Below are 63,869 nucleotides of genomic sequence, written 5' to 3'. Positions count from 1 at the left end.
GATCAGTTACACTATAGTGTAACTTTTCCTTATTATTTTGTATGCAAGTAGAGCACCATATTAAATTATACTTTAATTATTTAAATCTTTAAAAATACAGAAAATAAAAACTCTTTTTATCTTAGATGTGTTGTGTAATATATATATATTTGTTTTATTTTTCATTCTTCACATTGATGTATGGGTGATTCTCATGAAACATGACAATTGACTATCCCTTGCTCCAAGATCTAATACTATAATACTAATATATATAAAAATAAAAAAAACCAGTTTTGAAATTAATTGTAAGATTAATGACTGTGATAAAACCTCGCGAATCAAGTACAGTTTCTTCTCTTTCATTTCAAATTTTCTGTAGCGTTTTACAAATGTTACGAGTGATGTAACAAAACAAGCTAAGTGAAATATACTTAATGAAATGCTTAATTAATTTAAAATTAGTATAAATATATAAGTTGAGATTTAGTAAGTCTTGTTTTATTTGTATATTCCAGATGGCAGCACCAATATTTCTGAAAATAAATTGTGGTTAAAAATAAAACGTTGGCTAAAAATATTAAATCTCATTCTTTTTTCCTTTTCTTATTTCGTCTATTTCTCTCTCTTTAAAATTAAAAAAATAAAAAAATAACTTTTTTTTTGTATAGCACTGTGCTTTACAAAGAAAAGCAATTAAGTATTATTGACAACTTATAAAAAAAAGTTACAATTGAAACTTCTTAAACACGCACGTTCGAAGAAAAAAATAATTACGATTTCAATGCTTGAGGAATTATAAATATGAAATGCATCTACAATGTTAAAATATTTTAATATACTCATTTAACCTCGTTATCGTAGTTTAAAAAATTCCAAAATTAATGCAACGAAATATTTTAACAATTTTATGATTTGAAAAAGATATATTAATTGATTTCATCTGAACCTCTTAACGGAATGAAATTATCTGGAAAAAATTCTATAATGTACAAATCGTCTCTTCCTTTCTTCCTTTTTTTTTTGCCTCTACAGCCTTGCTTTGCTGAAGAATGTTGTTCCTAACTACTCGTGTTGTAGATTTCCACTTATTGGTAGTTTTCATTATTGTAAGATCTTCCGTTGCGTAATCTAATCATTTTTTTTTAGGTCCTCCTCTGAGTCCTACTTTCAATGACCAACAAATCTTCCAAAAAAATATTAAAACATGCTTGCGATATTTAAAATACTTACAAATTGAAGAAGGGGTGTACGAATTTAACGTTCCTTCATTTCTTAAAATTTTTTAACAGTGCAAAATCCAACATAAAATCAGTGAAAAGTTTTAAAAAAATATTACAGTATACAATAACTATGAATATACTAAATTAAGCCTGAAATAAATTTTAAGATGTAGAATAAAGTGAAAAAGCGAAAATGAATAAGCCAGCATGTGAATCGATGAATTAAATATCAATATGTAATAAAAATGCATGAATCAGTACTAATGAAGTAGTAAGTCAGTGAATCTAATAACCAGGGACTTAGTAAAAAAAAAAAGAAAACAGAAAACAAACAAATCAAAATATTCCCGCAAAGCGATGCACCATTGTTTCTAATGGTAAGAGGAGGCGGAGTTTTTGTGGAATTTTCCCATTCTCAAGATGGCCAGCTGAGTTTTGCGCTGCTTAATTTTTTCACTTGAAAAATGAATCATAATGTTTGAGCTGAATTCTCATAGATATAAACCAATAGATCTAAAAATACCATTCACATTTAATTTCTTTCCGTCAGACAATAAAAGGAAGTTAATTGAAATTTTACTTTCGGACCTAGAAGTCATGGGTTCAATCCTAACCAGCCTCACCGGAATATTTATTTCGCACTTTCCTTTCAAACTAATTTAAGACTCATAATTCATGTATAGATGCCTATTCTACATTTATTTATCGATATTTTTGCAAGTGAAATTTATTTAAATACTTATTTTAATTAAAATCTTAATAAAAAAATTATAAATTCTTTTGAAATTAAAAATTTTTGCATCATAAAAGCATCATTTATTACTGAATGTATACAAAATAATAGTTTACATTTATATAAACAACAGTTGGATCTTTTTTTTCTAACTTTAATAAAATAAAAAATTTCATTGAATTAAAACTCTCATTGAATTAAAACTTTGGTAAAACTCTAATCTAATTCAAAAAGAAATAAAAATCTTTTGAAAATTCAAAATTTGTTATAATGAAGAGTTTTAGTTCTTTAGTTAATAATGAAAAAGTCATTTTAAAAGTTATATCACAAATAATTTATTGTTATTTTGTTACTTTACTCTTTGGAAATTCAACAGAGAGACGTTCACTTCTGCTTTGTATCATGAAAAATTTAATTTAAAACTCCAAATTTGTGGAAAAGTTAATTGAATTGTTCAATAGGAAAAAAAACTATTATTCCTTACCTCCAACTCCTCAATAAAAAAAAGGTCAAAACTTTTTTACCGATGTGTATGGCCTATAAAAAGCAAATTTGAATATTTTATTTCCTAAAAAGAGTAACGAAAGAAATTTTAATATATATAATTACAATAAAATATAAGCCACTAGTAGGTTGAATCAGTATGAAGATTTTCGCTCGTTTTTCAATGTTACATATGTAATTAAATCTCAATTGGCTACTCTTTCTTCTACCTATTTGCTGCAGAGCAGAAGCAATAATTTTAATAATCAATTAATGAGCTGCAACATCAAATATTAATCAATTATTAAACAAAACTGTGGGTTAATAATGACTAAATAATGAATAACGCAGTAGATCAGCAATTTCATTAAAATGGATGAAATAATGAATGTTCGGAAAAAAATTTAATCATAGGATTAATCAGGAAAAATATCATTTAATATGCGATTCATCGAATCGACTAAGCGGTTTAAAATTATAAAGACGATTAATTAAAATAGTAATGAATCAATGAATCTGTTAAACAATTTTTGAGCGAACAAATTAATCGACGAATAAGCACGTCAGCAGATCAATGAAACAGTGAATTGTTGACTGATGCATTTATTCACTGATTCACCAATTCTTCCGTAAGCTTTTCTGATTCATTACTTCATCGATGTTTTGCATCGTGGACACGCTCATTCATTTATTTATGAATTACGATCAACTTAGCTATATTATTCATTGTCATGTTGACCTGTTTATTTATTCATTAATTTAATTATTTCACAGATTCGGTTATTTGTTGATTAACTACTTCACCAATTTGTTCTTTCTTTGATTTTGTAAATCACTGTTTCGCTTTTGAGGTTATTAGTTTAATTCATTTATTTATCGTTTAAATCAAATTAAGAACTGGTTCTGATTGAAATTTTCAATAAACAGTCAAAACAAAATTGGAATTGTAATCTTTTTTAACCTCCGTTGTAAAAACGGCAAATTACGAACGCCCATAGATACTTGACATTTTCAATAGTGAATATGCGTAAAAATAGATTTCAGCTATTTATGACTTTATTTACAATATTTAGAATAATGCTGTGGTAAGTAAGCGAAAGCTTTGAACCTTGGATTGATTTTGACTTATGTTTTTCGATAAAATGTAATGATTAAAATAATTCAGAGGTTTTTGAAATGACACATAATACATTTATCTATTACTAAAAATTTCTGCACTTCATGTATTTCATAAAAGAAAAAAATTAAGCAAGAGAGATCTCTCCAAGGTAAAACATGCTATACATGGAAAATAAGAGATATTTCCCCTTAGATAGCACTTATTATTAGTTATTATATAAGTAGCTCTTACGTAAGTATTATACTATGAGTAGATTAAAAGTAGATATTCAGTTAGATGAAATTTATGAAGATGAAAATTTCATATCCTGTATCTTCTAAAATATTCATAAGCGAAATACAAAATAACATTTATTAGGAAATTTCGATGAGTTATTATTTATATTTTAAAATGTTTTAATTAGGAAGTCTTTGACTTAGACTTAACCTATATCAGGATAATCAAGATTTACCTATATCAAGATTCACGGCCAGCGATCCGAAACCGGCCTGATAATATCTCTGATTTGGACTCTGGAAGAAAGCTTCACCTGTCATGTACTGCAAGCAATATATTAAACAAAACTCATTAAATAAAAATCAAATCATCGTATTTTTGCGTATTGGATGTCAATGTTAAAGGTTCGAGGAAATAAATATGCAGCTTTTTAAAATTCAATTTCTCAGAAGCAATTGACTGATTTCTCTCAAATTTCGCCTTTTTCCATTTTGAATTAAGTTCTTCAAAATTTTTACAAAAATATATATACCTTTTCATTAATTTTTTCCACTAGGATTTTGAATAGACGAATTTTATAAGAGTGAGAAGAAATTTTTAATATTATTTTATTTAATAACAGGCAAAAACGTGTAAGGTATTGAATTCTTTTTTTCATTTTAAAATACTAGTTTTGCATTGCAAATTATAAAGTTTGTGCAAAATCATTCAAATAGTTCCTAAGAAATCGAATTTTAAATATTCGAATTCTTTCAAATTCGATTTCTCAAGAATTATTCAACTGATATTGCTCAAATTCTGTATTTTGCAATGTAAAATTATATACTTTAAAAGTATGTAAAAAATTGTTTACCCTATAATTCAAACTTTTTGACTAATATTAATTAAAATAATAAATATTCACTAAAATTTATTTTTTCCATGGAATTATCTTTGGATAATTGAATTTTATAATTGTGTGCAAAAATTTTTCAATTCGCTTAAAAAGTTCTCGACCGGGAATTACACGCAAATTTAAACTAACAAAACATTAAGGGGTCCAAACTTCGGATCGTTCTCCTAACCAAACTATGGAGACCATATTTCCCAGATTTGGGTTCTCCCCTATAATTACAAATTATTAAAAATTTATTATTATAAATAATTAACTATAAGGGAACCGAACTTTGAACCACTCTTTTGTGGAACCATATTTCTAAGATTGCTGTTACCTCCTACATTCTGAGAATAAAAAAATCCACTGCCAACGAAAAAAAGGTACGCTTATTCAGAGAAAATAGATTTTTGTGTCTGATTTCGTAATTAAAAACACCGTCTTCGCTAACTAATTACCATTTTGAGGTTACCTCTTCGAACCTTTATTGACTCCTAATACTTGGAGTCATTAGATCAAGAGTTATTCAAGGTTTTCATATTTTCTGCACACTGAATGTTTCAATTAATAAATTTACTTATTAAAATAATAAATAAAAATAGAAGGAAAAAATATGCATGCATATTTTAACTTTCAAACGAAGCAATAAATTTGATTTAAAATATTTTTTAGACAATCCATTATTATCCTCTTTTTCTTTCGAAAAGATTGTTTAATAAGAAAAAAATGGTAAAACCAAGCACAGTATACAAATTTGAGTGCAAAAATACTCAATCGTAATTTCATAATGTTTATTCCGTTGAGCATTAATCTAATAATGCTTATTTGAGTAATTCAGTATTCTCTCTTATTGCGAATTATGAAAAGTGAAAGATAAGAGAGAAGATGGAGATGAATAACCGAATAGCTGAGGAGCAAATGAGCGAGCGAAGATCAAGATGCTAGCCCGGAGGGAGGAGAACAGAGACTAAATACGAGAGGAGAAAAATGAAAGAATGAAGGAGAACAGTAAAAGGCTGGGAATTGTTGGATTTCGCCTTTTTGTGATTGGCTGGTCCAAAAAGCACATTGAAAAAGAAATCAGAAAAGTTTAAAAGGCGAAGTTCGCTAGATGGAGTTAGAAGATAATCTTTAGTGCGTGAATAAGAAACTTCGATCCTGTGTATTATACGCGATCTGAAAACTTTTTGAAGGAACAACTTCACTAAGTTTCCAGTAGGAAATCGCCAACTGACGCTCATATAGAGCACTTGAAAATATTTTTGTAAAGTTATTCTTTGTTTTGAATTTTTTTACTGCGTTAAATGGCTACTCCGTTTATTAAATGAACACATAAGATAAACCAAATCGAAGTCTAATGCGTACTGAATTTAATTATTAAAACTGCAAACGAAATTTCCCTGTTTTAATTTAATTTTATTTAACAGTATGATTTGAATTTTATTTAACTGATATGAATTTTTTTTAACTGTATGATTTGAATTGTTTTTAACAGTATGACCTGAATTTTATTTAACAGTAGGATTTGAATTTCATTTTACAGTTCAATGATTTTCGAAGTTTTAAAGTACCCTACACTTAAGGCATGCTATAATTTAAGACTATACATAGATACCATGTTGTTTGCGTTAAAACGGACAAGGAACTTAAATATTTTCAGAGTTACTAAACTTTTTTTTAAAAATTGTCAATTTGTTGAGATTTTTTCGACCTAGATAAGAATTATCAAAATCCATGAAAAAATTTTATGAGCCCAGATTAAGGCAGAGTAATATTAAAAAATTAGATCACAAACGCATTTCACTATCACAAAACTGTGATTTATCTTCAAATTGATATTTTGCGCTGTTTTAAAAATTATCATAAAGAAAGCTGACTAAAAATCAGCTTAACATGAAACAGCCAAAAATGACATATTACTCACAAAGAATCGTTATTTTAAGTAATGTTAGTCGTCAGAGCGTTCGAAAAACTTTAATATGAAGAAAAATAATTTTCGAATTTAGGAAATAAACTTATTCCATAACGATAAAAACAAAATTATAAATTGCGTTAATTGTTAAAATCCTATAAGGGTCTCAAAAACAGTAAAGCTAAGAATTTTATTGAAATTAAAAGAACATTTTTTAAAAAAAACATCTATTACACTAAGAAACAAACATTTTGTTACAGTTATACAAATACTCGTTCTTGCCTAATTTGGGTGTGGGGATTTTAGAACTAAAATCTGCTTTGCCATGTAGCTAAATTTTTTAAAAGACATTTTTAGTCTACCAAATTCACAAATTTAAAAAAAATTTACACTAGCAGAGGATCATGTAAATTTTGCGACCAATTTCTAGGGGAGTGAGGCATCATCAGGATAGAAACTCACGCCCGGAAATGCTGTCGAATGCGGCCGCCATTAACGGCTTATTCTGACATTTCCGGGCAAGAGTCTCGATGCAATTTTAATCCTGATTATTCGTCTTAACTCCCCTAAAAGTTTGCTGCAACATTCACGTTACTCTGTGCTTCATATAGCATATTTAAACTAGTACATGCAGGCAAAAAAAATAGACTGGGGAGGTGGGTGGTGGTGTCGTGTCCACGAAAGATCAAATATACACATGGGCTAAAAGCACACAGGCAGCAATTCCGGTGATCTTGTTAGAGTAGAGTCGCTCTAAGTCCAGAGAATAATAAAGGGGTATATAATACTATAATAATAATATATAATACTATGTCTACGTCAAAAGGAGAATATTTCCCCAGAAAATCCAGTTAGCGTAAAATTGCAGAGCAGTCAAACACGTGGAGAGGAGTTAGTGGTGTATCTTGGCAATTGTTGCAAGATCGAAAACTTCTTATTCCATCTCTGTTGATTTTCAAGCAACTGAAGTTCCCGGATCTTAAAGGGATGATGGTTTTTATAAAATCTCTTTTGGCACTGCTTTTTAGTCTCAGATTTGTCGTTAAGTCGTTTCCTTTAAAGCATTAGCATCATGGAAAGTAGTCTGGTTTTGAAGATTGGTATGTAGATTCCATCCTTCTTTAACCAAGATATCAGCTGTTGTCGTTTCCAGGGACACCAAGAAATAGACTAAAAATATCATTAAAAAAAACTGTTTCTTGGAAAGAGAGAAACCGATTGCCGATTTGAAATCAGCAATACGGAAGTATTTAAGATCTGTTCAAAAATATCAGACAACGGGGAAAAAAATCGTTCCCTAGTATTTATTTATTAAAAATATGATTACATATTTTTAAAAAAAAATTTTTTTTTAATTTTATTTTTGAAGAAAAGCTTGTTTTATGATTAGTATTTAGACATAAAATATTTTCGCAACTGATCATTTTAAAATGTCTTTTTTTTCCTTATTAAATATATATTTTTTGTAAAAAATTTATTAAATCAGATTATAACATATATTTCATCGCTTTACTTGTTCATAAAATAAGTTTGATAACATACAAAACGCATTTGATTCATTTTCTGTTATTTAAAAAACTAATAAAAATCAATTAATATGAAAGACGCTAAAAAAAATCCATCGTCCATTACTCAACAAAGAATAAAATTTCAAATGAATAAATTTTCATGAGTAATATTTCAGTAAATACAAAACGTCTGCAAAGTGTTTTCGTTTCACCAAACAAATTTTAAAATGCAAGTATGCTTTTTTCAAATTTTGCACTTTTTCTAAAATTGTATAATTTTTTACAGCTGCTGCAATGCGGGAAAATATCACTAAAAAATTCTAAAAATATTTCACAAGTAAAGGTAGCATAAAAATTCTGAAAAATTGACAAGTGATATACAAATTAATATATATATATATATATATATATATATATATATATATATATATATATATATATATATATATATATATATATATATATATATATATATATATATATATATATATATATATATATATATATATATATATATATATATATATAAAAAAAGTGACGACTATTAGAATCTCAAAGCACGGTGCCAACGCTAAGTTCTTCAAAATGAAACTTTGTTTATTGTTATCATTATTTACATTGCTTCACTTCATTAAAATACTCAGTTTCTTTTAAACCAGAAGCTTGTGGGTAAGAGATACATTTATAGCTTGTAAAGTAATGACCGGGTAAAACAAATGCAAACGAGGCTGCTCGTGATTGTGTAGAATTGCCCTCTAATGCCAATCACATTTACTCCAAGTAGGGTTTAATCTGCTGGATTCACGCTGAAGTGTAAAGTTGCAAATAAAAGAGAACTAGAGGAAATTAATTTATCATTATAGAAATGAAGGGGAGAGAGAAAGAAGTACGATGGGGAGGCTGATGAGTTGCCATGGATACATAAATAGAAATTCTCTCTTTAACGACGATCGAAAGGAGCGCTTTTGTGGAGGGCGCTTAGAAAAGAGCTGGAAAGTGAAAGCGGTTAATTTAAAAGTAGTACAAGTCACGTTGCAAGTAAACGTTTTATTGATGCTTACATAGAATTATGTAGCACACTTTCGGTTGTCTATGAAATGTAACGTTTATTCGCATTTTCTCTTTAAATTAAGAACCAGTTTTCGATTAAAGAATAAATAAATAAATTTAAGTATTTGAGTTGCATTTTTTATGTGGTTGAAGGTTCTAGGACAAATTGGAACATATATATATATATATATATATATATATATATATATATATATATATATATATATATATATATATATATATATATATATATATATATATATATATATATATATATATATATATATATATATATATATATATATATATATATATATATATATATATATATATATACAACCCAATATACCACCAAATCATAGTGCTACCCATAGAAATTGCAACTCCTACATCTGGGAGAAAGAAAAAACAGCAAAAAGAATAAACTATGGATAAAAGGTCAAAGGATATAATCTTTTCTCATATTAATCTTAATCATACCAGAATAGCAAACATACAGCACTCAAATGATTTCATCACTATGAAGGTGTCCATAGGATCACTAAATGAGCCTTATTATAATTTGGAAAATCTTATCACGGGATTTCAGATAGAACTACAAATAATTGCAGTAAAAGAAAGACCCAGGGCTGCTGTGGTGGTGAGGAAGAGTGCTATCAGGGCTTTTCCTATTGTCACAGAAAGGGACCTGGTGATAATAGAAGTGCTGGGCACACAGAGACGGTTTTGTTTCGCATCTGTATATATCCCACCAACTGAAGACCTTTCGCCCATGCTCGATAAGTTACAATACTATATACACAAATACTCAGATTACGGATTTATCATAAATGGCGATTTTAACGCCAAAAGCACCCTTTGGGGTAATTCAAACGACCAAAGGGGCAACCAGTTATTGGAGCTTATATTTTTGTTGGACTTGGACATAGTTAATGATCCAAATTCCCCGGCTACCTTTCAATCCACTATTGGTCAGAGCTGGATTGACCTGACTCTGACCGCAAACAATATCGAACTAAAAAACTGGAGAGTTTCAGACCAAGAGACTTTGAGCGACCACAGGTTGATCTTGATGGAATTAGGGGACGAGGTATATCAAGGACCAAAGAAAATAAATTATCATGATTTAGATCTTTTCAAGTTTTCCTGCAGGAGTTCAGAGCGTGAGAAGTGGATGAGGCAGCTGGAGAAAATAGACAGTACCGCAGAACTGGACATAATGATAGAGGAACTAACAAACAAAATCGTTTCAATATGTGAAACATGTAAAAAACGAAAAGAGAAATCCTATAAAGGAAGTCCAAAATGGTGGTCCTTGGATCTTGCGATCCACAGAGAAAGATTAAGAGCAAAGAGAAGAAAATACCAGGTAGAGGCAAACTCTGTTCAAAGGAAGGCCAAGCTTGTGGATTATAAACGAGAAAAGGCATTATACAAGAGACACATAAGAAGACAAAAAAGAGAGACACTAAGAAGTTATTTACAAAATATAACGACACAAGAGTGTTTTGGACATTCATACCAAATTGCCAAGAACAAGAATTTTGACAATAGGATTTTCAAACCACAAAGGAAAATAGATGGAACCATGACAGTAAATAGTCCAGAAACCATTCAGGAAATCATTAATTACCATTTCAAGACTTACAGGCAAGAAGAGTTACCGAATACCGAGAATTGCAATATTGATCAGCTCTTTACACAGACAGAGCTGAAACACGCTGTTGATAAAATCAGGAATAACAAGGCTCCAGGCTACGACGGCATACCGCCGGAAGTCTTTAAGGCAATCTATATATTAGCACCAGACTGGATGCTAGGGATCTTTAATAAATGTCAAGAGCTCTGCTACTTCCCAAGCTTTTGGAAAATAGCAAAACTAATTCTGATTCCGAAGATGGGGAAAAATTTAGATCAACCTGACGGTTATAGACCAATTTCTCTACTCCCGGTTTGGGGGAAGATTTTGGATAGATTGATCACTTCCAGACACTCGTACTTTTTGGAATCGAACAGTTTACTCCATGAAGACCAACATGGCTTCAGAAAGCATAGGGCCACAACAACTGCGGTTAAGCAACTCCTTAACATTATTGAGCAAGCGAAAACAAAGGGTGAATATACACTGGGGGTCTCCTTGGACATCAAGGGGGCCTTCGATACTGTGAGGTGGCATAAAATACTAAACCAGCTACTGAAATTTAATTGTACTCACACTACCTTTCATCTGGTTAAAAGTTTTCTTACAGACAGGAAGGTCATATATACAAGTGATGAAGTTACCATAGAGCATATCGTCACCACTGGGGTACCACAAGACTCGAGCATGGGACCATTACTGTGGTTAACAATAGCTGATGTTGCACTCAGAGAGGAGAGGCAAGTGGACGAATACGTCATCGCATTCGCCGACGATTTTCTTGTGCTGGTAACGGGAACTATAGTAAATAGACTGGGACCAAGAGCCACAGATATTCTAAAGAAATATCAATCATGGGGAGAGACACAGAATCTCCATTTTAGTGTCAATAAAACCCAAGCAATTGTATTTCCAAAATCCAGGAAAATAACGAGGAAACCAACAGTAAAACTTCAAAATCAAAATATTCCTATTAGTGACACCATAATGTACCTTGGGTTTCGGATAAACTGTCAGCTCTCCTGGTTGCCGCACCTTGATGGTTTATACGATAAAATTTTATCATTCTATGCTAAATTTAAAAGATTGTCCGGGGTAGATTGGGGGATCACATCAGAAATACGTAAATTTATATATCAAAACAGTAAAATTAAAATCATTTCTTACGGGTCTGAAGTATGGTTCAAAAATCAGGTCAGAATCATTAATAAACTTAAAAAGATCGAAAGAATACCCTTATTGAACATCACTAGGGCTTATAGAACCACCTCAACATCGGCACTTCAGGTGTTGGCTGGGACGGTTCCGTTGGAGCTGATTATTCTGACAAATTCTGATATGGCTAATCTTTATTTACATAATGATAACGTTATAACAAAACCGGAAATCACGCTCAGACACCCTGCGGGGCTAATCTCTATTCCTTATAATTTTGATCCACCAATAGGCAATGATATAGAGATCTACACAGATGGATCGAGATTAATTTATAATAACGAATTCCGCGTGGGATGCGCCTTCGTGGTGTACGATGGGGATATTTAAATAGATTGTTATAGATATAGACTTAATAACTACTCATCCGTTTTTCAAGCAGAATTATGGGCGATTCTTCAGGCAATGTACTGGATAATTAAGAACAAATTAAATAGAGATGTTCATATTTTTTCCGATTCCCTTTCGGGATTACAATCACTGGCAAACCCGGAGGAAAACGATTGCTTAATTAAACTGATAAAAGACAAAATATAAATCAAACATGATAATCCATTGGATTAAGGCTCACGTCGGACACCACGGCAACGAGGAGGCTGACAGCCAGGTGAAATTGGCCTGCCAAAGACCCGAAATTGATCTCTTTGACCAGAAGCCAAAAAGTTCAGTAAAGTTATCGATGTTCAAACGAAATATAAATCTTTGGCAAAATATGATGGTGTGGATGATGATCAAAACCAGGGCAGGCATACCCACCATCTAATCCCGAGGGTAAATTACCGTAAAATTTATGGAAATTTCTACTTGAACCAATTTATCACAAACCACGGAACCCAGGGTACATACCAATCCAAGTTTCACAATAAATCTCCCCTATACAATAACTGCAAAGTTACAGATGACCTGGAACATATACTGATTCACTGCCCTCTACTTGATAACATAAGAAAAGCAAATTTCCCGGTAAACCTGACCTATAGCTCACTCAAACAACACTGGAGGATACCAGCTATGCAAAAGGGCATAGAACGAATCATCGAAAGCCACTTTAGCGCTGGCTTGTCACCAGACACGTCATAATAACGAACTCAGAACATTGACATCACGCACTGAAATTCAAAGACTTATCCAAACCCCATCAAACTTTTCGATTTGTTGCAAAGGTAGAAAGTTCCCTTTCCACCTACCCTGAGTTTTATAATTTAAATAAAAGACACTTTGTGTATGGAATTAACATTTCACCTGTACTTACTTTCACATTTAAACTTGTTTGATACATGGATTGGATCAGCTTTCCATCTGTTAAAATTAACAACTTTGTACACCGAGTTAACTTTTCATCTGTTCAAATATCTGCTTTTTACATATCTTGCATTTTTACATTTTTCGTTACTGTGTTGATGGAGTCATCTTTTCATCTGTTTTGCTATCTATATTTTGAATTCAAGTCACCCCTTCTATTCCTCATTGTAAATACTCATCTTCCCTTTGTTTTTCAAACTGGGAATTGTTTTTGTAATTTTAGTTGATCAATAAAATTGCTCCCCGGATGCCCCCGACAGGGGTCGGGACGGGGTTAAGCGTTTCTGATATATATATATATATATATATATATATATATATATATATATATATATATATATATATATATATATATATATATATATATATATATATATATATATATATATATATATAGCCTTTTACGCTATCATTCTACACTGTTTTCTCATTTCGAGGTAATGGAATGCGTTTTAATGAATGTCTCAGTCAGTTCTCTTTTGCTCCTAACTTCGTACAAAATTAAAAAGGAAGAATTTGCCTATTTAGCATTAATTCTTCAGTTTATTAAGATTCTTGTTTGAGGGAAAATATTGTTTTGAGATTGAATATTTAAGCGTCCTTAGCTCTTTATCCTCTCAAAACTTTCTATTCTGTAAGTTCAAATCTTATTTACCTGTTTTCTCTTACCTCTTATTATTCGAATACCGGACAATTTTTACATTTCTTTAGATATTTAATTCAGTTTTGAAATGTATTGGTTAAAGTTTAGTTAATATAGAGGCTATGTATTGATTAAGGATTAATTAAAATATTAAATAATTAAATGTTAAACTAATAAACAAATATTGATTAATTATAAATTAATTTTAAGTATTTACATAATTCATTATAAAAAAAACACGAAGAGCATGTTTGTTGCCGTGTGGGTATTGTTACGATATTGCAATTCATATTATTCAAAATAAAAAGGAAATGTTTTTGTTCTTGATTTACACAATATCACAGATATAAAAAAGCGAATCTATAACTAAGTAAGCTAATCAAAAATTAGTAACTCAATAAATCTGTGAATAAACAATTGTGAAATGAACAGCTGAAAATGAACAGCTGGTAGAATGAACAGCTGAGTGAAGTTATGAATGAGTGAAACATTATATCAAATCGGTTAAGCCGAGTCAGTCAAAAAACGAAACGATGTTAGTCAACGATGAAAATTTGCTACCCAATATATCAGAAAGTCAATGAAATAGCTAATAAAAAAATCAACCAATTAATGGAACATAATAAGGTACTCAGAGGCATTATTATTTCTCAATTTATCAGATTTAGAAGAAATTGCAATAAATTTGCAATTAATTTCGTCAATCCTCTTTTGGTTCAATCTAAATTTTAAATTTAAATTTACTTTTTGAGATTTACACTGTCCACAAATACCCATAACAGTCCAAATGTCCAAAACACCATAACCGTCTCTTATATTTTTTATGACGCACTATCTTCAATCCAATAATTTGGAAAGATGGCTGTTGACGTTGTGATATTTGTGTATGTGAACCTGGATAGAATTTCGTTTTGCTTTGCCTGTGGATTCAATGCTTGGTTACATATTTTAAACTTTTGCGTTCTCATGTTATTATTGATAGTGTATGGTCTAGCCCATAGTAACATGACCTACAGCCTTTACTCTTCGCCATGTTGCTATAACGAAACCCGATATTTCTCCGTTCAAAGGTATGTGTTGTTGTTTGCTTCTAATGTATATATATATATATATATATATATATATATATATATATATATATATATATATATATATATATATATATATATATATATATATATATATACAGAGAGAGAGAGAGAGAGAAACGCATCTACATCTATGTATATTCATATACCTGATTTATGACACGTATATCTCTTGAAACAATAATATAATCCTTTACATGTTGTTCGGTCTGCATAATTAGTGCATTCGTTTTAAGCTGCGAAACACAACACGAGGGTTGCAAAGACTTTGGTTCGGGCTTCATTTGTTCCAGAGGATATGTGAGTTTAGGACGCAGGAGGATTATAGAAATAAGAATGTTGACGTGACAAAACTATTGCCCTTTACTGGAACTTAATTCTATCTTAATTGCGTCTTACTTTAAAATTTATATTCATTTCTGAATCACAAAAATACAATACTTTCTGAAAAGCTTTAAACATCGGCTTGTGGTTCATCAAATATGTATTTGTCCCCTCCTGTGAATCGCTTTAGGCTAGAATGCTCCATTTGTGATGAAGTGGAAAACAAGTAATTGCGAAAGGATTATCCACTGTGGGTTCAAATTAACGATTGTAAAACTTTTCAGGAAACAGCTTAATATTCTTTTTACTAAGAAGTGTCTAAAACTTTTCAAATTTTAACTTTAAATTATTCTCTCAGTATAACTATTTACGAAACACTAATTCTTTGGCTTGAGGAATAGGGCTGTCTATGGGCTGAGAAGATATATTAAATCTAGGTTTCTTTCTAGAAAAACAAAGTTCTTAACCTGCAAAACTCTTGTCCAGCCAGTCTTGACATACGCTTCTGAAACTTGGACAATGACAAAACTGGAGGAAAATTGTATCGCAATATTTGAGGGAAAGTTCTTGCGGAGTATGCTTGGTGGTGTAAATGAAAACAATAATTGGGGAAGGAGATTTAACTTTGAACTATACAAGATTTATAAACAGCCTGATATAATTAAATACATAAAAATAAATAGAATGAATTGGATCACCCACGTGATTCAAATGAGTGATGACAACACAATAAAAAAGATACTGCTTTTTAGACCCACTGGAAAAAGAAAGCGGGGAAGGTCGCGGTTGAGATGGGCAGATTCAGTGGAGTTTGTTTTTCTCGCAATTAATGAAAAGAATTGGAGATCAAAGATAAATCGAAAGTTGTCATGGTGAAATCTTCAGAGAAAGACTTTGGCTCACATTGGGCTGTCTGGCCAACTATGATGATGATGAATTCTTTGACTTTTTGAGCTGTAGTTGTTGTATGTATTCAGTTATATCAGTTTGTTTCGGGCCGTATTGAATGTATTAGGTTGTTTACTAAGCTCCCATCGATTTTTTTACTATCTGTTTACGGCACAATTTTTTTAGATATTTTAAGCTAGTGTGTTCCGTTTTATCGAAATCCATGTTTAGCAGTTTCATGCGAGTTAATTTATATAAACTTTTAGCTCATTAAAGTAGAATGCCAAGTTGAGAAAACTGAGATTTTTTCTTCCATTTTTTTCTTTTTATCTAGGTAAGGCCTTAGAAGTCTCTCGTAACATTTATTCTGTGTATCTGAAATTCGGTGCTTCAGTGGAACGAAACTCTCATGGTTGGTACTCCAAGCTAAAAGGTTGACCTAAACGAGTTATCTCGTTTTGGCCGTCCATTTAAGTTTGATGAAGAGCGAGTAAACCAATTTTTTTTTTTTAAAAATGGTATCAAACATTAAGAAGACTGACGGAGAGAATTGAATGCTCTCACAGTTCAAACAATTTAAAAAATTAACTTTGAAAAATGGAAGAGAATTTAATTGTCAAGTCAGTTAGAAGAGGGATGCAGTGAGGAATCTAGGGCTTCAAAACAGTAAAACATAACTGCAAATCCCACAGAAAAAATTATTTTTAACAGGAAAAAAACTTTTTAAAGCTAAATGCAGATATTTTTCTGTGTTATCTTGTTATCCGTGCTCTGCAAAAAATGCCAGTTTTTTACATAATTTCTCTGTACATTTGGCGGGTTAAAGCTGTTTTTCAGAAAACAGTTTTTCGTGGTTTTTCACTCGGATTAACAGTATCAATTCAAATACTAATTTTGGCCAAAAAGTTTTGCTTACCTTTTACTTTATCTTATTTCAGATCATTTTACAATTATTTTTCATACTTGATACATAAAAGAACAGGCACCCGTTTTCATGTATTTTTCCTTAAACTCTGTGATCTTATTTTGACACACCAGCTGAAAGTTTTTGTTTGTTTGTTTATTTAAATTTTACATATATATTGTTTCGTAGTGAGGACTAGTAACCTTTTTCGCTGTTCAATAAGGAAAGAAAGTTTCAGTTTCAAGGTAGAGTTGGTAGAGTTTTTAAATGTATATAAGATATGAGTATCTTATCATAAACGAAACTCATTCTCTTTTCAACAGCGCAAATTTAAGCTCTTCCAATTACATTTAAGCTCTTCCATTAATTTATTCCAAAGAACAAATATCGCACAAAAATAAAAATCAAGAAGAAAATGAGAGTAGTTGTGTGATACTTAATTTCAAAATTTGCAGTAAATGAAGGATAAAATTGGTTTCATCCCAGAAGAAATTATGGATAAACTGAAATTTTGCCAGTTGTTAGTAACTTTTAAGGAAATACTAATGAGAGTAGTATTTCCTTAAATGTCACAAGTCCCATCTTTTGTACAATATCCAACCCAGTTTAGCATACAACTTTCAATTAATATTTATAATTTCATTAAGCATTCGAATATCATGTAAGTGGTTGTGGCGTAACTACCACTATAAATATTAAATACCAAATAACTAGTATACAAGACATGTTAACTTGATTCCATTTAGATGTACCTTTTGATAGATGAAGGTTGACATAGTCAATTAATTAAATCTCCTCATTGGTGACCTGTGGACGTGATAAGAACTTGCCAATATTGATGGATGATCCACATTAAACAGTTGATTTGCGTAAAAAATTGACTGCTCAAAAAAAAAATCCGGTGACGTAAATAAAGTCTTCCGGTCAATAAACAATATTGAAGAAGAAAAGTTAATAAGCGAAATGCTATAAACAAAAATAAGAAAAGATAATGAGCAAAATGCTATAAAAAATGAAGAAAAAATATGATGAGCGAAAATGATATAAATATATAAACAGCATGAATCAACTAGTGGTATCCATTCATCAAATTCTATCACAGATAAAATTCTCGAAGGGGAGTAATGAGGCCTAACTACCACTATAAGTATTAAATACCAAAGCACTAGTATATAAGACATGTTAACTTGATTCCATCTAGAGGTACCGTTTGATAGGTTGACATTGTCAATAATTTAATCCCCTCATGGTAATGATTTGACCCTCTTAATATGCGAAAATTGAAGTCAATTTTAAATGTTTTACATATTAAACACTTCATTAAGTAATTTTATCCATTAGAATAGTGTAAATATAGAATTGTTTTACATTTGATTTACAGTTATGAAAAAAGGAAAATGGCGCATTTCAATTATTAAATCAGCACAAACCTGTTGAACCGTTTAAAACCTTATTCCTTTTTCCAATTACATCTCTGTCTATGAAGAATTTTCTCCTAGGTACTCAATCGAGTGCTTTCCTAGAACTCATCGTCCCTTACACTTATCCCGCTATTTTGCAATTATCTGCTATTTTTACTTATCGTTATAACAGAATTTAAATTTTATTTCAGGAATTTTCGCTCAATTCCGAGAGGCAACAAGTTTAACAACACCTTATCAGTAATTTATTGTTAATTGAATGTCTTTAAAATATTTTAAATTAAGTTATTTTGAAAGATCAAGCTTTGTCAGACTTTGTGGAATTTCCAATTACAAGTTTAGGGAAATTATAGAATCACGTCCTCCGCAAACGAATTCTGTTGATTTTCTAGTGATTCGGCACTAAATTCTCTTAATTGAACTTCACAGGAATAAGAGTTTTTCATCCGAAGATTTAGTCGTACATTCTCAATTTACAAAGCATGTTAAGCACATTCTGGGAAATGGATTCAATTTTTTAATCTTCAAAGCATCCTATCCTAAGCATCTTTTCCCCATATTAATTATAAACTAATTAAAATTATTTGTAAAGACTTCCCCTAGTGATTCTAATTATAAACAATCTGAACTGACAAGATCCGGTACGTATATCCTAAAGTCAATATAGCAGAAATAAGCACTAAACATTAGTCATGCGGAAGTGAAGAAAAGAACGAGATAGCTCAAGGGCTGCTATTAGATATTTCATTTACGAATCTACATTTTCAATATTAAACTATGCATAGACAAGAATAAATTATGCTCATTAATAGAATCTTAGAAGCTACAAACAAAATTGCTAATTAGAATCCTATGCATGAACAAAATATTTGCACACAAGATGGTTGTTAATTTCTGTGATTCAATTTGACTATATGTCTTTAGGTCGCTTGGAATGCGGAAACATGTACCAAATTTAAGTGAAAAACAACAATTTTTAGACTGAAAGCTTCAATTTAAAGAAAATTACATAGTTGGAATTGAATAGTTTTTAGATTTAATTTTAAATATATATTATACGTAGCAATGAATGAGGAAATAATGCTAAAGATGATCATTTATGTTATTATTTTTCAAATCTTCAAACATATTTTTAAAAATATATTTAACAATTGTTGACATTTTTTTTTCAAAATTTGGGTGTGAGTGGGAAGCAATGAGGGGCAATTAATAAGTGGCAGCAACAGGGGTGAGGGAAGATTCCATCATGTACTCCTACTTCTTTTCTTACTTTTTTTAATTAAATATACAAATGCGTTGTGATTAATGGTTATAGAATCAAACACGTAGCAAGAATCAAGATGTCAAACATATTAACAATGCATTGGATAGTATTTTTTTTCTCTGTTGATCTTTGTCGTCTTCGTATTTCTGTTCTCCCATCTTTCTTTTCTTAAGAAGAGATCGCTAATTCTACTAATTATTTTACCATAGTTGTTTATATTTTTCCGCAGAAGCTCATAATGTCTCCAATTTGACAGTTCTTTGTAAATTTCCATTGCTTTTTCAGCTTTATATTAATTTTTTTCCAGTTTTCTGAAATGCTTTTCATATTTTTTTTAGTAACGTGATGTTTTTTTTTTAAATTCACTTAGAGTTGTGTAAAAAATTTCAAAAGAATTTTTCCATGGAGATATTTCCCAAAACAGAAACCAAGACATTTAGTTTCCAGTTGAAACTCATTTATGGTTTGGATGCATCAATACTTTTTTTATCATTTTGTTTTTGCTACATATAATTTTAAAAGCATTTTCCATTTTATAACATTATATGAAAATCATATTTATAAATTCATCGAATAAATTATTACTTTATTTAAAAGTCTAGTTTAAATATTTTCCCCATTTTCAATTATTTAACTGCGAATCAACATTCAAGCTCCCCCCTCACGCTTTTGCATTTAAAATATCCGAGGCACGTTGCCATAAAGGTGATTGAGTATTTTAAAGAGTGTGAAGAACATTGCACAAAATTGCAACATTGCAAGTGCACAAAACATTAATCGCAATAAATATTTAGCTTAAATTAAATAGTTTTTACTTAAAAAGAACTGTATTCATAATAACAACTTTAGAAACATTTAATGATCAAAGATATACTGAAATTACTTTTAAAAAAAATATTTATGAAAATGCTGATGAGGAAATTATTTTTAAATAAAAATTTATAAAAATGTTAATATTTTGGCTAAAGTAATTGCTAAAATTTATAATTAACCTATTTGTTTAACTTTACTACTGACAGTTCAAACGAATTAACGAATAATAAATATATTTGGAAATACGATACTGCAAAAAAAAAAGAAAGAACAAAGTTTTATTGTTAGAATGTTCAAAACATGCGTCAGAGCACTTTTCAAGTCATTATTGTTCAAACCAAATGAGACTTAGCCAAGGACCTTTTCTCATAACGTACCTGGATAAAAAGTATAAAACGAAATTCATGTTCTGTTTATCTCTTAGATCATCGCTATTGATAACGCCCTTTTTTAATTCATTTATTTTCAGAAGAATAGACATTAAAATATATAGAGTGTCTCTATATGGTGAAGAATATATGTGGACAGGCCTAAATATAGCCAGAAATATTTATCAGATCAGTTACTTTAAACCATATTTTCAAATTATCTATTCGTTTATACTAAACACTATACTCACGAGATTACAGTGAGTGTGGAAACAAGTTTAAAATCTTTATTGGAATTCTATTTCTTTTATTATTTCAAATTTGGATTCTTCAGAAAAAAGTGATTATGACTTTCTGAACCCTAAAGGTTTTTATCTTTTTTTTCACATACAGAGCTGTAATCTACTAAAATAAGAATATGACAAAAATTTTTAAAAATAGAGAGGTCTTGAAATGTATGTTAGATAAAAAGAATTATACGAAGCAGTGTTTTGAGTGTATCTATTTTTTAACAAAAAAACTTCCTCTTTAAAAAGTTTAAAAAAATGTGTTTTAAATGCTAATTCATATATTTGAATATTGATTCTAAAGGTGAATAAGTTATTATTGAGACCAAAAAAAATATTATTTTATTCAGTAAACGTATAGCAGAAGCAGTTTTCGAAATTCGTCAGTCAAATCAACCAATAGTTGTTTAAAATATCAGTTTAAGTAATGAGGTTTACAGAATTTTTTAACAATTTGTTGGACATTTGTCTTTTTAAAAAGATACTAATAGGATGCAAAACGTCAAATTGTGAACTTGGTGTTGGAGATTAAGATACATGGAGAAAACTTTATTATTAATATATCAATGGTGAAAATTTTAATAAATGGTGTTGAAAGAAAATGGTAAATAATTGGTTCTAAAGGAAAAACTTTCTATATAAAATATTAAAAATAAGTCTTGAAAGGGTAAAATGTAAGTTTTACGGCTACATAAAATTCTGGTGCATTTTAAATGCTTTTCAAATTATGATTGCATGAAATAAGTACTTAATTTTAAAAAATGGACTTGTAGTTTAATAATAGCTAAAGAAACAAAACGATATTTTTTTCAACAGGAAAAATTAAAAATAACTTTTAGAATGTTTGGCAAAAACAAAACGTTACGTACTCCCCATTTCAGCGCAACAAGTAACAAATTGAAAAAAGGCGAGTAAGTACAATAAGTGGGCGAAGAACTATGAATTCCCAGAATCTCGAACGGTGAGAAACATCAAAAAGACGGGAAGAAGTGAAAACGAAAGCGCAGATCTGCGCACTAAGCAAATCTGCGTTAACCAATGAAAAGCTTTTCAAGAATATTTTTAAGGCCATGAGAGGGTTTTCAACAGAAGAGCCACTAACAAATTGACGATAAAGACTAATTTCTCCCTCCATCTCAGCTCCAAATCAAATTCCTGATCCACAGATAAAATCGTACAAACACGTCTTCCAAAGCGCACGTCTAAATATTTCTAACTTAAAGGTAAGATGATTAAATTTTTTGTACTTTTCTTAAATTTAAATGTTATTACTGCGGAGATATGAAAACAAATAAATAATATATTGGAAATTAAAATATTTATTTCATTAAAAGGCATAGACTGAGTTTTAATATGAATTTGGAATTGATGATTTATAGATAAATTTGTTGATGATCTAGATGAAATTTGTTTTCTTATTTTAGTATACTTAAATATAACTTCAAGTTTAAATTTTCTTGTTATAGTTGAAGTTTAATTTTGTTTTCTTTTTGTGTCTGTTAGACAGCGTCAAAATTTCTATTGACGAAATATTTCGTTTTTAACGTTTAAAAAAATCAATAAACAAAGACTTAATGTTCCATATTTAAACAGCTGAATTTATATTTATTTTTCTTTCACATCCATTCAATAAAGCTCATGAAACTACTAGAAAATATATTTTCTTTATAATGCTACCTAAATAATTGGAGAATGAAAAGTTTATATGAAGAAAATATGAAAAGAGAAAACATATTCTTAAAAATTATTCGATTAACTAATCACCGTCAATTGATCGCATTTCATGAAGCAAATAATGTAAATTAAATTGATCACATCAAGCACTGTTTTTATAGCTACATCGCATTTTACTGCCTATTTCTTTGGGCCTATCAGATTCTTTTAATTTCTTTTAAATACAATAAATAAAACTTTAAAATTTTTGCTATTTTAATTTTCAGTCCTCCTTTTGACACTGAGGTTTATTTAGCTGTAAAATGGTTCCAAAATTTTCTTTTAGTTGTTTGAAAAATTTGCATGATTACCAAGCATAAGTCTCAAATTAAAATTTGAATATTCTAACATTAAATTCGGACAGTGGTTAAACTTTTGATTGGCGAAATTTGAAGGTGACAGTGGTGAAACTTTTGAATGACACACAATTTTCGTTTGTGATAATATGGCGATGCATTCTATCTGTAACAATCAGATAGCAATGTTATTGTGAAACACAGATTTCTAATTGAAACTTTTCTTAAATCAGCTAGTTAGAAAGTGACTGGAATTTCTACTGGCAATATTTTATAGCTAGGTAATGGACAATAATGAATTATGCTTGTATGCTTCTTCAAATTCGACACTTCAACTTCCTTTAATAAAATTCAATTTAATGCATAATCCTGATTTAAATTTATTCCTTTTAAAATCCATTAAACAGAATAAAATAATTGAATAAACCAAATTGCCTAAAATTTAAAACAAACTAATTGAACTTAAATTTAATTATAATAAAATTTACATAACTCCTTTCAAAAAATTTAATACAGCATTTAACTCTCAAATATAAAACAGCTAATTATTCGTTTTCTTTATAAAGTTTTTTTTAACTGTAAATTTGTGTTCTTGAAATGTTTAATAAATTTATGTTTACAAAATATCCATTACATATTCAAATGTAATGCATACCAAAAAATCTAATTTGTCCATCCTGGTAGTAAATATGTTCTTATTTTATGTGGTAGAAAGTTTAACATTGAATATAAACTTGCTGTTTATAGTTGTAGCATTTTAACTGTAAATTTGTGTTCTTGAAATGTTTAATAAATTTATGTTCACAAAATATCCATTCATGTATATAATTTCGAAGTATCCAATTTTTTCCTTCAAATGTATTGCATACCAAAAAATCTAACTTGTCCATCCTGGTAGTAAACATGTTCTTATTTTATTGTGGTAGAAAATTTAACATTGAATATAAGCTTGCTGTTGCTGTAGCTTATCTGATTTATTTTCTTGACAATATCATTTTCATCAACTATGTTTATTGAATTGAGCTAATATTCACTATGAGTCTAAATAATTTCTGTGTTTATATCTCATCACATAAAATTTTTATTTTATTTGATACATTAAATGCATTGAATAAATAAACTCTAAATATTATAATTTGCAATCAATAAATTGCATTTTCCTTCACTTTATTACAATTTTATTTCAATTTATAATAATTCTGAAAAATGCTAATGATTTTCTATTTAGCTTTGTGTTTTGAATATCGTTGTACTTTTTAAAAGTCAATATGATAAGCTTACAAAAAAGTGTGTTGATGGAATTAAATTCAAATTAAAAATTACTATTTCTTAAATTGCTTTCAGCATTAAATTGAAAAAGAAAAATATTTAAAAATCTGTGCTTTAAACTCGCTATTGCATGAAATTTTAATGTACCATTGCTCATAAACGTATTAAGATAAACAGATTTTAGAATTGCTATTTTTAAAAAAAGCTTTCAGAAATCATATCCTAATCCCTTAGTTTAAAATTTTAATATTATAATGTAATAATTAGTGTTGTGTTTACTATTTTTTTAAGTTAAGATTATTTTTTAAAGTTTAAAATCTTAACAAGTATCCTCTTCACTCACCTTTTAATTTTATTTGATTTATTTAATTTTTTTCTTATTTAACAAATTTTTAATTAAGTCCCATTTGACAGATCTATACCAGAAAAGAATCACTTTATTGGATCAAAAGAAATAGGATTGGATATTTTTTAGAACTTCTATATTTTTTCTCTCAAAAATATAAATAAAAAATTGCTGTTTGTTGCTTTAAGTAGAAAATTTAAAAACTACTAATTTGTATGCTTTTAAATAATTTAAAATTTAATTTTAATTCAGTTTAAACTTAAAAAAAAAACAAAAATTTATTGGATGAGGTTAAAAAAACTTTCACGCAAAGACAAGGAGAAAACTCAAAAATGTTAAAAACTCACAAGCGTTTATTACTAAATTATCTTTCAAAAAACTAACCTCATATTGTTATTGAGCGGCTATCTTTTATTAGACATGCATAGAAAGTAACTGTCTAATATATTAAACATCTGCTATAAGTTTATGTGATAAAAATAAATAAAATGGCTTAAAAAATTAAGGTAAAAATTTTCCCACCTCGTCACCTTCACCTCAACAGTTGAGTTTGTTGAGAGAAGAAAAAAAAAAAGAAAACCTCCTCGTCAAAGCGGCGAAACACCCTGTAAATGTGTTTCATTGCAAGAGAAGTGAGGGAGTTGGAAAACCAACATTTCCACAAACGAAGGAAAATCTTGTTGAGACTGAGATTCCCAGAATTACCCATGCGTGGCAATTGTTAGAAATTATAAACTTTTCCTCACCCCCAGCCTTTTTCACTAAGGATTTCTTCATCGAAAATAGTTTAAACTGTAAGGAAATTTAATTTTAAAATACCGTAAACCGGGGCGAGTCTACCCATTTTTTCAGTTCGCCAACTTTCAAGTGGTCAAACTTTTGTAAATATTAAAGAAAAAAGGCTTTTAATAGGTGTTTCGGAATCGCTATGTATCCCTCTTTAAAGCTGTGAAATCGATTTTAGAAAATATTAACAGTTACGCCGTTACTGTATATTTTTATAGAACTGCTGACAAATCTCTCGTATGGGGCGAGTCTACCCATTCTACTAAAATGAATGTTAACATTGTAAATAATCAAATTTTACTATTAAATTGTTATTTTAGTTACTATGAAGGATATTTATGAAGTAAAATTCGTAACTTTATTTTATATTCAATTTTTTTATTCATAAAATAACACAAATTGAATATTTGATCGATTATCACATTTTGATCACAGTTTTGTTTTTATAATCATTAACATTATAAAATAACATTTTTTTCTGATTATTGTTGATAAAAATAAATTAAAATTAATATAAATTTACAATTAAATAATTAATAAATAATAATTAAAGATTATTCACAAAATCATGGCATTTTTTGTAACATTTAAATCCATTTGTTTTGCGAATATAATTTCGAACCATCTGTAATAATAAATAATAATTTATTTAACTTGCATTAAGTAAAAAAAGTTAATTTTGTAATATAAAAATTGAAAAAATAGGTAAAATAAACATATTTCATATTTACATTTACATTTAACATATAAATTTTCTTATTAATGATAAATTTATCAATGCAGAATTAAAATAATATACTTAAATTCATTTAAAATGACTTTATTTTAAAATAAACAAAGTTATAAATTATATTATTATGCTTTATTAAAACTAAATCCGAATGGGTAGACTCGCCCCGCGAATTCTGGCTTTTTGTTTACAACAGCAAAACTTACATTCTTTTTGGTTTTTTTCATATAAAATTAATGTAATCTTAGTCTTAGATAAGTTTATCACTTAACCAAAGTGAAAATAGTAATAATAATAATATACTTATGGAGCACCAACTAAAAGTTTGCGGATTTTCAATACAAATCTCTCAAAAGACGTTTGAACAGGTCGGTTAAAAAGACACCAAATAAATAAAAACGGATCAAACTACTACAGCGAAATCTTCCTTAGAGTCTGAACTAAGTCCTCCGTCGGTAAAATTTTTTTTTATTTGCAATTTAAAATAGCGAAAATTAAATAAAACTAAAATGGGTAGACTCGCCCCTGGATGGGTAGACTCGCCCCGGTTTACGGTACCTGAAAAGGGACAGTTTACGTAGAAATGAAAGTTTTGTACTCCAAACAACAAATCAACCCTATTTCTCCTAAACAACAGAATATTTTTTTTTAATTATTTTTTTGGATTTATTTTTTTTATTCACATTTTTGAAAGAAAAACTGTAGAAGTTCTAAAAATTATCAAACCCTATTTCTCCTAATATTCCTTTTCTTAAAGCGATTCCTTTACTCTTAAATTTGAAAGGTATAGTGCTGTCAAATGACACTATATAAAACATTTTTAAATACAAATAAGTAAACAAATACATAAATAAATAATTAAATAAAATAAAAAATTTAAATAAATAAAAAAAAATCAAGAAAACGCAAATACCTTATTTAAGATGTTTAGGAAAGAGGAATAAATTTCAGTCAAAAAATTATAAAACAATAAAATAAACACTAAATGGTACATTTAGACATAAAAATTTTAAACTAATGGTCTAGAACATCATCATTGAATTGCTATAGCTATTGTATAATTATATAGCTATTGTAAATTATAGCAATAGCTATTGTATATAGCTATTGCTATAATTGCTTGAATTGCATCATTGAATTGCATTTTAAATTTGCCATTTAAAAAAATAGCGAATTTAAAATCTGTTTTTTTCAATATACTTATTAACTTTGCCACATTAAGATCTCACGCAATAGCAAATCTAAGGCACATGATTGAACATTTTTGTTTTTCATTTTAATACACAAAATAAGTTATCAGAAAGTAATTTTTAACTTTAAAATTCAAAACATCAGTTCTATCACTTACATGTTTTATCAAGCATTTTTCAAGTATGCATATCTCATGGACTTAAAAAAATTTAAATTCTGGGCATTAAAATACAGATGCATTTTTAAGATTTATAATAAATTGCAATAAAATACCTCAAAAATAAGATTAACTAGTTTTTTATAAAGTTTATAGTTATCTGTAAATGTGTGTATTAGAAATGCTTAGCAAATTTATGTTTTTAAAAAATTCATTCAATTTTACAATTTTGAAATATACATTTTTTTCCATCTAAACTTAAACCATACCAAAACATTTCAATTTAGTATGCATTACAGTTTAAAATTTAATATTTAGTGTAGCATTTAAAACTAATTATTGAGTGAAAGTTAATTAATTTATGTTTTTAAGGAATTCATTCAATTTTGCAACTTTGAAAGATACATTTTTTTCATCTAAACTTAAACCATACCAAAACATTTCAATTTGGTATGCATTACAGTTTCAAATTTAATATTTAGTGTAACATTTAAAACTAATTATTGAGTGTAAGTTAATTAGTATATGTTTTTAAAAAATTCATTCAATTTCACAATTTTGAAATATACATTTTCTTTCATTTAAATTTAAACCTTACCAAAACATTTCAATTTCGTACATTACAGTTTAAAATTTAACATTTAGTGTAACATTTAAAACTAAACATTGAGTGCAAGTTACGCAAATACGAGGAAAAAAATCAAAAATCTAAAAATTGACAAAGGTTTAAGAAAAATTATCTTTTAGAAAAATGCTGATTGGAGAATTATATTGGTATAATTGTGTCAGAAAAAATACCTTACACCTTACCTCTCAAATTGCACGAAGAAGCAAATTGCACGGTATAGTCAAAACTACAAGAATATGGTAAAATTAACAGTCTTTCTAGCTCTATGGAAACACCAAAACACCACGCAATTTTTACCAAACAACTTTGGTAATGACTTTTTGGCAAAATTAAAAATAAAATATGGTATTTATTAGCCTGCTGTTTGGTTGAAAACGTGGCAAATTTAGGTAATTTTAAGCAAAAGTTTGCAGGGAATGTATAACGACTTATAGTTGGATCATACTCTTCTCGTTTTTCTTTCTTCTTTTAAAGAAGTTTTAATTTAACTATTTTTGGGATAAATATGTAGTTTTAAGCCATTTTTTGAAGATGTAATTTTTTTAAAGATTTACAAGTTACAATTTTAATCTAACGATTAGTGATTCTAATTGTACATATATATATATATATATATATATATATATATATATATATATATATATATATATATATATATATATATATATATATATATATATATATATATATATATATATATATATATATATATATATATATATATATATATATATATATATGTATATGTATATATATATATATATATATATGTATATATATATATATATGTATATATATATGTATATGTATATATATATATATATATATATGTATATATATATATATATGTATATATATATATATATGTATATATATATATATATGTATATGTGTATATATATATATATATGTATATGTATATATATATATGTATATGTATATGTATATGTATATATATATATATATATATGTATATGTATATATATATATATATATATATGTATATGTATATGTATATGTATATATATATATATATATATGTATATGTATATATATATATATATATATATATATATATATATATGTATATGTATATATATATATATATATATATATATATATATATATATGTATATGTATATATATATATATATATATATATATATATATATATATATGTATATGTATATGTATATATATATATATATATATATATATATGTATATGTATATATATATATATATATGTATATGTATATGTATATGTATATATATATATATATATATATATATATATATATATATATATATATATATATATATATATATATATATATATATATATATATATATATATATAATAAAATTACTACATCAGAGCTATTTTAAAATGGAAGCGTAGAGGTAACGGGTTCAAATCTCACTGTAATTTCAGATGAATCAATTTATTTATTATTGTTACACTCATATACGCAGGCTTGTGTGCTCAGTACCAAGCTTGGCTAAAATGCCCTTCTCAAGGCGATATACAGATAGAACAAGATAGAAAAAGGCAGCGCAGACAGAGAGCCTGGGACATGGTGAGATTTGAACCGACTACCTCCTCGTTGCATTAGATAAGTATTTTGTAATGTTTTTCTATAATTCAAGCAATCTTTTCCTAAACTTAAATAGGGCTCATGAAGGATGTCTTGTAATGAATTATAAATATGTATATGTAACATATTTATAATTCATTATTTATGTATATATGCATATATAATGTATCATACATAATAGTACAAAATATTTTTTTGTATGCATCCTGAGGACGATGTACAAGACAATATAAAAATTGTCTTGTAAACTCTTATCAAATCAAATAACGGAGATTTTCATTTAAAATGATATACAAGAGATGAAATAAGCTTATGTTTTATTCGATTTACTGTAAGTTCAAGTGTATAAATCATGTTATTATATAAAATATGGCTAAAAAGTAAAAAATTAAGCAAAAAATGTACAGTGATCCAAACATTTTTTCTAATTATTAATGTAAACTTTTTCTTGTAGGGAACTTAGAAGTATCTCTGAAATTAATACTGAAATCAAAAAAGTTTACAGCTTAGCTGTAAGCAGATTTTCTTGTAAGAATAATTATGAAAAAATATATTTTTGTTTGTCTATTTTAAGAGAGCGTGTCTATGTTTAGAGAGTAAATATTTATGTATTATTATATTTTTTAATAATAATATTAGTAGTTATATAACCTAGAGTAGAAATCATGTTAAGGTTAAAAACTAAGCGAAAATTGTGCAGTGATCCGAATTTTTTTCTAATCATTAATGTAAACTTTTACTTGTAGGGAACTTAGAAAACATCTCAGAAGTTAAAACTAGAAACAAAACAGTTTACAGCTTAGTTATAACCAGATTCTCTTGTAAGTATACTTATGAAAAATGCATTTTTATTTGTCTTTTTCAAGTGAACGAACATCAGAACGGCACAAAATCTTCCATGAGTCTATTTTTCAGTCCAAACAAATGCATTATAATATGCAACATAAGTAATTTAAATTAAATAAAAAATCAATATATTTTTGAAGTTACTTTGCTTGTTTTATAAACATAACAGAGATAGTTTTTGTCATTAAAAAATGAGCAGACACACAATTTAAAACTAATTCCATTCATTATACAACTCATAATTATTTAAAAATTCAAAAGTAATAAAAACGTTTGAAAAGACATCTACATGTTCATAACAGTATATAACTGTAAACAATGTAACGAAGAAATTAGTGAAAGAAAGTATATAAGTAATCTGAAAGTTTGGAAGACCTGAAATTAATGAAATTTAATTAATGTATAATAAAGAAATATTTCTTCTTTATAAATGAAGAATATATAAATATTGAAGGTTAATAGCCAGGATAAAAAATAGCGCTAAAGGCATTTTCTTTTAAAAGAATCAGTAAAATGAAACGCACATTAAAAACCATATCTATAAGTAACATACTGTTAACCTGTAAATGATTACTTTATGACTGTTGAAAATTTCCTGCAACTAATTGGTTAGTTTCACAAAAAAAAAACTGGAACAGAGGTTAATGAGCCAAAGTAACGGTAATAATACTCATTAAATTAAAATACATATTGTCGAAAGGAAAGTAGAAAAAAGCAATATTCGTTTTATGCAATATTCGTTATGTGCAATAATGTTTTTAGTCAGACCTAAAACAGGTAGAAAGTTCTTATTGTCTGTACCATTTTTACGTATACACAATGCCATTATAATTTATCCAACATATACGTTCAAATTTTGTAATGTCTTGTGGCAAAAAATCACTTAAATTTAATCTAATGCTAGGACTTTTAAGAGAAATTGGAACTGAGAGGTTACTTTCGATATTTTATTTAAAAAAGCTTATAATTTGAAAGACGAATGAAAGGCTTGCTGTATTCTTATAGCCAAAGAATATGCTAAATTTATGTGACTAGTAAAGGAATCGGAAAAATATTTCCCAATGTGATGTTCTGCTTTATTTTTCCGAGTTTAATACGGCAATATGGGTTTAATAATAGCTTTTCAAGGTAAAATAGTATTTAAGACGTTTTTTGTATTTACAAAGAAAACCATATGTGTAAATAAATGAATAAATAAGCCCCCACTACCTCATAAAAAATGAATATAACACTTGCTATAGTATTATATATGTGAGTATAGTATCTTTAAAACACTTTAATTAAACATTTGAAGTCTTTATTCTTCTCCTTATAACTCTTTTGATAGTTGATAAAATATATCAGGGTAAGAAATATTAAGAGTCATCTTTTACCTTAACTCCTATCAACCATTTAAAAAAACTACCCTATTAAATAAACAGTAGAAATCTATTACTCTTCTATTTGTTTAGAGGTAAAGACATCAAAAGGTTAAAATTACCAAATGGGTGGTAAAGTGATTGATAGTTCTGGAGGTCATTTGGGTTATTTCAGCGTTATACTTTAGAGCATGGCATAAGAGTCAATTGTTTAGTTAAATTTACTTTGAGATTTGTAATTGTTACTAAATATATTGTAATAAGAACTAAAATTTTCAAAAGCAGAATTTTCGGTAGTCTGCAATAACAGTGAACGGTAAAATTACTATATGAATGGCTTAAATATCGTATATTTTGGCTTAATTCTTAGATGTGTGGCTTTGTTTCTCATTTGAAATGTCTTAACCATGCAAATATGGTAATTTTGCACAAATGTTTTCTCTGCGTAGTTTGTTTTGTGGGCATACTCTTATTTTTTGAATGGAAACATCACTCCACGGTATCAAATGCTATGCTTGCATTTGGATATAGCTAGTCATTGTATTATTTTCATAAATCTAATGTTGATTATTTTTAGCCTTCACTTTATTCTGAATCCATTGAAAACAATCTGTTCAATGCTAACCTAGTGTTGTGAGACCATTGAACCTAATGGGTTATTGCTATTCCAATATGATTTTGTACTACCACTTTTCGTAAACTATCACGTCCACCAAATTTATTATATCCTTTTTATTCAATTTGCGGCCTTAAGTTCCTTTGGTTGTTTTTTTACTCTAAAATTGATAATTGTTTCGTTTCCATTCAAGGACTGAATATATTTAATATTTAATATACAAATACAATTTTCTTCAATTTCAGATACATATAATATTTTTATTGTGGAGCATTATCTAATACATCCCGAAACTATCATTATATCTATCATTAATCAAACATTCCATCCATTATCTTATTTAAATAAAATATTTAATTTGCAATGATATACAATCAACTAATATTATATTTTTTTTATTTGTAATACAAATTATAGCTCTAAAATACTTTGTAGCCCAGAAATAATTTAAAATAATGTAACCCAAAAATAATATAAAATGATTTAACCCCAAAATAATATAAAATAACTCAGACCAAAAATAAATTGATTTAATAAGCCTTGTTTTACAATATTATTAAGAAAACTCTAAAAGTAGAGAAAAGAAACAATTTTTTTTGAAATGATGATTGTGAAATTAACATGGTTTTGCTATCTTTTTACAATATTCTATTTTTTGTTTACTATTTAACAAATTAAAGCATATAGAGCACTTTTCTAGCATAGCAATGTTTTGTGAATTTTACTAAAGTTGCGAAATAAAAGGGCGACTTTCTTAAAGTTAGCAGGAGAGAAAAAGTTTGAATGTCAAAATAAAATAGTAACCCCGGAAATTTTCGTTCATCTCAAATTTTCGTTCAACACAACTATTTTTTTTTCGTTATACGTATATGCATTTACTTTTCATTATACGAATAAATAAAAAACAATGAAAATAACAACAATAATTTATCTTCAGTTTTGAAAGAATAGTTTGCTAATTAAATAGTCAGCTATTTTGCATCGAGTTATTTCAAAGCAGCAGAATGCTTTTAATTTCTTAACGAGTTTAATTGTCTACAATTCAAGCTTTCTTTTATTAAGAACTTCAAAATAGTTTAAAAGTAAGCGTTTAATTTAAAGGAAAACCTAAAATAAAATACTAAAAAAAAATAGATGTGCATATTTTTGAAAAACTGATCTACGTATTAACATAAAGAAAAAAATCTTGAAAAATGAAAAAAAAGCATGTAATTTAAAGTTTGTGAAATAGTCGCTTGAAATATGCACAGCAAAGTAATTATCAGTAATAATCAGTAATAAATAATTTGCACATACGAGGTCACCCCCAGAAACCATTAAGATTGACGCTTAGTTCCTAAAAATCCAATCATTAGAGCGAAAGTTATTCAGGGTAATATCTTGTTTCTGCACGCTGAGCATAATTTCAAATTGAAAATGTGAAAATATTGATTATCTAACAAAAATTATTCAAATCTTCAACAGTATTAAATGAAGTTAAATAATAGAGAAAAAATGAATTTACGTTTTATACAGGTATCAAATTCAAACATGTCCATGTTTTATATGGATTTCAAACTTAATCATATTCTATTTCAAATTCAAACATAATTTTTTGCCGTTTCAAAGAAGAAGAATGAACTTACTTATTTAAATGTTAAAACAAATCTCTAAAATCCGAACCCTCTTAAAACGAGAACAACTTTTAAAAAAACTATAATTTACGACTGTAAACAGTAACTTAGGACACTAACTGAGTGAGCTTAGAAAAAACTGTTGATTGGTGCTTTTCAATTAAAGGTGATAAATTGAAAAATTGTTTTCAAGTGACATGCGTAATTGAATAAGGAGTATAAGCATTTTGTTTTAGATAACCAGAAAAGTTTTAGAAATTTAAAAAATAATCATGTTTGTTGTGTTTTCTTGTAACGAGAAAAATTTTTTAAACTTTAAAGAAGGGCAACATATTATTTAGGACAAAAAGAACGATAAAAATAAGGTCCATTTATTTAACTGTTTACATATTTTGCAAAACGCAGTTTCTGATATAAATAAAAAGGAAACAGCTCGCCAGCAGTTGCCAAATTTGATGACTCTATTATAAGTTCAATATTGAAAGTGACAATAACATAAACATTTTCAACAAACATCACACTTTTTTTTCGTCTTTTCAATTTGCAATCGTTTTTTTGCTCTTTTTCTTTCATAGTTCAAATGCAATTTTAGTCTATCTTAAACTTTACAAGAGGAGTTTCGAAGTATGAAAATCGATAATGGATGGTGACAAAACAAATTAAAACATCTTTCGTGACCATAATATTAATGTGAATTTAGTAATTTATATGAACTAAAAAGCTTATCTAACTAAAAATATGTTTTACATAGAAATAACAGCTTGTTCGTTAAAGAAGATCGTAAATAATAACCCAACTATATTCGACGCCAGTATAGCTAATTTTGTGTAATATTTTGGGTTACAGTGACAATAGGTACCCATTATACTAATGAGGGTAGGAAAAAGGGAGCACCTTTGAGCACCTTGAATTTTTTCCAAAGCATAAGTAGTTATTGTTTAATGTAAACATGAGCATGCAATAAGTCTTTTTTTAAATGCCCCAGTCCAAGCAAAATAATCAAGGTTCTAAATTCTTGCATTTAAAATTAAAACTATGAATGTAAAAATTGTAAGGTTACAAGTAAAATTAATTCAACTTCTTGTTTTTTATTCTTTAAAAAAGGTTAAAGACTTGTAGTTGATTACATTATATACTTACCTATAAATGAGGCGTTCTTAATAGAACCAAACTGTATGTAATGAGGCACCCTATGAAAGAGAAGTTTAAGTACCTCTGAACATCCAGAAATACAAAATAAATACATTTTTATTTTATATTTCATAGCCGTCGTTGAACAGCTGACCCAATTTTATGGGTTTACGACTACTAAGGTTCAACTTCGTAGCCTTGTAATTTCAAACCCAATCCAGAAGACAAGCTCCTGGATCGAGTATTGGGAGAAATTTGCCTTCACTTTTTGATGGCGCTAACCCGCAATTGCGTTACATGGCGAGGAAGACCACGAGAAACTCCCACGGTTAGCCTGACGGCAAGGGAACTCTAACCCATGATCCGTCTCCCACTTAGGATATTTCACGTCAGCACTGGGGTCGGTGCAAGCCGGATGCGGAATTCGCCTCATTGGAAGGCGAACGCTCTATCCCCTGAGCCATTGCGGCTCAAAATAAATACATTAAAATATTTCAAAATCTTGAAGAAATATGCCTAAATCTTACCAAATTCCACAGCTAATTTTGGTACTAAGTACCGACACTTTCGGTGCATCATCCGTAAAATCCATTTTATGGTAAGAACCATTTTTACCATAAAATCTATATTTTTTTTTTAATTTTTACAGTAATATTTATTTAATTAGAGTAATTCAGTGATTTTTGCTGTAATTATTGCTGATAAAATTACAAGATATCAGATTTTTTGTCACTGGTTTATCTGATGGTATTAAACGGCTTATTAGATTTTACGGTATATCAGATTCCAAAAATCTGAGTGGCGGAATTTTTACCCATGATTTAATCTAAAATATTTTATAGAGTACTCTCCATATTTAAATTTTTATTATATTCAAATTACTAAATATTAGATTTGAAATATTTTAATAATAATCTACAGCTATTCATCTACTGATATTATTTTCTTGATACCAATATGTGTGTAGTGAGTACTGATAGTATTCGTAAGGTCAGCAAGTAGATTTATGTAGAAAATTAGTTGCCTAATTCATAATCATGTTCCCTAAATCATACCGACTTCAAAAATATTGACCAAAACAATTTTTATTAGTGTAATAAAATATATAATTTGAAATTTTTGAACTCTTAAATAATAACAAGGATATAACAAGTTCCTTTTTTGAAGTCAGTAAGCAATGTTTGCTGAGGGATAAAAAATGCTAGTATTCTAAAAATATGTATTATTTTGCATGCATATACAATCTTATTATTACTTTTTTATCTTAATATAAATTATTAATTTTGTTACACTTAATGTAATTTTAATTGTTCGTTTTACATCTCAGAAAAATGGGCAGAAGACAAAGAAGCAAGAAGAGGCCATCTCGTAAGTAAAAATTTGCTTTAATCTGCTTAAAACACAGTTAATTTATAACCAATGATTTGATCCCTTAAAACTCGTTGAAATACTTTTCAAATTTAAGAGCCATTTTGTTTTAATTTACGAATGAAATCTCTCTTTGTGAAGTATTCTGTAGCAGATATAAGCATTTAGATACATATCTTTTAGTTTCGTGCAGGATTGCTAGTGGATTCACTATTTGTGAATTATGACTCAATATTTATTTATGATTCCTTTTGACCCGCGCAAAGAATGGGTAATCAGCTGGTAAAATAAGAATAAGAAATACTTAAAAAATATCTTGTACTTTAATACTTTTCTAATTTAAGAGCCATTTTATTTGAATTCACGATTGAAATCTCTCTTTGTGTAAAATTCTGTAGCAGATCTATGCAGTTAGATACATATGCTTTAGTTTCGTGCATGATTGCTAGTGGATTCACTATTTGTGAATTATGACTCAATATTTATTTACGATTCCCTTTAACCCGCGCAAAGAATGGGTAATCAGCTGGTAAAATAAGTAAAAGAAATACTTAAAAAATATCTTGTACTTTAATACTTTAATACTTTTCTAATTTAAGAGCCATTTTATTTGAATTCACGAATGAAATCTCTCTTTGGGAAAAATTCTGTAACAGATCTCAGCATTTAGATACATATGCTTTAGTTTCATGCATGATTACTAGTGGATTCACTATTTGGGAATCATGACTCAATATTTATTTACGATTCCATTTAACCCTTTTAAATAAATAAAAAAAATACTTAAAAAATATCTTGTTTCCAACTTATCTTATGGAATAAAAATAAACTAAACAAATTTATATAGTTTTGGATATCACTTTTTAATTATATTTTTTTAGTTTGGAGCCGCATCTTTGGTTTCATTCGACGAACCTTTACATCCACGCTCTCCAAATCGTAAGTATTATATGTTCGTAATTTGATGGAAAATGAATGATAAATGTATGATAGAATATATGAAATATATGATACTTAAATGTATGATAGAAATAATATTTAAACTACGAATTTGCAAGAAATATTGCCAAGGTGTTTTAGTTTTTAAAAGAACTGGATCTTAAATTGCGAGAAAAAAATTCAAATAGTAATAAATCTATTTTCAAATAGATAGGGGAGAGGGGGGCACATGTGAACAAATTTTTTTATTTCTTCATTTTTCAAAACATATCATCAATTTTTCATAGTAAAGAAGTTCATATGTTTAAATAGTCTTTTCTTTGTCTTATGGAATTTTTTGAGATTTTTTAATAAAATATTTCTTTACTTTATAATATTTTAGAAAAATGACTTCAATTGTTCACATGTGCCCCTATTGGGGGTACATGTGAGCATGCCTGCGGCACATATGAACAAGATTAAAAACGCGAAGCAATCATCATATTTCAAAGAAAAAAAATCTTTAATATAACAGATATAGATACGCATTATACTGAAAGGGTTGTAGCTTACTATGTGAATTTAAATTGTACAACAGTACTGTCAATAAGAAAATAATTTTTCAGCTGTTCAATAATTTTTCCGTTATTGGGTTTTTCGCAACTTCATGTTCCACGGGAGTTGTAATGGGCCTTTTTCTTTCTTCTCTAATACTCTTTCATGCTTTTTTTTCTTTTTTTCTATCTTTTCATTTGTAGCTTTAGCAATTCTATTTTCTCAGGTGTATCAGTTAATATGCGTAATGCGCGATCAATCATTTAATAAATAAAAAAATTTTTAAGGAAAAATTAATAAATTAATTATGGAAAATTAAATAATAATAATTTTACATGCATACACATTTTTTAAATTTATAATATCATGAGGATAATAATCTTAATACTATGCAGGGGCACTTGTGAACTGTTCACATCTGCCCCAGATGTTTTGTTCACAAGTGCCCCATCATCCTTCTTAAACCTAACTTGAAAAATAAAGAATTTTTAATTGAGTAAAAAAAAAGAATAATTGTCATAAACTTACCTGAATATTCATATAATGGTCTGCAATAGTTAATTTTAGTTTATTAGTTGATTTGTATTATGCTTTCATTTGAAGAAGCGAGTGATTATAATAGATACAACACCAGCTGATACAAAGAAATTGTCAGAATAGAACAACAAAATGTCTCATTGTTCTGAAAGTTTTTCAGAGAGGTAGGACTAGTACTGCCATCAATTGAAAATTTTTCGAGATTTTTTATTTCAAATCATATTGGTAAAACATACCATGTTCACATGTGCCCCCTGTTCACATGTGCCCCCTCTCCCCTATATAGATACACAGTGTTTTAAACAGTACTTTTTTACATCGTGTATCATTTTCATCGTATATCATATTGCATTCATTTTATCAATATATGACGTGATTTTACGATTATAATAGAGTAAAATATTTTATAATACTGAGCTCTTTTTCTAAAAGGTATTTAATTATCCTAAAAAAGTATTAAAAGGGAAAGGAATCGCTTTTTTGAATACTGTTATTATATTTATTAAAATTAATGTTATTTCAATAATTTGAGTAGACATTTTTCAATTTCTTACTTAGGAACAAATTTTGATTGAACTTTGAATAAACTTTCTGCTTCGATATTATTCAATGTAAAATTTATGTAGAAGAAATATAATTATTTCAGTAAATGAATCAGAAAACTATATGCTTTATTAAAAAGAATACAGTTTTGATTCATTAATCTCGATTTTTCTTAACATCTGAAGAAATTACGCTATATACATATTCAACTTATCTAATAAATGTGAATTTAATATATTTTAAGCAAAATTTCATGGCTTGTCTTAAATATATTTCGTCAAAATTTTTTATTTAAAAATTTACCATTCTTATTTTTCATATTTTAATTTTATCTGGATGCAATTTTATGTTAAAATAATATAAAACATTTTTTTAATTTCAAGTAAAATTTATTTATGAAAGGTATTCAGAGTATATTTGACACATTAATAAATATAAAACTGAAAACGTTTTCCACTATGTTTCAATCTCGTTATGTTACAAATTTATTACTAGCGAAATTAAAATAGCAAGTATATCAGAAGATAATATTACAGCAAGATAATATAAGAAAATAATAACTGACAGATTAATAGCATATCTTTTTTTTATTTTATAACTGTCATTGAAAATCGGACTCAATTCTGAGTTTACGACTATCAATATTCAACTCCATTGTCTTGAAATTTTGAACCCAATCCAGAAAGCAAGAAAAATTCCCAATCAAGCATTGTGTCAAACTAACCTTTATGGGGGACTTTTTGATGGAACCAACCCGTTTTTGCTTTACATAGAGGGAAAATTACGAGAATCTCCCGCGATCTGACGCGATCTGTGGATAGTCGGACCCAATGTAATTTTAACACATGTCCTGTCTCCCTCTGATTATATTTTACGTTAGCAGTGTTGTAGGTGCGAGCTTGGAGCCAATCTCGTATAAGTCAGCCACCGCTGGTATTCGACGAGGTACCATTGAACATGGGGAAAATGGTAATCTAATTAATTAAAATCATTTTTGCTCGCATAAATATATTCTGAAATTAATTTTAATACACAATTAACTCAATATAAAATTTATTTTGCTGGATAACTGCTGTTTTTGACCAAATTATGTCCATTTTGTGCCTATATATATATATATATATATATATATATATATATATATATATATATATATATATATATATATATATATATATATTAAAAAAAGTGACGACTATTAAAATCTCAAAGCACGGTGCCAACGCTAAGTTTTTCAAAATGAAACTTTGTTTATTGTTATCATTATTTACATTGCTTCACTTCATTATATATATATATATATATATATATATATATATATATATATATATATATATATATATATATATATATATATATATATATATATATATATACAGTGCACTCCCGATTATCCGGGTTAATCACCGGGACAGGTCACACGGACAATCGAAAAACACGGATAATCCGAAAACTCCTTTTATTAAAGAAAAAATCAATATCAGTACAAAAAATATAAAAATTACTGACATTTGCATGCTGTATAACATCAAACTAGGAATTTTCCTTTTAAAAAAATGTGTAATGCGTCTTCGCCATATATCGATACGCATATTTTACGAACCGCAGTAATGTCACCGTAATCAAATCCTCCCATATACTCTAATAAAGTTTTTACAGAGCAGCAGAATGAGAAATTGTATTTCCCTCATTTACTATATCTTCTGCATCAGTTAATATCATCACTATTTGATTTAACAACATAACGATGTCTTCATTTGTCAAATGCTGGAAGTCAGGCTCACATGCATCACTTTGAAACCAATCTTCGAAATTTTCTTCATCAAGAATTTCGAAACCTTAGATTTTTTTGCTTGTTCGAGAATACTGTTATCATATTTTTCTTGAACATCTGAAGAAGATTGTTCATCAAGCGATATGATCTTTCTCCAAGATCGTGATAATGTAGACGATTTTACCTTTGACCATGTTGCTGATATTCCATATACTGCAATCCAATAACGATTGTTTCCAAAAATTTGGTAGTGTTATAACTTCACGAATCAAATTTTTTTAATCCTAAAAATATTTCGCTTTATATTTCTTGTGTGACCCTGGAATGAGCACGGATAATCCGCAAACCGGATAATCCGCGCAAGGATAATTGAGAGTGTACTGTACATGTACTGTACTTACTTATACGCATTTCTTTTCCTTTTTCAGAGAGGAGGATTTGATGATATCCTACCGGGAAAGAGTAGCACTTGCTCGCGCTACGGAACGGGACGCCAGACTCATTCCGAGAAGAGGTATGTGAACAAACAGTGAAAGCAGTTAACATTTAAATATTTTAAGCTTACTTTATTTTTTATACATTTATTTGTATTTTTTATGCAAACTGTTTTTATTTGTATACATTTAAAAATTAGTTTTATAAGTATGAAATATATGAAAGATAGTATTTTAAAACGTAAACTGTGGAAAACCATATAAACCATCTCTATCAAGAACTAAAACAATGTATCTAAATATCTAGGAGTGAAAATATTGAAATTAGGCAAAATGAATGAAATGTTTTGATGATTTTTATGTCAGTTCTCTTAAACATAAAATCAATTTACATTTCATCAAATTTACATTTGTCAAAAAATTGTTTTTAAGGGTTAAGATAGGGTTGGAAAAGTCAAATATAAGTAAGTAGAACAAATCGTCAGTATTTAGCCATTGAAGAAAGTATACATGTATTCAAAATGCTATTTAAAAAATGAAAAATCTAAAATTATGTAATCTGACATTTCCGGGTTAAAATTAGAAAGCTTAGTATAGATAATGGGATAATGTTACTCCAACCCGATGGTAATCACACACGCACGCTGATGAATAGATAGATAAGCATGCAAAATATCTAAATGTAAATCCGTATAAGTAGCACCCATGCACCCATTAATTTGACTAATAATTAACCTAAGACGTAGGATCACATTTTCTACTTTCAGAGAAAGGAAAGTGTGAAATCGCAGGAATTTCGACATAAATATGCTGAAAATTTCACTATCCGCTCCTTTTCAAAATTACACTCTATAACAAAAAAATCGACGCACCTAGAAGCAATCATCCGATTGCTTCTTGGTGCCAGATTACAGTGGTGCACGGCTCGATCAGGCTGGAATGATGCCGACTGGGGACGTATAGTCTTTAGCGACGAATCCCGCTTCCAACTGTGTCCTGACGATCATCGAAGACGTGTTTGGAGGAGCACAGGGCAGAGGGGGGATCCTGCCTTCACTATTGCACGCCACACCGGCCCTCAACTAGACAGTATGGTCTGGGGTGACATTTCCCTTGACAGCCGGATCCCTTTGGTCGCCTTTAGAGGTACACATACTTCACAGTGGTACGTCGATGACATCCTAAGACCTGTTTTGCTACCGTTCCTTTTTCAGCGCCCTGGGATGGCTTTTCAGCAGGACAATACCAGACCACATATGGCACGTGTTGCTATGAACTGTCTGCAAGCTTGTCAAACTCTTCCTTGGCCTGCCAGATTTCCAGATCGCTCTCCCATCGAGCATGTCTGGGATATGATGGGAAGGCGATTGCATCTGGCACGGAATGCTGATGACCTCGTTCGACAATTGGATCGAATTTGGCAGGAAATATCACAAGAGACCATCCGGGAGCTTTATCGGTCTATGCCACGCCGTGTGGCAGCTTGTATCCAGGCTAGAGGCGGGTCAACACCTTATTGAACTTGTTACTGTAACTCTACAATAAATTATTCAATTGTACTGAAATTTTAATCATTTACTATTCTGTACATTATGTTCTATCCACAAATTTTCGTTTTAATCGGACAACTCCTTCTTGGTGCGTAGATTTTTTTTGTTATAGAGTGTAGTTGGGCTATATGTTAGTACGTAACCATAACGTAATGAGATCTTCAGCCAAATCTGCAGGTTTATTGTGCGCCGAAGATTTCTCATGCACTCAGAAATAAGTATGATTCCAGTTGAGTTACTTTGAAGCAAGAGGGAAAGCTGTGGAATTACTATTTTCTGTTTTAATAAAAATATTACTGGTAAGGATGGGAAATCTTGTTTAAGGAGTTTAATATTATTATTTTACTTTCAGACAGCCGAAATACAGTCCTGGTAACGGCAGATATAGAAAAACAGGAAGCTCTTCCAAAAATTGTTGGAAATAAATAATGAAGCATCATGATATGGACATTTCAAAGCAATGGAAATGTGAGTTGAATGACACTTGTACATTTTTACATAAACTTTAACAGAATGCGTTTGACATGTTTCAATGTTATTTGAAATGAATCAGGATATTGTATGTGTTTAAGAAACATCAAAAAAAATTTATAATTATTCATGAGCTAATAAAAAATTATTTTAGGCAGAATTTTTAAAAGGACAAAATAAAATAAAAGACTAATTTTAAGATTAATGTTTTAAGGCCCTTAGGAAAAGCATTATCTCTTTGTGGATATTTTAGATTGCTTAGAATTTAAATATCTCAGCATTTTTAGTACTTATAACATTGTACTAAGAATGCTGAGAAAATTATTGGAATTGAATTTTAAGTGAAATTATGTGCAAAAATTGAGATAAAAATTAATTTTTGTTAAAATGTAGTTAATTACCTAATACGTAACTATTTCGTGTGATAACTATTCAATTCTTTTTTCTATTAAATTTTCGTTTTTCATTCCAACTGGTCGATTGAAATGAAAAAAGTCACTAAAAACTTATTTTTTCCGGTTAACATAGGCCCTTGGGTTGATGTTCTTACAGTAACAAAACTTATTTTTAGTATAATATAACCTCTAAAAATGAGTATTTCGTGTTCGTTTTGAAACAAAATGAAATACAACACATTTTTTTTGCATAAAAGAATTTATCCATCAATATGCTTCTTTCACCCTTTTCATAAATGTCTCTAAGCATTTTTGCATTTTTAAATTCCTCCCTTTCAAACAACTTATGGAATTTTTTTTAAAAAGAAAACAATCCAGATTGTCTAGAGAAATTTCGAAAGAGTCACTTGGGAATTGAGAATTGGGACTATTTTTTGACCAGTAATGATTTTAGAAACCGATAATTATGTTTATATCCTATAAATTATCTTTAATTTGTTTGATACAAACTGAGTATCCATTTCTCACGTAGGGGAAAAGTAAATGATAACTAATACAGTATGAATCAACTCTACGAGATAATTCACAATACTGAAAGGTATGAACCAAAACAATTAACCCTGTGGCGACTAAATTACTTAAAAACAAATTTTAAAAAATGTGCGAAACCTTTCTGTCCCATTTTATAAAATTTCAATTAAAGTTAAACATTTAATACTTTGTTTTATAGCTGACTGAAAATGTTAATGCTTCAATAAATATTATGAATGACTTATTTGCAAAATTGATCAAGATAGAAAGCTGAGAATTGAGAAATGAAATCACAAGATGGCGTACTAAAACGAAATATCAACAAAAAAAATATTTCGATAAGTACTTCTCAATTTCAAATCATTGTGTTTTGTCAACTAGTAATGATAAATGGAAAGTAATATTACAGGAACTGAAAAGTAACGAGGAGATATTTTACTCCATTTCAATACTCTAAGAAAGTAATATTAGTGGAACAGTCGGTATGTAAAAGGTTAAAAAAAATTTATTAAAATTCATTTATTTATTATTATTTATCAAGCTTTCTGATGGCTCAACGTTCTTACAAAACGCGTATTTAGAAAAAGACCCATCAAAATAAGGATAAAATATATTCAGTATCATTTGATATGATGCTGTTGCTCGTTGTTACCTCATGATAGACTCTAATCAAATAATTTTTTTCGGTAACTTTTCCTTTCTTAGAGCTATGAAAAACCTATCACCATAGTATCTAAATTAGATGTTATTATTTGCACATTTAGCATTAATTAAAATAGAACCTATTACCATAATACAAGTAGTTCTTAACGTAATTTTTTATTTCAATTCTCTTTGCTTTAAAATTATAATATTTTGACATTGGAAAACCTTTCAAAAGCTAACTATAACCAAAATAAACACGCGTTTTCAAGTGATTTTAGGAATACTAATTCGGTGAAGTAGCACTCCATGTTGATACTTTTGCTAACCTGAGATCAAGGAGAAAAGTATTAAGAGTTTTCACTCTTATGTTTGGCCATACAAAAAGGTAACGTGATCTTTTTTTCGATGCGTGACAAAATGACAACACTAGGCCAAACAGTTTCAGCAAAACGCAACGGCCAAAGAACGTAAATACTGGTTAGATTGATGAGTTTATCGTTTTCTTTTGTAATTTTTAATTGAATTTATGAAATTTGTTGTAATTGTTGGTTGCATATTTTACTTTAGTTCAATATAATGTTTAGAAGTGAATTGTTTTAGGATGTTGTGTAATGATGAAAACTAAAGTTTATTTTGTAAAGGGAATTAGGAATTATTTTTTTATATTTCTAACTATACTTTCCTTGTTCTTAAATTAATTTCCATATTTAATAAAACACATATATGGACGACTAACATGCAAAATATATCCTTTGTAACAACTGTATGAATTAATACAAAAAGTGTTATTATTGCAGATTTTTTCCTTCTTTACAGTAGAATTTAGCAGAAAACTGAATAAAATATACAAGACGGAAACAGTGTTTGCGAATAATAGAGTCCGGCAGTGGACTGATCGTTAAGACACGGTTCCCAGCAGATCACCGAAGTCAAGCATCATTGGCTACGGTCAGTGTGCGGGTGGGTGACCACTTGGATCAGTCTGTGTAGGGACCGAGGGCGTGCGGTATTGGTCCTCGTTAAACTGTGCTACCGTAAAGTGCTCGACTTCGCGCGCAGGTCGTCGGGCTACCGAAGCGGGGTGCCATCCCCTCCGCAGAGGATCAAACTTGTGATGGCATGTCTTCGGATCATCCTCCGGGATGTTTCCCAGACCGTCGCCAATAGCCCATTGTGCAGCTCTAGTGCGACGTAAATTAACAACAACAACAGCGAATAATCGAACTTAAATCTTAAATAAAAAAAAATATAGAATTTTTTTTGAAAAATGGGCAATGTAAACAATTTAAGAACAAATATATAAAATCAATGCAAACCTATTTTAATACAATAATTTTTATTGAACATAGACAGAAAAACTCCACTTTGCAACTATGAAACAAAAGCACTATTGTACATTTAATCGACAAATGCAATCAAATCGAAAAAAATATGTGACAAAAGCAATAAATTTCAAATCGTAGAGTGTTAACAATTCGAAGCTACTATGTAAACTAACCGTTTCCATTAAATATTAGTAGAGGACACAGGAGTCTGCTGGGCTTGAAAAGTATCGTGATAAAGTCAGAGTGGATTGTCCATAAGTATTAACGTTCTTGGCAGAAACAATGAATAAAAAATAATTATTGAAAAGCGCGCAATGTACTTTTTGGTATGAAAAAGTGCTGTAATCTAGTCACTGACGAAAGCGATAAAACATAGGAAGAAAGAACTGACTTATATGGTTTAATTTTAAAAAATAGCCATAGATAATGACATAATAAAATCACAAGCAAAATGAAATTAATATCAAAATACGTTGCGCATAACACGATTTAATACGATTTCTACTCAAAGTAAGTTGGAAAAAAGCATAAAGTTGGAACAATAATTAAATCAGCAATCAATGCGATATCCATTGTTTTAGATTATATTTATCAACCTCGCAATCCCAGACAGAGTTATTAAAATGCTGGCATCAATATTGTTCCAAACAATCTTGATTGCATCAATCAAATCTGAGGTGCTCTTGAATAGTCAGACAGATTTGCAAACATTTTTTACTAATATGTCCCGAAGGTTTTCTGCAGAATAGAGAGCTTGGCTACAAGATAGTCTCTCAAAAGAATTAATCTCATTTGCTTTAGACTTGGATTTAGTTGAATAAGAAGTATAGACTGCCGCATTGTCCAGTTGGAAAATCTAGTCACCAGATGTTATAAGTGGAGCAACAGGCATTAAATTATCTAGCATTATATCTACATACATAATTTCATAATAATAAATTCATACAACATCCGTTGTACCGCCTGCTACAAACTCGTCCTAAGCCATAACGGACCCACCACCAAATTGACCTTTGGAAAAAAAGTATGGTTCAGCCCATAAGTCTTAGCAAAAATATTGACAGCCATTTGGTCCACCCAAATTAAACCTCGTTTCATCAGAAAACGCCTCATCACTTCGATTCGTAAATTATGTCTATCCAAATGCTAAACGAGCATTTTTGTGTGATTTAGTAAGCGGAGGTGTTCTTCCAATATTCTGCATTTATTAACTGCATTTCATTTTTAATTTATGCAGATGGCATCTTACCGTCACAATCAAGCTCCCAGCTTCGTCTTTCTTGGAATTTTTCTTTTTGCCCTTCAATACGCTGTTTACTGTTATAACATTCAGGATCCCTGATGTAACTATTCACTGCAGCCTTGGACCTCCCTATCTTTCTTACAATTTGAGAACCCCTCAAGCCCATTTTTTCAAAAAATTAAAATTCTACATCCGCTTTCCGCTGAATGAGTTCCCTTTAGCATTGTATTGCGATTGCACACTGCCAAAATCTGCTTTTATGTAACTCGTTTTGCTTCATGTCCTGGTGCAATCCACTTTCTCACGTGCTTTATGTCTGACAATGACGTAGTGAATACCGACTTTATACTTTTTTCCAATTTGTTTTTCAGAGATTATGTCAATTTTACCATGATTTAAATACTATGCAGAGTAGAAAAAAATGTCATACAAAGTAATTAGATTCTAGATTTTCAAGTAGAAAATGAATTTGCATATTCAGCCATAACAGTGATGTTTCATATTTGGCTACTTTTTGCTCTGCTTTATACTTTTTCCAGCTCTGCAGTTACATAATATGCTTACTCTACTTACAAAAATACGCTTATCATGTGCGTTGTAAAATGATAATTTAAAATTCCGTTTTTAAAAAGAAATTCGAAAAAAAAACCTTTGCAAGCATAAAGAATATTGAAAAAAAACATTGACTTGATCAACTACAATTTCTGGTTCATGCAGTCAAGCTTAAATAAACTAGGTTAATTTTTTAATAATTAAAGTTAGTTAATTGAGAAGTCCAAGAATTGTAAATACATTAGTAGATCAATTGGAAGCTTTTGTATCAACTTCTGGAGCTACCTTATGTAATTTGGTTACTCACATGTTATGTAGTAACAATGGGTTCTAATTGAATATTGATCTGTAAAGAAACAAGTAAATTGCTTAATTTGTGTCTTTTTTAAAAATTTTATCTTTTAATTAGCTTCTTATTGAAATTTTATTATAAAATAATATTTAAATTTTTCTTTTCCAGATTTGATTTGTCCTCTTTATTTGTTGGCCTTCACCCCATCAGGATGTTATAGTTTACTCCCATCGCTGTTGTGCCCCCAAGTTTGGTTTGGATTTGGAGAGGTAGATTGCTATCATCTGCTTCTTTCAGCTGATTTCTGTATATGTATGTTTCCAATTAATTTCCACTTCCTCAAAATGCATTTCTTGTAACTGCATTCAATACTACCCGCAAATTATTTGTTGCAATGTTTATTCTTAATTATTGGGTGTAATAATAAGTTCCCGTCGTTCATCACAACATGACCCTACAAGACGGTTTTGCAGAAATTGATTAGTGTTAAACGTCTTATTGTAAATTTGTTCATCTGGTAACAACATAAGCTTAAAATATTAGTGATTCTGTATTAGCATTACGTAACTGTTTGTGAGCAAAAATGTTTTGTGCCAAATAAACGCCATTTGTGAGAACTTTTGATTTACTTCTTTAATTTAAAGAAATCTGCGACTGAGAAACATCGACTGCTTGGATAAGCATATGGTTAGGCTGCTCCAATGGAGAAAAGTTATCGAGAGTGATTCCAGAATTTTAAAATCGGTGAGTTTGACGTGGAAGACAACGAACGCAGTGGAAATCCGAAATTGTATAAAGACAAGGAATTGGATGAATTATTGAAAGAAAATTCGTCCCAAAAGCAAAAAGAACTTGCTCTTGCATTACAAGTGACTCAATAAGTAATTTCATATAGTTTAAAATCGTTGAGAATGATACAAAAACAAGGAAGTTGGGTTCCCTACGAACAGAAGCCAAAAGACATTGAACGTCGATTTTGCATGTAAACTGATTTTGCTAGTTGGAAACACTTCAATGGAAAGTCCTACTCCACCCGCCATATTCACCAGCCCTTCCCTCTTCATATTATCAACTATTCCAGTCGATGTCACATGGTCTGTCTGATCAGAAATGTACATCATTAAAAGAAACATTGGAATGGGTCGTTTCGTGGATTTCCTTGAAAGATGTGGACAGATGATGTGTGAAAGATGTGTGAAAGACTACCAAAGTGGCAAAATGACGATATGAAGTTCCCCTCTGAATTAGGCTCTCCGTACCAGGTACAACAAGTAGAATAATTAAAATATTTAACATATTTTTTTCCAGGCTCTAAACTATTATTGCTGTTTAAATTGATAAAAATAGACGCATAGAGTAACGTCCCAGACTCACGAAATTAGATCAACGAATTAAAAATGGAAACATAATTAAAACGAAAGTAAATTAATAGTAAATAATATTAAGTGCCACTGCTGCATTATATATCATCACTAAAACATATCACAATCAAGACAAAAAAGAAAAGAAAAAAGAGGAAAACGAAAAAAATGAAGAACATTAATGAATATTATTTACTGCGCATACGCTACTAGTATATAGAACGAATAATATAAGATAAAAACATAGAGACAACTCGGAAAGAATTTAATATTAAGGAAAAGAGAAGAAAAAAATTATTAAAATAAAATATTTTTTTAAAAAATAAATATGTGGTTATGAAGAGTTATTACTCGAATTTATGTATTATGTAATTAAAAATTGGGGACCAAGAAATTTTAAATTTCACCTCCGTGCTCTTTTTCTGGTAAAAACAAGAGCAAAAAATATTTTCACTTCAATATTTTGATATTTTGTAATTATTCAGGTAGCGTAGCTAACTATTTTAATAAATAACACATTTTTACCAAGATAAGTCGCAAATATGGTCAATGAGTTCCTTATAAGATAAATAGAAAAACTAAAATGTTTTCTTTTTCATATTTTGTAACTATCGAGGAAATTATAGCAATTGCAAAGTAAAAGTAAAGGTGAAAGACTATGTGGAAACTCGAACTCCATTGGGTACTATTGGTAACTCCATGCAGGTGACAGACTGTGTGGAGCCGCGGACCGGTGAGTTTGATAAAGCAGACTAGCCTCGCCTATTCGTCCCAATGCACTAAAGTAGTGATATCGAGAAGTCAGAGCGATGGTTCTAAAGGCAGCAGGTACTAATCTAAAGGTACGAAACATTGAATACATGCAGGCAAAACACAATAAGTTTGTGGAACCGCGAAGCAGCAATTTCGGGTCACCCAACTGGTAACCGCAGGCGGCAGTTCAATAAATACTTTTATCACGTGTAAGAGCTTCTCTAAAGTGAGAAAGAGTTCTCTGCGAGCATATACTTACCCTTTATATACCGCTTATTAGATTTTGCTGGCAAAATTGAAAATTGAGAAGGCTGAAAAAATTGATTATTTTGAAGAAATCGATAGGATTTATGAGTGTTACAAAGATTCAATAATTTTTAATGACACAAAATAAAGTAAATTTATATGAATATTTAACCATAAAAGGTTCATAACAACGCTCTTTACAAAAGGTTTTGTCAAATGATTACAGTCTTTTTTTTTTCACTTTTGTTCATCTTATATTGAAACAAATAGCGTGACCATGGCGTCTTCTTTTTTCTAGCAAGACATGATAGAGTTCCTCACATAATAATCATCAATAAGAATTTAAACATTGCAAATAAACATTCTATGAGAGTCTTATCAGAAAAACTTTTTTCTTTTCTTTTCTTTTCAATCTCTAAGTTTCCATCTGTAGATAAGTGTAGTTTGCGTTTGATTACTCTGCTGCTTCATGCCAATCAAGTCTTAAGTACTTAATATCACATGAAGCAACAGAAGCACTCAAACAAAGTTTTCTTTAAAATCCGGTATGAAGTATTCAATTTATCCATGTGATCCAGTTGTTTAGAAAATAATTCGTTTTGTTTTTTTGAAAAAGATCTTGGTCCTGAAAAAAGAAGAAGTTGAAGTTCACAAAGTAGTGTTAGGCACAGTAGTAGCATTTCTTCATTAATTTGGTACATAAGTTAATAATTTTTCTTTTCAATTAAAACTGATTTTAAATAATTTAGTTTTGCAGAAACGCGGTTTAAAAGCATAAATATAAACTGAATTAATACGTGATTTAAGATATTCTTTCACAGGCCAAGTTGTGGATATAGACCAACTTTTTTACCACGTTAATGAAAGCCAACAAATTACTTTTTTAATAATGGAGAGCTGGTCAGTTAACCGAATTAGATAACGTCACTGATGTTATCTGATGATTACCCCGTTATATTTCCCTTATACACATTTTACCTCCTCTGGAAACAAGCACTCATTTTTGAGATCAAGAAATAAAAAGTCTGGTCGTACTTTTTAATCCAGATAAAAATAGTTATTCTTCAACAGATCATAGCAGTTACCGTTTGACTTCTCTCTTGTTTCATAGTTACATCATAATAATCTTCATAATCTTTACAAATAACCATTCCATGAGAAGTCTTATAAGAAAGACTTGTTTTCGTTTTTTTTTATTTAATCTCTATATTTTCATCTGTACATAAGTGCAGTTTGTGTTTGAATACTCTGATGCTTCATATCCTCAAAAGCCTTAAGTACCTAAGAACATATGAAGCAACTAAAGCACTCAAACAAAGTTATCTTTTAAATGAAGTGTGAAGTATTCAATTTATCCATGTTGTCCTATTTGTTTTGAAAATGAATTTTTTGAAAAAGATCTCTCAACTGAGTTAAAGGCATTCATCATCCAAGCTCACTAAGTAACATTAGGCACAGTAGTACGATTTCTTCATTAATTTGGCTTATAAGTTTGTTTGTTTTTTCAATTATCATTAATTTTAAATTATTTGAGTTTACAGAAAGGGATTTTAAAAGCATAAATATAAGTAAACTTAATACATAATTTAAGACATTCTTAAAGATACTAATTTGTGGCTATATACCAGTTGTTCTAAAAAAATGTCAAAAAGGACAATAAATTTGATTTTTTAATTTATGAGATTTGGTCAGTTAACCTAATCAGATAACATCACGGAAGCAATCTGGTGATTCAGCTGTCAAAATTTTGCTTATCAAGTCAAAACAATGCTTTCGATATTCCTATCAAATAAAACTTAAAATTATATATTCATTTACTATTAAGAAACTGCTTAATTTCACAATAGTTTTCAGATTTTAATGAACTTAGTAGAATATTTTTGCAATAAAATCAAGCAGGAAAACTAATAGGAACAGCAAATTTAACAAAGATTTTTCGTATGGCAATTTAATGAGAAATATAATTTTTGTTAGAATAGTAGTTAGAATGCTAATAAGTTGTGTAAGAATACTAATAAGGGAAACTTTGTAAGCAAAATAATTTGCAGTTTTGTGTTTCTAAATAACCTTTATATTTTGCTGTTACCACTTAACTAAGCAAAAAGCATATATTTAATGATTTCGTTCAGCATTTTAAAATTTATGAATTTAGCAATAAAAGTGTACATAAATAAATAATTCTTATTGCTTCAACAGTCCTTAAGGAAGCTTTTAAAGTTAATATTAAATTCAAACAAAGTTCTCGCATCGAAATGGAATCGTAAATTTATTCAAAGCTTAGAAAAACTCTTTTTATCCGTCATGGCACCACAACCAATATTCTAATATCTGTGGTCCATTTTTGTTATCAGAACTGTAACAGATAGTGATTGTCAAAACAGTTTTCATTTTAAAACAGTTTTTTAAACGTTAGTTTTGCAGTGGAAAAAAGAAGCTCTTCTATGATATTCTCAAAGTTATGGCTGATTCTTAAGCATATTAATGAAATTAAATTATCATAATAATTAAAATAAAAAGTTTTCACGTAATATAAAATTCTTCTGAGTTTTTTTTTTTTTTTTTTTTTTTTTTTTACATTAATGAAAAAGTGCTTCAGTAAAAATTAGCAATTTTTTTGTGTTCCCCTGGAGAAAGGAACACGGCATATTTTAGCATATTCTGATTGTTATGACCATACTTTCGTCTCTGTGTTATGATCTATTAATATAGCACTCACTTGTAAAAGTTTGTAACGCATTAGACACTTTGTAATACATTAAAAACTAACATAACTCATTGGAACAGTTTCAAGCAGGAATTTTATGGATAAGACTACTTTACGCCTTTATAATTAGCTTAGACACATTTTACCTCATCTGGAGGTAAGTAAGCATTTTTGAAATTAAGAAATAAAAAATCTGATTTCACTTACTTTTTAATCCAGTGGAAAATGGTTATTTCTCAACAGATAATTGCAGTTACCGTTTGATTACTCAATTGTTTCATAGTTTCTCAAGCATACTTTGATTACTTGAGTAGACATGAAACAAAAAAGTATCCAAACCAAGTTTACCTTCATAATTTAGTGAGACCGAGAATGAATGTGTTTTGTTTACCATGTGCATCAACTATTCTGAAGAAAAATGAACTTTTTGAAATAGATTACGGAGCTGGAAGAAAAGAAGCTTATCAATATGATTCCAAAAAATTATAAAAGAAAAGCATAGCTTATCTTTGCTGTTATAGAGAAAAAGCTTTTATTAATCCATTAAAAAAAAAAGAAATATCAGAGTGTCAAATTTTTAGTTTGTCATTTGAAAATAAAAAATTTTCCTAAAATTTAGTTTTGCAAATAAATCAATAAGATTGATGGGTATTACAAATACTCAATAAACTGTAATGACTGAAGATTAATGTGTTTTTACTATGTATAGTAAATCATAACAGATTCATAACGCACTCTACAAGAGTCAAATTAGAGCTTTCATCGATAACATTTTTCATTCAATATTTTTCATCTAATATTGAGAAAAAAGCGTGACCACGGCTTCGTCAATTTCTTTCTTTCTTATTTTCTTTTCAATCTCTAAGTTTTCTTCTATAAATATTAATATTCTGTAGTGATTGAAAATTAGAGTTACTTTACTGTAAGTGTAGTAAATCATAAAAGGTTCATGACGCACTTTACAAAAGTGTTTGTTAAAATATAACATTATTTTCAAACTCTTTTTCACTTTTGTACATTGTATATTGAAGCAATTGAAGTAGCCACAGTGTCATCTTTCTTCTAGTAATTTCTGCAATCATTTCAGCACATAACTATTATAAATAATAATTTAATCATCACAAATAACATTCAATGATAAGTCTTATCGGAAAGACTTTTTTTTCTTTTCCATCTTTAAGTTTCCATCTGTAGATAAGTGTAGCTTACGTGTGATTACTCATATGAACTCAATACTTATGTACTTATGATCACATGAAGCAGCAGAAGTACTCAGGCAAAAGTTTCTTCCAATTCTAGTGTGGCATATTTAAATGAAGAATGAATTTGTTTTCCATGTGCTCCAGTTATTCTGGAAACAAAATTTTTGAAAAAGAAACTCGGTGCAGAAAAAAATTTATTCATCATTGAAGTTCACAAATAAATTTTAGGCACAATAGTACTATTTCTTCATTAATTCGGATTATTAATGACTTTCAGTTCATTTTTTTTTCAATTACCATTGATTTTAAATTATTTAGTTTTTCAGAACGTGTTTTTAAAGCAAAAACATAGACAAAATTTATAAGTGATTTAAGATATTCTTAAACATACTAATTTGTGGATAAGACCAACTTTTCTATTATGTTTAAGAACGTCAATATATTTGTTTTTTTAATTAATGAGAGCTGGTCAGTTTACTAAATCAGATAACATCACTGATGTATATTAATAATTCAATTGTCAACTCTTTGCTTATCAAGTCATATGAATATTTTTTTATTTCTTATGAAATTTAAACTCTTTAACTTTTAAATTATTTATTCATTTACAGTTAAGTGGATACATAAATCTTGCAATATTTTTTCAAATTTTAAAGATCATTATAGAATTTTTAGTATGAAAATAAAGCAGAGAACTTAATTGGCACAAACAAATTAATAAAGATCATTCATACTGTAATTTGATGAGAAATATAATTTTTCGTGAATATGGTACTTTTAATACTAATAAGAAAAACGCAGTAAGTTAAATAATTAGGAGTTTCACATTTCTAAAAATCAACAAGAATATTTTACTGTTGTCACTTAACTCAACAAAGAAAATACAGTTAAAGGTTGCACCCAACATTTTTAGTTTATAAATTTAGTTTTAAATATATCACGTTTTGACAAAAATTTACGAAAACTGAGGAGCACATATTAATTATTTTAGTTTCACTGGCATGTTTACACTGATAACTATATTGCACCCAAAAAAAATATACAATTTCATTTATTGCTATTGAATATAATTGTTGTGCAATCGAACACCTGTGAATTAAAGAGTAGAATATTGTAAATAATGGAAATGTTATTTAACGAGCTATAACGCAGCATCTTTCTTTTACCATTTCAAGAATTAACATAATAATACGTAAATAAAAAAATATTCTACATTATTTATGTCATACCTTAGATCTTCATAATCTCTGGAAGAAATAGTTTTCGTTTGAAGATCTAATTCCTCAATTATTTACTACTAAACTTTCTTCAGTAGATGAGTACTGTTTTCGTTTGATTACTTCGCTGTTTCCTATAATTTTAAAACTGAAAATTATATAAAATGCACAAGAGCAATCAAATGAAGTTATTATCTGAATCCAGTGACAAAACTCTGAAAATTATCTCATTGCTAATATAAGAAGTTCATCAATGAAATCCATGAAATTATCGCTGAATTGTAGCTTTCCTTAATATTGATAAAGAAAGAGTTTTCAATCACAATGATACAAATGCATTATCATACTAATTATAATTAAAAAAAAATTTCACTTATAATAAAACGCTATTTGAATGTTTATTGTACCAATATTATTGCCAACGTACTTCGATTAAAATCACTGAGCTCTTCCCTGCAAGGAACATAGATAGCACCGTTACCAGATTGCAACAAAAATGCGACAGTCGCATAGACTAATTTGTGAAGTCACGTGTGACCTATGTGACGTCGATGCATTGGTTTTTTAATGTTACTATGTCCGCCTTTGGGGACGTTACATTTTTACGTTATCAGACGTCAACACGATACCACAATTAGACTTATAACTGTCACGTTTACGTCACCGTGTGACAAGAACTCGAAGTATTCATGACTCATATAAGTCACTTAGTGACCCTATTGAGACGTAAAATTCAAAATTTTGACGTCTTATTCGCATCTGCTGAGTGAATAAGTCACATCTTTGTCGCACGGTAACCCTGTTGAGACGTAAATCTTTCATAGTTTCGTCCCACCGTGACCATTTTGAAACGTGAATAGGTCTCATCTTTGTCACAGAGTGAAGTCACTGCGACAACTAAATGTCGCAATGTGGTCTCATGTTGACTTCTAAATTACGTTAAAAAGTTGCTTCACCAAGCGTGGGCATATGGTAACCTTTTATGATCCACGCATCGACGTCATAGAAGAGACACGTGACTTCACAAATGAGTTTCCGTGACTATTTCATTTTTTCGCAATCTGGTAACAGTGTTATCTGGTAAATTTCAATCCATATAAAAATAGTAAATATTCAATAGATAAGTGTAGTTCACGTTTGATTACTCTCTTGTTTCAATGTTACTGAAGCATGCTTTAAATACTTCAGAGGACATGAAACGAAGAAAGCACCCAAACAAAGTTAGCTTTCTCAATCTAGTGAGACTTGTGTAAGAAAGAAGGGCTCCGTTTTTCATTTGCACCTGCTATTCTGAAGAGAATGAATTTTTTGAAAGAAACAACTGGGCTGAAAAAAAAGAAGTACATCAATGAGATTCCCAAAGTTATGGAAAAAACAAACATCTTTATTTTGCAATAATCGAGAAACAGGTTTTGTAATCAATTATTATTTTTACAAAAAGAAAAAAAACACATTAGAATGCCAAAAGTCAAATTTTAATTTTGTGAGCAGAAAATAGCTCCAACTTGGAAAAGCTCTAAAACCAAGATATTCTTAAATACTTTTTTACAAAGTAATTTAGTTATGTACAGTACTAAAGAGTAAATTCAGAATAAAGAACGCTGGAAAAAATAATTATTGTAAAGAATTCTATTTGATTTTTTGTTATTACAAATATTCAATAATCTGTAATGACTGAAGATTAAAGTGATTTTACTATATGTATGGCTTACCATAGAAGGTTCATGACGCAAGTTTATGCCAAATTATTGAATTCTTCCTTTACTTTTTTAAATAACTTTTTTTCACTTTTGTCCATCGTTTATTGAAACAAATAACATAACCACATCTTCTACTGTAAAATAGTATGATACACAATTATCAACAATAAGAATTTAATTATTACAAATATTCACTCTATGAGAAGTCTAATCAGAAATTCTTTTTTTTTCTTCATTTTTTTAAATTAAAGTTTTCTTCTGTAGACAAGTGCAGATTACGTTTGATATTTTAGATGATTCATATCAACTTAAGCCTTAAGTACTGAAGATTACATGAATCAACAGAAGCCCTCAAACAAAAATTTCTTCCAAATCCAGTGTGATCGTTTTCGCTTTTAATTAATATTTAAAAATTCAAATTTAATATTTCAAAAATAAAAAATTTCTTCAAAATATAAATTTTAAATACTTTTTCTTCTCAAAATGAATTTTTTTAATGTGTTTAATTCCGAAACAATTTTTTAGAAAAAAGTGTGTAACAAATATTTAAGATTTTAGTTTTGCTGGTATGGATAAACAAATAAGTATTTTGAAATTTTTCTTGTTTCCATTCACTTGACCAAATGAATGAATTTTGATTGATATTTATTGTGTTTTTAAAATATATATATACATATATTTTTGCTACAATGCGTCTATTATTGGCTTGAAAAAGAAAAGAAAGTTGCTTAAAATCTATGGCATCCAACTTTAAAATCATATTTTGTCATCAAAGTAGGAAAAAAAAGCATTCATTTATTTCTAGTGAATATTATATAGCGTTATGTATAGGTTAATATATAACAAAAACATTCATTTATTTCTAGTTATATATTAACACTTACCAATAATTGAAAATTGAAGTATTTATTTAAAGACAAGATAGAAGGCAACTTCTACTTCAATATTAAAAATTAACAGATAAGAATATGCAAATCAAAGAATTTTTTACACTATGCATATTACGTATTACTTAGTTCTTCATCCGTTCTGGAAACAAGAAACATTATATCAGATCAAGAAAAAAAGTCGAATTAGCTTATTCTTCAATAATCTAATAATTAATTATCTTCAAAAATTTAATACAGTTCTTGTTCAATTACTTTGGTGTTACCTATAATGCTTTTTGAGCGTAAAATTACAGAAAACGCACAAAAACAGTCAAACGAAGTTGCTTACTTCTTGATTCCTGGGGCACAACTCGCTGAAAAAAGAAATTCATTAATTATATTCACAAAGTTATGACTAAATAACAGCTTTCCTTAATATTTAATCATATCAATAAAATTAAATTATCATAATAGTTAAAATTAATTTTTTTCACATGTTACAAAACCTTATTTATTTGCTTATTTTACTAACATGATTGGAAAAAAATCATTTCGGTAAAAATTATCGAGGTAATTTGCTGTTACCATAAAGCAAGAAACACGGTAAATTTTAATACATTTTGGTAGTTCTGACAGTACTTTTTTCTCAGAACATAATCTGTAAATGCAGTGCTCACTTGAAAAACTTTGTAACACATTAGACACTTTGTAATACACTAATAACTATCATAAAACATTAGACTCTGTGTAATACACTAATAACAATCAAAACCCATTGAAATACTTTTTAAAAAAATGGAATTTCATTAATCTTACTATGTACTTTACCTCGTCATGTTAAGCTTAAACATTTTGTACCTCATCTGGAAACAAGTAAGCGTTTTTGAAATTAAGAAATAATAAGTCTGATTTTTCTTACTTTTCAGTCCATGAAAAAATAGTTAATCATCAGTAGATAAGTGCAGTTCACGTTTGATTACTCTCTTGTTTCATAAATACCCAAGCATGCATTAAATGCTTAGAGCACATGAAACAACGAAAGCACCCAAACAAAGTTTACTTTCACAACCTGGTGAAGAAAACGAACTTCTTGAAAAAGATAAAGGCGCTGAAAAAAGAAAGAAATTTATCAATAAAATTCCTCTTTTTAAAAAAAAATTGTCAAATTGACAGAAGTAAAAATTTAAGTTTGTGAGTAGAAAGTAAAGAATACTTCGAAAAATAATTATTGCGAACAAATTGATGGATTTATAAGTATTAAATGAACTGTATTATAAACTCTAAATATGAACTATACTGTAAACTGTAAATAACTGCCAATATTCAATAAATTGTTATAAAAGGTTTATGATGTACTCTGCAGAAGTTAATGTCAAATTATAAAATTCTTCTTTTTAAATCTTTTTTTCACCTTTTTTCATCTTATATTGAAACATATAACTTAACCACAGTTTTTATTGGTAATAGTTTGGTACATAATTATCATCAATATAAATGTAACCATTGCAAATAGCCATTCCAAGAGACATTTTATCAGAAAGTCTTTTTTTTAATCACAAAGTTTTCTTTTGTAGATAAGTGTAGTTAACGTTTGATTATTCAGATACTCCCTATCAACTTCAGCCTTAAGTACATAAGATCACATGAAGCAAGAGAAGCACTGAAACAAAGTTTTCCTCCAAATCCAGTGTGACGTAAGTTAAAAAAGAATGGATTTGTTTTCCACGTGCTTCAGTTATTCTAAATCGGCACTGAATAAAAAGTAATCATCATTGAAGTTCACAAAGTTATGATTGTACATTTTCTTCACTGATTTGGCTTATAATTACGCAACTAATTTGTTTTTATTTCAATTACCACTGATTTTAATTTATATAGTTTTATTTAAACGTGCTTTTTAAAAGCATAAATGTAAACAAAATTAATATTAGATTTAAGATAACCGTAGGGATACTAATTTGGGAAAATAGTCCACCTTTCCAACTACAAAAACTGCCAATAAAATTCTTTTTTAATTAAAAATGTGTGGATCTAATAAGTCGATCCTCTCAAATTACTTGAACACACCACGACTGATTAGACTCTGGAATTTTCCCTTTAAACCACAAAGAAACATTTTTATATTTCACAATTCAAATTGTTTTCACATATTAATAAAGTAACTCATATAAGTAATTTAACGATTTTTTTCATATCGTAATTTTTTCATATAGCGAATTTTTGAAATTTTACAAAAAGTTTTCATTATAAGATTAATTTATTAAGATTAATTTATTTAAATTAATTTATTAGAGGGAGCAAAAAAAACTCAATTTTTATTTAAATAGCTTCATACATGTAAGTAATGCGGTCTAAAATAAATAAATTTTAATTATATCTTACTTTCGACTGCTCTTCGTATTAAAGTGTACAGGAACACTAATATGCCGAAAAAAGGTATGTTCATCCAGACCCTAAATTAGCATTATAAATATTCACCAGTTAAAATATAAAATTTGCCTGGTCAATAAATAAATTTCAATTAATTAGCACAAACTAGTCACTTGTTCCATTTTTTTAATTTGAACATTCTTATCCAAGTAGAGTATTAAAATAACGATATATGTATCCACACAAATTATTTATATTTGTATAACTTAAAATTAATTCTTAATTATACGAAATCAATTATATTAGTAAAATATATCTGAACACTGGTTGATTTTAAAATTATTTTCCCGACATTTGAACCTCTGAAGAGCACGGATAAATATCATTTGAGTGAACGAATAAAAATTTTGTACATAAGTATTTTGAGCAATGCACTAAAAATGATGTTAGTAATACTGTTGCAGTGACAAAATCTCGACATTTTTAAATGGACACAACACTTTTTTGATCGGAATACAAGTAAAAAACAGAAAAACTGAAAAAAATTTATTTGATTTTGATCTTTTGTAATTATTAAGGTAGTTAACTATTTCACAGAATTATTATTTCATCTAATCCTTTTTTCAAAAAATAAAAACTATTAATATAAATCTGTAATTATTTAATACCACAACCTTGAATTGAGTGCTGAATAAAATCTATTTTTAGAGATTCCCTCTATGCTTAACGCATTAGCATAGCATTTGAAAACAGTTTTATGGTTGCCAATGTTCGGAATTCATTAAAATTCGTTAATATTTCTCACGCTTTCTTTATCGCCCACACATTTGAATGTGTTAGGCTAAGAAAAAGACCCTTGACATTAAATTTAATTAATTAATGGCCAATACACGGATTATTTAACTTTCCTTGGCGAAACTATACTAACCTACAAATGACTCTCGCATTTTTTTTCTTGGCGGACGGGAGCGTCCTGAAGGGCCTTAGCCCTATAGCCACATTCTCCGAATCATTTTCTAAATTTATAATTTAATTAATTCATAAGTACATTAAAAATTATTAATCTTTTTTTCTTTGGCGTTCCATATATTTCAAAACTAAAATGATTTTTATTAATCTTTGATACTATTTTTACTATTTTGAAATGATTTTTATTATTCTTTGACCATATTTGGCATCTTCACACGCTGGACAATAGAATTAATAGGCGAATGAGTAATACTAATTTCCCCACAATTATTCATCAACATCTTCTTCAACTTTTGTAAATCAGCATCTTAATGATAAATATTCTATTAAATACTACCTTCCTCTAATTAATGGTAAGTCATCCAACTTTTTCAGTCAACATTTCCAACACCTTCAGTTACCAATAATTTTCCTAACAAAAATGGTGACTAATAGGGGTTAGCCCTATAGCTTAGTCCCACAAAAATGTATATTACTACTTTTTTGTTTAAAGCAGTAGTAAATATTTCAAACTCAAATTGTTAAATGATTGAACAACTTTATCAAAATGTTAAAATAAAATTTTTCAAAGCATTGCTCTTATAAAGGAATATTCCAATTTTGATATAACTTTGACTTTATATAAGATTCATGTTTAATAAGGTTATAAATTTCTAAAAGTGTTGAATATTATTTCAAAATAAATATAAATCAAAACCTAATTTAAGTAAGCTGAATGAAGTTTTATGAATAAAAATAAATTCAAAGAATGCGTAGGTTGCATATTTTTAGAGTTTTATTTTAAAAAGTATACCAGCAGTTTAAAGCACTCAAGTATATATTGAGTGATCAAAGAAAATTGTTCAGCATTCCATAGCAAGCTGAGTTAATTTGTAAAAGTCTAATAAATGTGCTATTTGCTTGACTGTAGGCGTGTCGAACCTTCTCCTTGCTCTAATTAATTTTGCATTCAAACAACGTTTTTGAAAACTATATTTTTATATTCCATGATCCTTGGCATCTTAGGACTCTGACTTGTATTTAACTCGAGTTAATTAGAAATATGCCTCCAGGTAGAATTCTGCTTTCGTCATTCCCATTCTATTACGATGTGAATGCATTCATAGACGTTCGGCAACCATTGCATTGCATGCTTGCATTGTGTGATCAAGCCGGTACACATTTTCGGAATGCTCGTCTAGGGCAATTTCTCATAAGGAAAGGGTAAAAGAATTTTTCATCTGAAGCAGTAAAAGGTAAAAATTTTGCGTTGAACAAAAGGCTGCTTTTCGCCTAATTTTGCAGAAAAGGGAGTTCATGGAACGAAGTTTTCTCCGACTATTCGATGCTAAATGTTTTTAAAAACGTTCTAGCTTACATCTAGATAATGGAATAATTCCGATATAATTCCTCTGTCTCATAATAGCTTTAGAAATAGTAAAAGAAATGGTGGATTAAAGAATCAAGAAGCGACTTAGCATGGAAATAAGAAACAAACTAGCAAACGATTTTTGACGCTTACATATTCAGCTATTGGGTTGCTTGAAAAGTAATTTATTTTTCCCAACAGAGGACATAATTATATTTTTTTAACAACGAACTGCACACTTAAATCGTATAATTGTTATAAATTTCGGAGGCTAGTAGAGGAAGGCTTGCTATTGAAAAAGTTGCTTCTAAATATTTTTTGGTTGATGCCCTTTCAAATATGGATAGTGAAAAACAGCATTTTCGGTATATTTTACTTTTTTACAATCGAAAAGTTAAAAATGCTGTTTAAACAAGAAGGAAATTACTCGATATGTGTGGAGAAGATGGTCTGCCAAAACTGGTTT

General features: G+C 28.8%; 1 long non-coding RNA gene across 1 annotated transcript; it reads left to right on the top strand.

Moving 5' to 3' along the window:
• Window positions 1–30,414: 30,414 nt before the first annotated feature.
• LOC147807009 (uncharacterized) lies at window positions 30,415–49,278 on the top strand. The gene is made up of 7 exons (XR_015435758.1): window positions 30,415–30,495; window positions 30,714–30,788; window positions 36,859–36,899; window positions 37,781–37,838; window positions 41,655–41,740; window positions 43,563–43,678; window positions 48,833–49,278. It is a non-coding gene; the product is annotated as an uncharacterized LOC147807009 (long non-coding RNA).
• Window positions 49,279–63,869: the final 14,591 nt, after the last annotated feature.

The sequence above is a fragment of the Parasteatoda tepidariorum genome, chromosome 7 (genome assembly GCF_982258835.1).
Source record: "Parasteatoda tepidariorum strain Cologne lab strain chromosome 7, Ptep-v5.0, whole genome shotgun sequence".
NCBI lineage: Eukaryota > Metazoa > Arthropoda > Arachnida > Araneae > Theridiidae > Parasteatoda > Parasteatoda tepidariorum.
This window is presented reverse-complemented; position numbering and strand designations above follow the sequence as displayed.